At 34.3% G+C, this 72,089-nt stretch overlaps 2 protein-coding genes and 1 pseudogene across 2 annotated transcripts; all 3 read right to left on the bottom strand.

Annotated features, from left to right (window-relative positions):
* Positions 1-18,263: 18,263 nt before the first annotated feature.
* On the bottom strand, positions 18,264-21,382 carry LOC120199946 (mannose-6-phosphate isomerase-like). Its single transcript, XM_039200912.1, has 7 exons — positions 21,359-21,382; positions 21,116-21,295; positions 20,387-20,604; positions 20,223-20,291; positions 19,209-19,314; positions 19,037-19,069; positions 18,264-18,329 (listed from the first exon to the last, which is right to left on the bottom strand). Exons 1-7 carry the CDS (start codon positions 21,380-21,382, stop codon positions 18,264-18,266), a joined length of 696 nt encoding a protein of 231 aa, XP_039056843.1.
* A 22,105-nt stretch (positions 21,383-43,487) lies between these two features.
* LOC120199934 lies at positions 43,488-56,610 on the bottom strand (annotated as a pseudogene).
* A 5,662-nt stretch (positions 56,611-62,272) lies between these two features.
* LOC120198825 lies at positions 62,273-62,627 on the bottom strand. The gene is made up of 2 exons (XM_039200088.1): positions 62,484-62,627; positions 62,273-62,383 (listed from the first exon to the last, which is right to left on the bottom strand). The coding sequence occupies exons 1-2, from the start codon at positions 62,529-62,531 to the stop codon at positions 62,288-62,290; spliced, it is 144 nt and encodes a 47-aa protein (XP_039056019.1). The 5' UTR covers positions 62,532-62,627; the 3' UTR covers positions 62,273-62,287.
* Between the last annotated feature and the right edge of the window lie 9,462 nt (positions 62,628-72,089).

Raw genomic sequence — 72,089 nt, 5'->3', positions numbered from 1 at the left:
TAAAATCTATGGTAAGCTTTCTGGCTGGGCTAGAAAGACCTTATCTATGGATGGTCGTCTCACTCTTTCTAAATCCGTCTTATAAGTTATACCGATTTATTTCATGCAAGTCATGGCTCTTTCGAAGAACATCTGCACTGATATTGAACACCACGTGAAATGTTTCATCTAGGGCTCTTCTCCTTCCAATTACAAGGTCTCTTTGGTTCGTTGAAACGTTGTTTGTCAACTGATTGCAATATGTGGCCTTGGAGTCATTCGACATTTGAACAAAATAAAGCCTTTCTCAAAATGCTGGGTTATTCCTTACCAGAAGTGATGACTACTGGGTTAGCTTAAACAAATATATAAACTTACAGAAGCTTTCCGAGACTCATTCACCCACACCCATTGTTCTCATCTTTGGCGAGGCATCGCTAAAATCTAGTGTGAATTAAAATCCTACGTTGCCTGGACTGTGGATAATGGGGCCTTAATCCGATTTTTGGATGATGTCTGGATTTTGGCGTTAGGACTCCTAAGAGGCTTTGCAGTTCATGAAAATCTCGGTGGCTAAAATCTCCACCCAAACAACTTCTTGGACGCTAACAGGCAGTGCGATGTCACTACTCTAAAACTTGTAGTGAACCAAGATGTGATTGATTACAAAATAAACGTCAAACCGCCGAATCTGCATGATGTTCCTAATCAGCTTGTTTGGAATTGGAGCAAGGATTTTCACTTTGGGGTCAAATTGGCTTATACTAAAATCCTTGAAGGTGATTGGGACATGGTTGATAACAGTTGGAAAAATATTTTGAGTTTGCGTGTGATAACTCTCCAAAAGAGTTATTATTTAGAGTCTTTTTACTTAGGTTAAACTTAAACTTTAGCATGTTTAGGATCACATTTATAATAATTTTAGCATATTTTACATCATTTGCATATTGGGAGAGATTGTTGATACTTGGACTGATTTTGATGATTTTGCTTTGAATTTACTACTCTGATGCTATGACTTTGTCTGATGCTATAGGTGTTGCTTTGAAATGATATGAGACAGAATTGTTGGGCTGTTGTTGTAGTATTCGACGCATCACCAGACAATTAGAGAGATTTTAGGAGTGGATAGCTACTGAAGATAAGGTTGTAATTTGAATTTTATTAGCTGCTGAAGATAAGACTGGAGTTTGAATTTTATTAGATGCTGAAGATAAGGTTGGAATTTGAATTTTATTTGCTGAAGATAAGGCTAGAGTTTGAATTTTATTTTCTATTGAAGATAAGGGTGGGATTTGAATTTTATTTATTGAAAATAAGCCTGAAATTTGAATTTTAAATAAAAGGAAATTTAGAAAAGAAGGGAACTTTTCTATTGGTGGAAAGTTTGACTATATGAGGCTATAAATACAACATTTTCCTCATTTCTTTGAACTTTGTTCTTCTGCAACCTCCTTTTACTTTTCTATTTACCACTTTCCATGGAAGCCTAAACCCACTGTCGGAGAGTGCAACAACAACAACGCAGCGACGCCATGTAGTAACGACGATCAAGAGAATTCAACTTAATTTTCCATCATTTTATAGAGATAGGTAAGTGATAGTTGTTTAGTTGAATGTTATTATATTTCGGATGATATTTGGTTCTTGAACATAAGGTGTTTGATTAAATGTTTTTTACTTTGTTTTATGTTTAATCTTTTTTTTATGTGCTGTCGTACTTAATGGTTGATTTTATAGATGAAGTTATCTTTATATATGTGATTTCTATAATTTTTAGAGATGAAAGTTGTGGATTTTTAATACTATCTTTCTGCAGTTTTGTTGATTGTGAAAAGAAACGTTGACGTATAGAAATATATGCTGCCCATTGTTGAGCATTGTTAATTATTTGATTATGTGAATTAATGAAGCTTGATTCTTGTTAATTAAATATTGTTATCCTTGTGAGATACATGAATACATTGTCTTAAGCATATTCACGGTAGAAACAACCAAATATCATCCACATTTATTTAATCTTTGATCTGTTAGACATTTATCATTCTGATTTCATTATCTTGTTGTTGACTATTTCTTCACTCATTACAATCATTTTTCTATTATTCTTTTACACAAATCTTCTGTAAACTTTTAGCTCTCTGTGTTTCAACATCCGAAACTTAACAACTTCCACTTTATTACTTTGATACAATAGTGTATGCTTGCACTATGTTGTAGTATTATTATTATCAGCATCAAGTTTTTGATGCTATCGTCGGGGAGCAACTGTTTGCATTAGAGTTTTATTTACATTTACTTGCCTTGTTTCTTTTCTTTTGTAGGTACTTTCTTTCTCTTTTAGCTTATTGTCGTATGTCTGATAGCGACGACCTTATGTCGTTAGATCCTGAAATTCAGAAAACCTTTCGCTGTCGTCGAAGAGAAGCCAATCATAATTGAGTCAACATGGGTGATCAAGCACATGGTCACAATGCTCTACCACCATTACACTATGCTAAAGATGGAGAATTATCGTCTGGAAATGGAGTTGAACAACAAAAATTTTACAATATGGATGATCGTAATCAGCCTATTAGAGAACATATTGTGCCAACCATAGATGATTTACATCCCGACAATATACGACCAGCAATCCAGGCTGCGAACTTTAAATTGAAGCCGATGATGTTTCAGATGATGTAGTCCATGGGGCAATATAGTGGCTCATTCACTACGGATCTGAGATCACACCTTAGAGCATTCATAGAGGTGTGTGATTCTTTTGTACAACAAGGGGTTCCTGAAGAAGCTTTAAAGCTGAAGCTTTTTCTTTATTCGTTGCGAGACAAAGCTAGAGCATGGCTCAATTCACTGCCTCCGGGTGCTATAGCATCCTGGAATGAATTAGCACAAAAATTTATACTGCGCTTCAATCCGTCCAATATGAATGCAAAGTTGAGGAATGTCTGACCTATTTCAAGTAACTTGAAGATGAGAATTTATATGAAGTTTGAGAGCATCTTAAGGAGTTTTTGAGAAAGTGCCCAATGCATGGTTCCCCAATTGGACACAAATGGAGATGTTTTATAATGAGTTGAACATGAATACTCGTATGGTGGTTGATGCTTCAATAAATGGAGAACTATTGGACAAGTCATATAATTAAGCATATGACATATTGGAGAGGATTTCTAATAATGATTATCAATACCCCAACACGAGGAATATGTTTGGCAGACGCAATGTTGCATTGGTAGATACTAATGCTTTTAATTCTATGGCTTCCCAAATTTCAGCATTGACTGATATGGTAAAGAAATTACAAAAGCCATGAGACATGTATGAGGTAAAAGCTGCTTCCCACTTGTCTTGTGTTTATTGTCGCGATGCACATAATTATGAAGAATGTCCACAAAACCCATAATCTATTTGTTTTGTGAGAAATTTTAATAGGGGTGATAATACCAATTATTACAGGAATTCATAAAATGCCAACTATCGCAACCATCCCAATTTATCTTGGAGGAGCCAAAATATTGCCAATCCTAATGCTTTGTAATCCAATTTTGGTAATCAACATCAATATTTCAATCAGCAACCGATGATTCCATAGCCCCAACAAAGACAAAATTATCAAGGATATAGTTATAATCAAGCATTAGAAAACCAAGTCGGATAGCTGGCTAATGATTTAAGCAAAAGGCAACCAGGGAAGCTGCCCAACGATACTGAAATTCCTAAGGCTCATAGGGAGGCTTACTGCAATGAGCATTATAAGGTCATTACAACTCGAAGTGGAATCCACCTTGGGAAACCCACTACTGAAAATAAGAAGAATAATAATGAGAGGTTGGATCAACATGCCAAAGACAATGAGGTGGCAAAAGATGCACTTATTCGGATGTTGTAGAAGGGGATGATGAACATAATAGCAGTTCTAGGTTATTACCAACATCAATGTCTTAAGCAGTACCTCCTATTATACTTGTGATACCGCAGTCCGTGCTGAATCAACCAAATCCAATACCTCCACCACCTTTTCCTCAAAGATTTAAGAAAACCAAGGAAGATCAACAATTCAAGGTATTTATTGATATGATTTGACAATTGACAATCAACATTCCATTGATCGATGCTTTAGAGAAAAATATGAACTACATAAAGTTCATACGAGAAGTTCTTTCCAAAAAGAGAAGGCTGGCGAGTTCAAGACTGTTGTACTTACTGAAGGCTGTAGCGTTATAGCTACAAGTTTATTGCCACCGAAACTCAAAGATCCAGGGAGTTTTACTATTCCTTATAGCATTGATAATCAATTTGTAGGTAAAGCTTTATATGATTTAGGTGACATCATTAACCTTATGCCCTTGTCAATTTTCAAGAAGTTTGGAAGTGGAGAAGCAAGACCCACCACCATGACTTTGTAACTTGCTAATCATTCCATAGTACTTCCTAGTGGCATTGTAGAAAACATGCTTGTGCGAGTGGAAAAATTCAGCTTCCCCACCGACTTCATTATATTGGATTGCAAAGCTGATAAGTATGTTCCTATCATTCTTGGCCGACCTTTCCTTGCTACAGGGAGAGCTCTTATAGATGTTAAAAAGGGAGAACTTACCATGCGTTTAAATGATGAATATATTACTTTCAATGTGTAGAAAACATTTTGATGTTTCGATATAGCAAATTAAGTTAAATGAATTTTAAGATTTTACAAATGATTTTCTAAGTATATTTGATACAACTATTCGAATATCAAAATATTACTCCAAGCTTTTCAAAATGTCAATTTTAATTCTTACTCAAGTACAAAAATTAAGTTTCAATCTTAAAATATTTTTGAAAAAATTTTACAGTATTTCGAGCTTTATTCAAGCCAAAAATTACAGTTTACTCAGAGGGTACCGATTCCCCCAAATGACGAAACCAATACCCCTGAAAGGTTTTGGCTCCAAGAAATAACAGATTACTCGGAGGGTACCGATCCCCCCAGGAGGTACCGATTCCCCCCATCTCATAACGGTCGAAATATTTTAATTTTACACTACAAGAACCGATCCCCTATGAGGAGGCACCGATTCCCCCCATGATCCAAGCTGTTTTATTAATTGTTTTCACACAATAACGACTCTATTAACTCCACTAATGATCCCCAACATTCATAATCAATTGAAAGAGTATTTAAATAAGCTTAGAAGCCATTGATTAATAATAAGAAACAAGAATCAAGAGAGAATCAAAGAGAAAACATCAAACCTCAAGTTTGAGTATTTTCAAGCCTATTTCATTCAATATTCATCTTTGCTTTCAAGAACACTTATTGTACTAAATTGTATTATTCTTGACTTTTCTTTCTTTGTTCTAGAATTGTGCAAACATCTTTCCTTGTGAGGATTTTCTTGTAAGTTTACAAAATTTGTATTATTCTCTTTAGGAGAGAGTGTTCTCAAGAATTTGGGGTATAATTATTGAGGGATTTATAAGGTTACTCTTTGTTCTCAAAAGAAAGATAAATTAGTGAATTTGTAGAAAATCCTTAGTCTGGATAACTAAGGTAGTGGACATAGACTTTGGTTGAGAAAGTCGAACCACTCTAAATCGCTGTGCAAATATTTTTCAATTTTCTGCAAAATCTTCCACCGAATTTTAATTGCCAATTCACCCCCCTCTTGGCTATATTCATCGATCGATTAACTCAACAATTGGTATCAGAGCCTCACTCATTTGAAGGTTTAATCGCCTCTTGAGTCGATTCGAGAAGAGTTACATCGATAATCAAGTCATCAATGGCCTCTACTTCAAACTCCGACTTCGGTCTTGATTCATTGCCCGTCAACAAGCCTTCTTTCTTCAATGGAGCTAATTATGCTTATTGGAAAATAGAATGATGTATTTCATTCAAGCAAGTGACACGGGAGCACGAAATATTATAGAAGACGGATACATCAAACCTTCCACTCATCCAAGATTATGGAGTGAAGGAGATACAAGAATGTTCCAGCTCAACTCCAAAGCCATCCATATTATTTTTTGTGCTCTTGGACCAGATGAATATGAGAGAGTTTCATCTTGTACAACCGTCTAAGAAATATGGGATAAACTTCAAGTCACACATGAAGGTACCGACGAGATAAAAGAATCTAAAATTAGTCTTCTAACTCATAGCTATGAAAATTTCAGGATGAAATCGGATGAAGATATCAAAGATATGACGGATAGATTTTCCACGATTGTCAATGGTCTCAAATCATATAGAGAGATCATTCCAAACGAAAAGCTTATAAGGAAGTTAGTTTACTCTCTTCCAAAATCATGGCAATCAAAGAAGAAGGCAATCATTGAGGCAAAGAACTTAAAGTCCTTAACCCTTGAAGAACTAATCGGTTCCCTCCTCACTCATAAAATGATGCTTCAAGATAAGGTAGACCTCGAGAAGATTGACAAGACACCAAAGGAGAAGGAGAAGAAGAAAAACATTGGATTTGCACTCAAATCCACAAAAGATGAGAGTGATTTGAATGAAGATGATGATGACGAGGAAATGGAATTATTTTCCAAACGATTTAGAAAATTGATGAGGCCCAATCTAGGAAGAAAATTAAAACAAAATGAAGGCTTAAAAACTGAATCGAAGGAGAAAGACCCAATCATTTTCTACGAATACAAAAAGCCAGGGCATGTCAAATATGATTGCCCTTAATTGAAGAAGAAGGGTCAATCAAAGAAAAAGCACAAAGCACATATGACTACATGGAGCGATGAAGAAAGTTCTAATGAAGAGGAACAAGAAGTAGCCAACTTGTGTTTGATGGCCATTAGGAAAAACTCTCAGGTAACCTCTAACTCATTTGATTCAGATGAATTATCTTATGATGAGTTATTAGAGGATTATAATGGGTTGGCTTCGGATTATAAGACTTTATTTTCAAAATACAAAAATGATATTTTAAAATTGAAAAATGAAAATAGTCTTATGGTCAAGACCAACAATGAGCTTGAAAGTAAGATCAAAGAATTGCAAATCAAAATTAATGATTTTGAAAAGAAAAATACTGATTTGCATAACTTACTTTCAAAAGTTAATGATGATCATCAAAAAGAAAAATGATGATCTTAAAACTTCTTTTAATAAAGTTGATACAAAACGTTTTGAAAAATGAGAAAATTCAAAACCCAACTTTGTTAAAAAAAGTTTTAAAAACTACAATCATAGAGGTCCTCAATGAACCTTGAATGGTAAAATCATTAGAAGTATATGGGTTCCTAAAGGACTCATTACTACTAAAGATAAGGATATCCTACACAAATGGATACCCAAGGGGACTAGGAGTTTAGAAACTAATGAATATGGACCCAAAAGAATTTGGGTACCAAAAATCAAAAATTAATCTATGTTTGTAGGGAAAGGAGCATTGCTCCAAGGCACGGGAAACAAATTCAAACTCATGGTACCTTGATAGTGGATGCTCAAGACACATGACCGGAGACAAGAGCCGGTTCATAGAGTTTAACATCAAAAATGGTGGAGAGGTGACTTTTGGTGATAATTCAAAAGGTCACATTGAATGTATGGGTACAATAGGTAATACCTCTTCCATACAAATTAAAAATGTTTTATATGTGAATGGATTAAAGCATAATCTTTTGAGTATTAGTCAGTTATGCGATAAGGGATTCAATGTCATATTTGAAATTAATGGTTGTAAAGTAATCGACATTACATCTAATCGGATTATGCTTATTAGTCATAGAATAGGAAACATTTACATGGTGCATTTAGATTCCATTGATATGACAAATTTATGTCTAGTTGCTAAGGATGAACATGATAGTTGGTTATGGCATAGGAGACTAGGACATATTAGTATGAGTGTTTTGCAACGACTAATTCAAGGAGACTTAGTAAGAGGGTTGCCAAAGTTAAAATTTGATAAAGATAAAATCTGTGATGCTTGTGCTAAAGGAAAACAAGTTAGAGCTTCCTTTAAGTCCATTAATGATGTATCAACTAGTAGAGTATTACAATTGATCCATATAGATCTTTTTGGGCCAACTAGAACTACTAGCTTGGGTGGAAAACAATATGCATTTGTCTTGGTAGATGACTATTCTAGATATACTTGGGTTATATTTTTAAGTACTAAAGATGAAGCATTAGAAAATTTAATCATGTTTTCAAAAGTAATCCAAAATGAAAAAGGTTACTCCATCACTAGTGTTAGGAGTGATCATGGCACTGAATTTGAAAATCTTGGATTTATCAATTTTTGTAATTCTAATGGTTTTAGTCACAAATTTTTAGCACCTAAAACCCCTCAACAAAATGGATTGAGAGGAAAAATCTAACTTTAGAAGAAATGGCTAGAACTATACTTTGTGAAAATAATTTGCCAAAATATTTTTGGGCGGAAGCCACAAATACTGCTTGTTATGTTATAAATCGAGTAATGATTAGGCCAATTTTAAAGAAAAATCCATTTGAAATTTTCAAAAATAAAAAGCCTAACATTATCTATTTTCATCCTTTTGGATGTAAATGTGTTTTTTAAACAACGGTAAAGATAATCTTGGCAAATTTGATGCTAAAAGAGATGAAGGAATTTTTCTGGGTTATTCCATAAATTCTAAGGCTTATCAGGTATTTAATAAAAGAACTTTAGTAATAGAAGAGTCTATACATGTTTTTTTCGATGATAATCCCCTTCCGAGGAAGGATTCTTGTGTAAATGATGATGTAGGTATTGTAAATTCAAATGACGTTAGACATGACATTGGAGAACCATCATCAAAGGAAGAAATGAAAAATGAGGAAACTCAGGATCCCCTCGAGAATCCAACCATTGAAGAAAGGGAAGTATCTTTCCCAAGAGAGTACAACTATGAAAGGATGGTGAAATTATAGGTGATCCATCCAAAGGGGTAACAACTCAATCTTCTCTTAGGAATATATATAATTATGTTGCATTTATTTCATGCATAGAGCCTAAGAATATTAAAGAAGCATTAAATGATGAAAATTAGACAATGGCTATGCAAGAAGAAGTAAATCAATTTGAGAGAAGTAGAGTATAGACATTAGTTGAAAGACCTAGTAATAAATCTACTGTAGGTACTAGATGGGTATTTAGGAATAAGCTTGATTAAAGTGGTAATATTATGAGGAACAAGGCTAGACTTGTTGGCCAAGGCTATACTCAAGAAGAAGGAATATATTTTGATGAAACATATGCTCCCGTAGCTAGGATGAAAGCAATAAGAATGTTATTAGCATTTTCATTTTTTCATGAATTTAAACTATATCAAATGGATGTTAAAAGTGCATTTTTAAATGGTTTTATAAAAGAAGAAGTTCATGTGGAACAACATCCAGGTTTTGAAGATTCAAAATTTCCAAATCATATTTTTAAATTGACAAAAACACTTTATGGTTTAAAACAAGCTCCTAGAGCTTGGTATGAAAGATTGTCAAACTTTTTAATTGAAAAAGGTTTTTCAAAAGGGAATGTTGACACTACATTGTTTTTAAAGCATAAAGGTAAAGATTTATTAGTAGTTCAAATTTATGTTGATGATATAATATTTGGCTCTACTAATGATGCTCTTTGCCAAGAATTTTCTAAGCTAATGCAAAGTGAATTTGATATGAGCATGATGGGGAAGCTCTCATTTTTCTTGGGACTCCAAATCAAGCAAATAAAAGATGGCATATTCATCAATCAAGCTAAGTACGTCAAGGATATGCTCAAGAAGTTTGGACTTGAAAATGGGAAACCTCATGCCACTCCAATGAGCTCATCAACAAAGCTTGACAAAGATGAAAGAGGTAAATGTGTGGATGTTAAATTGTATAGGTCAATGATTGGATCTTTGCTTTATCTAACTGCAAGTAGACTGGACATTATGTTTAGTGTTTGCTTATGTGCTAGATTTCAATCATTCCCTAAGGAATCACATTTACTAGCTGTTAAAAGAATCTTTAGATACTTTAAGGACACTCCTAGTTTAGGGGTTTGGTATCCTAGAGACTCTTGCTTTAGCTTGCATGCTTTCTCTGATGTGAATTATGGAGGATGCAAAATAGATAGGAAAAGCACCTTCGGTACTTGTCAATTCCTTGGAAATATGTTGATTTCTTGGTTTTCAAAGAAACAAAATTGTGTTGCATTATCTACCACTGAAGCGGAATACATTTCAGCTGGTAGTTGTTGTGCACAAGTTTTATGGATGAAACAATAACTTTTTGATTATGGAATTAAAGTAGGTACCATACCTATCAAGTGTGACAATACTAGTGCTATTTGTCTCACTAAAAACCTCATCCAACACTCTAGAACTAAGCACATTGAAATTAGACATCATTTCATTAGAGATCATGTCACTAAAGTAGATATAGTTCTAGAATATGTTGATACATTGCACCAATTAGCGAATATCTTTACAAAACCTTTAGATAAAGAAAGATTTGGGACACTTAGGAGAGAATTAGGTTTGACCAACCTACCTTGTGTTTAAAATAAGTTTAGCACTTTTAATTAGTTTTGGAAAATGCTTATAACACTTTTGATTGCATTCTTTGCTATTAGTTAGGGGGAGTTTATGATTCTTGGTGAAAAATTAATTATATTTTCAAATTATGTTTAAGGATAGAATTGATTGTTTGAACATAGTTAATCTTCTTTATATGAGTTACCAATACCACTAGAGCAAATTAATTTAGCATTTTGAGTGTTTAAAATACATATTTTTTTTATTTTTGGCGCTAGGAATTGATACCCCCTTGTATGGGTACCGATTCTCCCTTTGAATGGGTACCGATTCCCCCTTGAGGGAACTGATACCCTCCACGGGGTCTGTTCTTTTAAACGCCCTAATTAACACTATCACTCAAAACCCTTTTCTCTCATCACTCTCACCGTTCACCTCTCTTCTTTCACCCTATCTCTACATTGTCTGAAAACAATAATTTTGAGTCGGATTTACTTCAATTTTCAATACGAAAACATGCTAGCCTCATTAATTTCGTGCAAACTTCATCCAATCTCACTCAAATCCGAAAATCTTCAAGGTATTTTTCTAAAACTTCTATTTTTTCAATTTTTGATTTTAGGACTAGTTTTAATTAGTTCTGGGATGAACATTACATCGGGCATTGATTATATGATGATTCTAAACTAGATTTTACAACAAATTTCATAAAAAACAAACAATTTTTCAAAATTTTCTTTGAATTTGAAATTTTGAAAAAATATATTATTATTATTTTCGAAAATTATAGATGTTTTTGATTCAATTATGAAAACTATACGTACTAAGACTTTCAATCATTATTTTCAATAGTTTTCAAAACTTTGCCCATTAGGATTCGGTTTAGAGAACCTTGAATATTACGGACTCATTTGAGTTTTGAGATTGATTATATTGCATACATGTTTTTAAATTTGTAGGTTACTTATTCAGTTCCGATTTCCTTAATCATGTCTCACAAACGCCCTAGGTCTTCCACTAGTCGTTCAAACCAACCACTAAACTCACCTCCAAATCCACCTCATATCCAACAAATTCCTAATCCTGATGATCCTAATATGACTATCCATAATTTGTTCTTCAATCAACCTGGTCATAGAGATAATCTCTACTTTAGATTTTCTCAATATTTTTAGTCATACAAAATTAGGGAAGAACGAATCCCAGCTCTTCAAGCTATGTTAGACATAAATTTTAGATATCTTCCTACCCTATGAAAGTGGAATTTTGATAAACTCTTTGAACTCGAACCAATAGTTTATTATCAATTCGTTCAAATTTTCTATTCTAATGCCGTTTGCATTAAAAACTGGGCTAAAACTAAAACAATAGGAATTCGATCCTATCTTCTAGGAAAATTCTTTTATATTGACCCAAAATACATAGCCAACGCATTAGGATTAGATAATGAAGGCTTAGACAATGAAAAACAAATGGTAGGTTCTCATTATAAAAGAAGGGATAGTGCGAGTGTATTAGATCTCCATGTTCGTTTCCTTCATCTAATGATCTCTTGGTGGTTTCGACCATCCGGAGGTAGATACTCCACTCTTCATTCCTTGGATCTTTGGTGGATACATTGTATCCAAAATAATCTTAAAATAAACCTACCCAGATTATCTTTGTCGAAATTGTCGAAATTGTAAACATTGTTCCTAATAAGAAACTCTGTTCATCTCTAGTTTACGGTTGTATTCTGAGTAATCTATTTTCTAAAGCCGAGCTTAGGGTTGGCCTTGATGTCTCTTTTCCTCTAAAAAATCAAATCAATCTCTTTTCCTTAACTAAATCAGGATGAAAGATAAATGAAGATACTGGTCAATGGGTTCGTACCAGTGAGCAAACTCCGGGAGCTAGTTCTTCACGAGCTCCACCGGAATAGGCAAAGGACGATGATCCTGAACTTCAACAGCTGATGCAAGATATTGACGACGTTCCCAACGATGAGTCGGAGTAGCACGAGGAACAAGCACATCAAGAAGATCAAGGGCCTCCATACTTCTGATCATTTATGGAGAATCCTGATATGAGGTTTGCATCCATAGAATCACATCTGATTGCTAACAACGAAATAATGAATCATCGTTTCAACACTTTGGACGAGAGGGTCGATGCACTTTCACGTGATGTGGCCAATATTTGGACACGTTTATCTCCTCCTGATCCACCGATGGACGATTAGGCCTTGTTTCTTGCTTAGCTTTATTCGATACAACTTTGAACTTCTTGCTTTAACATTTTGATGTTTATGGATGTTTGAATTTGTGGATGTTTAAATTTGTTTTATATATTTGAACTTATTTGGTTTCGCTTAAATTTCATTTTGTGCATCATTTACATCATTTTAGATATATGACCAATTTTACCATTTCACATTATTTTTGAATATTGAATTATGAAACTAATGGCTAACGTATTCTCTTGATTGTGATCTTAGCAGCTGAAGCTATTTTTAGAAAAACCGTCTGGCTAAAATTTTCAAAAACCTTGTTTAAATGTGTTTTAGAGTCTCTTTTTGATTTAACAAAAAGGCGGAGAAGTGTTATAGTAAGGGGGAGTAATTTTTCAAACTTAATTTTTGATTTCAAAAATGATTTTTCAGTTAAGAAAATCTTAAAATTACTAAAATATTTTGTTATATCAAAAAGGGGGAGATTATTGAAAACATTTTGATGTTTCGATATAACAAATTAAGTTAAATAAATTTTAAGATTTTACAAATGATTTTCTAAGTATATTCGATACAACTATTCGAATATCAAAATATTACTCCAAGCTTTGTAAAATGTCAATTTTAATTCTTACTCAAGTACAAAAATTAAGTTTCAATCTTAAAATATTTTTGAAACAATTTTACAGTATTTCGAGCTCTATTCAAGCCAAAAATTACAGTTTACTCAAAGGGTATCGATTCCCCCCAAATAAGGGAACCGATACCCCCTGAAAGGTTTTGGCTATGAGAAATAACATATTACTCGGAGGGTATCGATCCCCCCCAGGAGGTACCGATTCCCCCATCTCATAACGGTTAAAATATTTGAATTTTACACTACAGGAACTGATCCCCTATGAGGGGGTACCGATTCCCCCATGCTCCAAGCTGTTTTATTAATTATTTTCACACAATAATGACTCTATTGACTCCACTAATGATCCCCAACATTCAGAATCAATTGAAGGAGTATTTAAATAAGCTTAGAAGCCATTGATCAATAATAAGAAATAAGAATCAAGAGAGAATCAAAGAGAAAGCATCAAATCTCAAGTTTGAGCATTTTCAAGCCTATTTCATTCAATATTCATTTTTCTTTCAAGAATACTTATTGTACTCAATTGTATTATTCTTGAGTGTTTTTTCTTTGTTCTAGAATTGTGCAAACATCTTTCATTGCGAGGATTTTCTTGTAAGTTTGCAAAATTTGTATTGTTCTCTTTGGGAGAGAGTGTTCTCAAGAATTTGGGGTATAATTCTTGAGGGATTTGTAAGGTTACTCTTTGTCCTCAAAAGAAAGACAAATTAGTGAATTTGTGGAAAATCCTTAGTGTGGATAGCTAAGGTAGTGGATGTAGACTTTGGTTGAGAAAGTCGAACCACTCTAAATCATTGTGCAAATATTTTTCAATTTTCTGCAAAAGCTTCCACCGAATTTTTAATTGCCAATTCACCTTCTCTTGGATATATTCATCGATCGATTAACTCAACACAATGTCTTGATAAATGTTTCTTATTTTGATGATAATGCAAAATGCAATTCCGTCGATATTATTGATGTTTGTGTGCAAGAGCATTTAGAGGAAAGCTATAGCATGGAAGTTGCTATATCCAATGTTGCAAAAATCACAAAGTTAGAAGAAAATGAGGTAGTTGAAAGGAATTTAATGCAACATTTGAGTCTTTAAAGCTTTCGAACCGACCTATTCAAGCACTGAAACTGCCTATTGAAGAACCTCCTGCTCTTAAGCTAAAACATTTGCCTGAGCATTTAAAATATGCATTCCTTGGAGAAGATGAGACTTTGCCAGTCATTAATGCAACAAAGTTCACAATATCCTAGGAAGACATACTGATTGATGTTCTTTAAGTGGGCAATTGCATGGAGCTTGTTGATATTAATGGCATTAGTCCAATATTCTACATGCATAAAATATTGCTGGAAGATCCCAACAACAGTTATATTGAGCAACAACGAAGGTTGAATATGATCATGAAGGAAGTTGTGCGAAAAGAAATCATCAAGTGGTTGGATACTGAGATCATATATCCCATTTTTGACAACAATTGGGTGAGCCCCGTGCAAGGTGTTCCAAATAAGGGCATCATAATCGTAGTCTCTAATGAGAAGAATGAGCTTGTGTCTACACGCATAACTACTAGCTAGAGAATCTGTATGAACTACCAATAGGTAAACAAAGCCATAAGAAAGGATCACTTCCTGCTACCATTTATTGACCAGATGTTGGACCGACTTGTTGGTAAAGCCTTTTACTGTTTTCTTGATGAGTATATTGATTATAATCAAATAGTCATAGCTCCTGAGAACCAAGAGAAGCTACCTTTACTTGTCCATATGGGACCTTTGTCTTTTAAAGGATGTCGTTCGACCTGTGCAATGCTCCAGCAACATTCAAGCGTTGCATGATTGTAACATCCCAAAGAACCAGGCTAGTGACTAAAATGTAAGTTTTGAAAACTTTGTGCTCAATTTCAAAAAATTAAAAAGTTTAGGGACTTAATTGAGAATATTTTGTGAAGTAATGTTTAGTAAATATTGAATGAAGTAAGGGTAAATTGGTCTTTTCCAAGGAATGATTTTTATCTTCTCTTTATAAAGGATATTAAAAACGTGGAAATGGGATAAAAGAAAAGAGAAGTATGTAATCTGGTTATCTTCTTCTCTTCCCGTGAGCTCCATTTTAAAGGTGAGTTCTTGGTAAGCTGGTTATTTCTTAATTTTTAAGTTGAGTTTTGGTCTTTGGGTGATACATAAGCTTAAAGGAAGCTTAAGATGACTTAAAAATCAAAGATGAATAAGTTATATAAGATTGAAGGTAAATAGTTTTTAAGGTAATTATTGAGAAAGAGTTAGTAAATAAGTTTTGAAGTTAAATTTGACTTGTCAGGTGCTGAAATAAGAAATTCAAAGTGTTAGAACTGAATTTGGAACATGTTGATTAATTGTCATGATTATTGAATTCAAGTGTAATAGTTAGATATGGGATATTAGGATGTGTTAAAGTGACATAAATTGATTTGAATAAGTGTGGTTAAGTTTAAAGTCATGAAAGAAGAGTAAAAAAGGAATTTAACTGAGTATGGTTGATTTTTGGGGGTAAAATGAATAAGTTCTGGGTAGGGGTACTGTTCATCCAGTACCGATACTTCCAAAGTAAATGAGTAGAATATGAGCTTGGGGTATCGATACTGAAGAAAAAATATCAATACCATAAGGAAAAATTGGATGAACTCTTTAAGAAGTATTGTTACCTAAAGGGTGGTAACGGTATTGGTTAAAGGGGTATCGATACTTAGAGTATAATATCGATACCATTATCGTGTTCTAAAAGCAGAATGTCAAAATGGTATTAGTACCTAGGGGTTATCGATACCATAAGAGGGTAGTATCGATACTATAGTAAGAGTACCGATACTATTAAGCTTGAAATGCTAAATTAAGTGGTTCTATTATCCATAGGTTATATGAATTGGTATAAGTGATTCGAATTCTGATATTCATATTGACTATATGAATTATGTAGATATATAAAGAAAGCAAGTATCGGATGAGTCAATGAGATACGATCGATCAAGAAAGAGATAAGTATATTGCTTGGACTAGTGAGGCAAATGTGAGTGCATACTAGTTGGTATATGACATTTTATGGAAATAAGACTTTCGACGTGTCTATTTCCTATATTAGAATACATGAATTTATGAATATAAGTATGTGTTTTGCTATGAATATATGTGTTACATGTTATTGTGTATGTTATATGATATGTGTAAATCCATGTTAGGGTGAAACTATATGGTCTAGTATAAATGATCTCTATGATTACATGAGAATATGATATAAGTTATATGATATGGACATAAGGAATTATATGAACATATGATATAAGCTATGTGATAAAGAATTATATAATATATGTGAACATAAGAGAACAAAGTATAAGCTATATGATACGGTATAAGTGATTACAAGAGAAATATTATGAACTCTATGAGTACATGTATATACGATGATTTGATTGACTATCTTCATATGTGATAACAAGAAAAAATTATTATATACACTGAGACTATCTAAAAATGATCCATGAGCTATGTGATAAGAAGCTATGAGATCATATGCCTTTGTGATATGAGTTATAAGAATTGTGATAAATGATAATTCCCATGTATATGTGATATGAGAGCTATGAGTATAGTTGGCATACTAAGATTCGAAGGTTCTATGTGGTCATTCGGGACATATAAGTGGTCTTTTGGGACATATATGTGATATATGTGGTCATTCGGGACATTTCTACGTGGTCCTCCGGGATAACTTTATATGCCCCTAGTGGGACCTTATACGAGCTGTGGTGATAGCAAATGTGCACAACCTCTATGTACTCACATATCTTTAGTTCTCACAAGTGTTTCATGGGTAATTAAAAGATATAAAATAAATAAAGTGTATGTGTTGTTTTGTGTTTTCTCTGTGAAACATATGATATGATGTGGGTAAGTGTAAGTACAATATTAAATGATAAGAGGAATTCATAAGAATAATATTGATAACTATAAGAAGGTTGAGAATGATAATGATGAGATATATGTATATATATGTATTTGTTATATGAAATGCTATATGGTTTTGTATGATAAGATTGTATGAAATGTTTATAAATTCTTAGGTAGTTAAGTTTCCATTATATGTTGATATGCCTCACTAAGTCTTCGACTTAGCGTATGAGTATTTTACACGTAGGTTTCGAGAAGCAAGAGGAGGAGAAAAGAAATGATAGGCAAGTCAGATCAGCTTCTTCTTTCCAAAGATCAGATCAAAAAAATATATGAACAGTATGTAGTTTGTTATAAGGATAATCGTTGGCATGTAAATAAAAGATTTGAATTGTATTAGCTCTGATAAGTCACTAGTAGAAAAAACCCCTTTAATGACGCGCATTGCGCATCATCTATGGGTGTGGATGACACATATTTTCCTGTCGTTGAAGCCATCGACATGAATTTAAGATGACGCGCAATTGTGCGTCATAAATTTATGACGCGCATTTATGACACACATTTATGACGCGCAATTATGACGTTCATTGAGCGTCATTGAAGCCCCCGTCATAAATTAAGATGAAACACATTTGTGTGTCATAAATTTATGACACGCATGTATGACTTACGTTGCGTGTCATTGAAGCACACGCCATTAAAAAAGATGACACACATTCGTGTGTCGTGATTGTATTTCATAAATTATTGTTATATATATATATATTGTAGATTGACAAATAATCAAACTAAATCACATTTAATGCATCATAATACTAAATATATGTATCATATTATATATAAGCAATCCATTTTCATACAATATATTCACATTAAGTTACAAACATAATATCCATCACCTATGGCTATTTGAAAACAAAAAACCAAGAATGTTCTCAGATTATCACAAGAAGATACTAACATATTATAAGATCTTAGATGTAACTCCTTTACCTTCTTCTGCAATTTTGAAGTTGCTTCTTCAGAGTCGAGAACTCTTGAAACAGGCTACGAATGAGCATTGGCTTCAACTGAACTAGTAGGAACATCAGATGCACCAGTTGTTCCCGAACCCTTCCCAAAATTATAGCACAAAATCCATTCTACCTGCAGGTTTCTTTGATTTGGATCCAATAAATCTGTTATTTGCTCATTGTATATCTACAAAAGAAAATTGAAAATGAAGTGATAAGGAACAAGAATAGTACAACGCTAAGCAGTCCAATTGTGTCAAAACTAAGAATCAAAATAATTCAATTATGTTTATCAACATGCTTAATTCACAACTTCTAAACGGGAAATATAGTTCAACTCAAATACCCACCTTGGCACATAGAACTCCAATTACAATCCCTATAAGGTGGGAAAGACGGACAACAATGCATAAAGTATGGAAACATGAATTACTCAATCATACTGATTTAGGAAATTAGATTACTAAATTACATACCGATCAGTTGGTAACCAAAGAAGTCACATATAAGTTAAATGTCCTTGGGAATAGACTATTAATAGTAATTTAACTTTGAAATAGGCTTGCGATGCTATATGCATGAAAAATAGAATACAAAAAGGATATCATAAAGGCAAAAACAAGAAATTCATAGATCAGTTAAAAGCATAGCAGCAGAGCCCCAAACAAAGGGAACTAATTAACAACACAAAAAATATTAGGAACAAAAGGCATATTGACAGTGGAACTTACATTTTATTAAAGAACGTTTCCAATAATACTGAGAATTAAGCTTATTGATTACAAATAATAATGCATTAATGCTTACCTTTGGGACAGGAACATCCCATGTTGCCACTGCCTGCAAGTCTAAAAATAAAATTAACAACCAAAAAAATTCAATTCTATAAAACCATTACATTAACTTTCATCATCATGGGTAGTCAAATTACATGCATTTCATCTTTAAGAGAAACGTTAAACTATATGCTTATATTTACCCGTAATTCAGTTGCTCTATACAAGATTGTTTCTCTCAATTCCAGCATCTCATCATCGGTAAACCATAACGGATTCCCAAAAGTGGTGGGAAGTATATAAAGATACCTGAACCAGTCTTTAAATCCACATAAATAATAAATAAAAGAAAACTAAAAGAAAACAATCAAATATGTTAAGTACATACGGTTTCCACGAAGAATTCTTTCGGAGACGTTCCACAGTAAGAAGTCTTTAAATCCGTTGTTCGTTGAACGAGAGGGAATTGAAATGTAAAGGGTTGGAGTAAAATTAAGTTCGGTTTGGTAACGGATAATCCTGAAAAATATTACCTGGAACTGCAAATCAACAATCTTCACATGCTACCACTTTGATATATCTAAGCAGTTTTCGGCTTCACGACAAAGATTTTATTTTGCACATAATATTTTAAACTAATATGCCCTTACCATCTGGGCGTGTACACAAGAAATCAGTGGATCGACCGAGAAGCTCCTACAAAGAAGAAAAAATTACTTGCTTCATATATATGACAATAGTTGGCAGAATCAAAGAAAATGGTAAGTACAAACAAGAAGCACCCATCAACTAATACAAAACAAATATTGACAACCTGCAATAATCCTAAAGATATCTCAGACATTATTTGGAAATAACAGAAAATAAGTAGTACAGGACAAAGAAAGGATAAACAATACAATTGAATATTTATCTTTTTTTCACAATTAAAATATTATATTCCTCAGCATGCAGAAACTCTATGAAATTGCTAGATTGGGTATCAAACTTCTATAATGTGATGGTACCTATCTTGGAACATCATAATATATACAGAAAATAAGTTTAAAAATATTAATAATCCTCTAATATCAATAGACATGAGAACGTTCTGGCACGGTGACATTAAATTTCACCTAAAGATAGCAAGTATAATATTTATGCCTAGGCGGTTTAGGTAAAAACAACACCAACCAGAAAAGGTAACTGTGGATTCACAGAAAGTCAAGATAGATTACCTTATATCTCGATTCTGGATGTGATTTGGACTCAAAGTTTCATCATGCATATCATTTCCATAATCATAACTTGACAACATAGATGACAAATATAGTTGAAAAATGTGACTACCAAGAATTTTAGCAAACATAAAGGCAAGAGTAATTCACTCGAAGAAGACAACCAGGAAAGGGAAGTTCCACCACAAAAAACCGAGCATGATTCATGTATTACCTCAAATGTAATGAACCCACAAAAGGCCTTGAATTCTGTTATGGCCAAAGCCATCTCAGGTTTATGATTAGCATTCTTATAGAGATTTCGTTTCAACTTATGCAATTCTTTGGCCAATTCTTTATTCGAATGTTCCTGTCTTGAAAGGGGTTTTGCCAATGAAAGTACCTATATTAAAGCATATGAAACACATAATCAGTCCGCAACTGCATACGCCATACCAATATTTCCTAAGCTATGAAATCTTGAACGTTTTCGATGGATTCAAAGCTATATATGAGAATGAGGTTATGTTGCTTTCAAATGCAACCTATTCTAATTATATCAGTAGTTTCAGCATAGAAAATGGCTGATTCAACCATCATCCATGCTTCTCTTATCATCCTACTTGTTTTATCGGTAAGTGCAATGAATGTAGAAGCAAAGAGTTATGGTGGCCGTAAGATAATACATAAAATAATGATTGATATGGTTCTAGCCATTACCATTAAAATGAAAAAGAAAACTCATTAACCCAATTCCAAACACATGCACACAAAAATCAAAATTAAATTTCCCAGTAATCAAAGGAAATGAGAGGAAAAAAAAGAAATTCCCAAAAAAAGTAGAGAAATACGTATAAAAGAAAAGAACAAACCTTGAACAGAAAAGAAAGATCAAGCCCCCATTTTTTTAAAACCTTGTGACCAAGCATATTCGGATTCTTCAAAATCCAATCTCTTAAACCCAAATTCCCACCTTCTCCATTATCATCAGCCATAAAACTTGGCTCTGAGTCATGGGTTCCCATCCAAAACTCAGCATATGGCCTATCAGGCTCAATCTCAGACCCGAAATTCAAAGCCAAAAGCCACACCACCTATGCCTCCGTCCCACATCTTCCCCAATCATAGTTTTGAACCTAAGCTCTTAGATGCTTAACCTTCTCGATATTAGCCTTTGCCATTGTTGAACAGAACCCCCAGAAATGAAACAAAGGAAACTAATTTTGAAGAAAAATGAGAAGAGAAGAGAAGAGAAGAGAAAGGGCTACAAGAGAATGCTAATGCGGAAGGGAGGGGGCATTTTTTGCTGGTATTTGAAAAGTTTGAAAGGGTACGTAGAGAGAGGGAAACAGACTGGAAAAAGAGACCGAAAAGAAGTGAAGATGAAAATTATGGGGGGAAAATTAAAAGACGAACTTTAGAGATGACACACAATGAAAAGTGTATTCCGTGTATTTGCTAATTTTTTTAGATTATGACTATTAAATATGACACACATTATTGTAAGTCATAAATCATTAAGATTTTAAGAAACATGACATTTTTTATGACACACATGTTTTGCAAGTCATAAATTAGCGTGTGTGATCGTTCGTGTGTCATTAAAGGTATATTTTCTTATAGTGAGTTTTGTAAACTCTTTGATTGAAATTGTATAAAGTATGCACTTTGATTTAATAAAAGTTAGAATTTTCATTCTTTTTTACAAGTATATGATTTGAAAAGTAATATGACACCTCAAACTTGTATCCGGGTTGGATCCCGGTTGGGGGTGTTACATTTAATGGTATCAGAGCTAAGGTTTGACCGATTCTAGGCTTAAACCGAAGTCAAATGAGTTATTCCGACTGAAAATGGTGTATATGATTGGTTTGAGGAGGACTTGTGCACTAGATTAAAAGAGTTGGTGCTGACTAACAAGGTTATGTGATGGTATGTATATAGAGTTAAACGATTTGAAGAAAATATCAGGATGAGCTAATCAAGTATGGCGTGAATGTATGTATAGTTGTGTATCTAGACCATGAAGATATGATGTAGTTAAAAAGATAAGGATTTGTATATCCAAAGGAAGCTAAATATTGTAGTAGAATATGTGTATTGTAAATTGAATAAGGATTTTATAAGAATAAGATTTTGTGCAATTCACGTGGATTATCAAAGTTATGAAGATGTGATAAAGATTGGTAAATAGAGATAAGTATAAGTGATATGAGAAATAGTATGGGAGCATGAAAGAAAAGATATGATCTATGTTACAAGGAGATCTTGATTTTTGGAAAAATAAATAGATAAAGAAATGAAAAGGATGAAGTTTAAAGGATCAAGTATGACAAGGGTTACATGGAAGTGTAGATTATAAGTTTGATATAGAAGTAAGAAAAGTACGTAAAGTTATATAAAAGATTATTGAGTTTGTAAAGTGTATGTCTTAATCATATATGATAAAGGTTTAAGGTTGTGTTTATTGGTCAAATAGATATAGTCAAAGAGAGATAAGGAATGATTTATAGAAGTTTAAGATATAATCGAATGATTATATTTCTCTTTGAGCAAGTTGACAAGGACCGACGTGTTATTTTGAAATGATAATGGAATAAAGGTTTGGTTATTATGGTAAGGTAATTAGAGATTGATGAAGGAAATTGATTGATTTATGATCTTGAGTGATAAGAATTGATGTTACCGTCGATATGATAAGTGGCATTATATGAATGTATAAAGAATAAAGGTAGTTGAAGAATTGAAGTAATGAAAGCCAAGTTTATTATCGATAACATGAAAGATTAAATTGTGGAGACAACATGAGAATATGAATATGATATGTGTAAATAGTATCTTCATCTATTGGTGCATTGAAAATTCGAGGACAAATTTTCTTAAAGGGGGAGATTTGTAACATCCCAAAAAACCGGGTTAGTGACTAAAATGTATGTTTTGAAAACTGTATGCTCAATTTTGAAAAAATGAAAAGTTTAAGGACTTAATTGGGAATATTTTGTGAAGGAATGTTTAGTAAATATTGAATTAAGTAAGGGTAAATTGGTCTTTTCCAAGGAAGGATTTTTATCTTCTCTTTATAAAGGATATTAAAAACCTGGAAATGGGATAAAGGAAAAGAGAAGTCTGGAATCTGGTTATCTTATTCTCTTCCCGTGAGCTCCATTTTAAAGGTGAGTTATTGGTAAGCTGGTTATTTCTTGATTTTTAAGTTGATTTTTGGTCTTTGGGTGATACAAAAGCTTAAAGGAAGCTTAAGGTGGCTTAAAACTCAAAGATGAATAAGTTATGTAAGATTGAAGGTAAAAAGTGTTTAAGGGAATTATTGAGAAAAAGTTAGTAAATAAGTTTTGAACTGAAATTTGACTTGTTAGGTGCTGAAATAAGAAATTCAAATTGTTAGAACTGAATTTGGAACATGTTGATTAATTGGCATGATTATTGAATTCAAGTGTAATCGTTAGATATAGGATATTAAGATGAGTTAAAGTGAGATAAATTGATTTGAATAAGTGTGGTTAAGTTTAAAGGCATGAAAGAAGAGTAAAATAAGGAATTTAGCTGAGTATGGTCAATTTTCGGGGGTAAAATGAATAAGTTCTGGGTAGGGGGTATCTGTACTGTTCATCCAGTATCGATACTTCCAAAGCAAATGGGTAGAATATGAGCTTGGGGTATCGATACTAAAGGTACAATATCGATACCATAAGAAAAAATTGGATGAACTCTTTAAGAATTATCGATACCTAAATGGTGGTATCGGTACATGTTAAAGGGGTATCAATTCCAAGTGCATAGTATCGATACCATTATTGAGTTATAAAAGAAGAATGTCAAAGTGGTATCGGTACCTAGGGGGTATCGATACCATAAGAGGGTAGTATCGGTACTATAGTAAGAGTATCAATACTATTAAGCTTGAAATGCTAAACTAAGTGGTTCTTTTAGCCCTAAGTTATATGGATTGATTATAAGTGATTTGAATTCTGATATTCATATAGACTATATGAATTATGTAGATATCTAAAGGAAGCAAGTACCGGATGAGTAAACGAGATAGGATCGATCAAGAAAGAGATAAGTATATTATATGATCTGTGTAGATATATGTGTTACATGTTATTGTGTATGTTATATGATCTGTGTGAATCTATTTTAGGGTGGTAAACTATATGATCTAGTATAAATGATCTATATGATTACATGAGAATATGATATAAGTTATATGATATGGACATAAGAAATTATATGAACATATGATATAATCTATGCGATAAAGAATTATATAATATATGTGAACATAAGAGAACAAAGTATAAACTATATAATATGGTATAAGTGATTACAAGAGAAATGTTATGAACTCTATGAGTTTATGTATATACGATGATTTGATTGACTATGTGAATATGTGATAACAAGAGAAAGCGATATAAACTATGAGACTATATGAAAATGTTCCATGAGCTATGTGATAAGAAGCTATGAGATCATATGCCTTTGTGATACGAGTTATAAGAATTGTGATAAATGATAATGCCCATGTATATGTGATATGAGAGCTATTGGTATAGTTGGCATGCTAAGAGTCGAGGGTTCTATGTGGTCATTTGGGACATATAACTGGTCATTCGGGACATATATGTGATATATGTGGTCATTCAGGACATTTCTACGTGGTCATTCGGAATAACTTTATATGCCCCTAGTGGGACCTTATACGAGCTGTGGTGACAACATATGTGCACAACCTCTATGTACTCACATATATTTAGTTCTCACAAGTGTTTCATGGGTAATTAAAAGATATAACATAAATAAAGTGTATGTGTTGTTTTGTGTTTTCTCTGTGAAACATATGATATGATGTGGGTAAGTGTAAGTACAATATTAAATGATAAGAGGAATTCATAAGAATAATATTGATAACTATAAGAAGGTTGAGAATGATAATGATGAGATATGTGTATATATATGTATTTGTTATATGAAATGTTATATGGTTTTGTATGACAAGATTGTATGAAATGTTTATAAATTGTTAGGTAGTTAAGTTTCCATTATATGTTGATATGCCTCACTAAGTCTTCGACTTAGCGTGTGAGTGTTTCACACGTAGGTTCTGAGGAGCAAGAAGAGAAGCAAAGCAATGATAGGCCAGTCAGGTCAGTTTTTCCTTTCCAAAGATCAGATTAGAAAAATATATGAATAGTATGTAGTTTGTTATAAGGAAAGTCGTTGGCATGTAAATAAAAGATTTGAATTGTATTAGATCTGATAAGTTTTGTAAACTCTTTGATTGAAATTGTATAAAGTATGCACTTTGATTTAATAAAAGTTGGAATTTTCATTCTTTTGTACAAGTATATGATTTGAAAAGTCAATGTGACACCTCGGACTCGTATCCGAGTCGGATCCGGGTTGGGGGTGTTACAATGATGGCGATATTCTCCGACATGATTGAAGACTATTTGGAGGTACTTATGGATGACTTTTCTGTTTTTGGACAGGATTTTGATCAATGTCTTTTAAATTTAGCCACTGTATTTAAGCGATGTGAAGAAACCAATTTGGTTTGAATTAGGAGAAATGCCACTTCATGGTAACCGAGGGCATAGTACTGGGGCATCACATTTCTCAATGTGGCAATGAAGTAGACAAGACCAAAGTGTAAGTTATTGAGAAGATGCCTCCTCCCACTAATGTGAAGGCATTAAGGAGTTTTTTAGGAGATGCAATATTTTACCAAAGATTCATCAAGGATTTTTCTCAAATTGTTAAACCCTTGTGCTCATTGCTGGAGCAAAATAAGAAATTGTGGTGGATGCTGAAGTCCTTAAGTTCTTTGAGACCATTAAATTAAAGATGGTTAATGCTCTAATTGTTATAGCTCACTGGAGTTTACCTTTCGAATTAATATGTGATGCTAGTGACTATGCTGTAGGAGTAGTGCTGGGGAAACATAAAGAGAAAATCTTTCATATTATTCATTATGCTAGCCAGATATTAAATGATGCTCAGGTAAATTACACCATAACCGAAAAATAAATGCTTGATGTGGTATTTGCTTTTGACAAATTTCGACCATACTTGGTTGGAACCAAGGTAATTATTTACACTAACCACTCGGCTCTGAAGCATTTATTTGCTTAAAAAGACAATAACCCAAGATTGATCTGATGGGTGTTGATTCTTAAAGAGTTTGCCATTGAAGTTCATGATAAAAGGGGTCTGAAGACCATGTGGCTGACCACTTATCCCAATTGGAATCTGGTAGTGAAGATGGAAAAATACTTATGATTCCATATGATCTCCCGATGAGAGGTTGTTGGCTATCGATGCTTTACCTTGGTATGTGGACATTGTGAACTATTTAGGTAGTGGTATGCTGCCACCAGATCTTAATCATCAAGGTCTAAAGAAGTTCATACGAGATGTTAAAGCTTACTATTGGGAAGAACCTTACCTTTTTAAGTAATGCAATAATCAAATTCTAAGGAGATGTGTTCCCGAGAGTAAGCAGTAAAGCATTTTGCATCATTGGCACAACATACCATATAGAAGACATTTTGGTGGCATGCACACAACAACGAAAGTTCTCTAATGTGGATATTATTAGCCTTCGCTATTCAAGGTTTCTAATGTTTTTGTACGACATTGTGATCACTGCCAAAGAACGGGTAGTATTTTTTGTCGTAATGAAATTTCGATACAACCTATATAGGAGATTGAACTCTTTGATGTTTTGGGGTTATATTTCATAGGACCTTATCCATCTTCTTATTGAAATACTTTTATTCTTGTTGCTGTAGACTATGTGTCTAAGTGGGTTGAAGTTGTAGCATTACCTTCCAGCTATGCTAAAGCTGTTTTGAGATTCATACACGAGAGTATTTTCGTACGCTTTGGCACACCTAGAGCATTCATCAGTGATAAGGGTTCCCAGTTTGTTAGTGGGCAAGTGGCGAATGCTCTGCAATGTTAGGAGTTAAACATCTCATTAACACAACATACCACCCTAAAATAAATGGTCAAGCCTAGGTCTCAAACTGTGAGATAAATAAAATTTTAGAGAAGGTCATAAATCCTTCAAGGAAGGGTTGGTCTTTACGACTTGATAAAGGTTTATGGGCTTATAGGAAAACTTACAAGACTCTTTTTGGTATGTCCCCTTATCTTCTTTTTTATGGCAAAGCTTTCCACTTACCCATGGAACTATATCATAAAGCCATGTGGGCTTTGAACAAGCTGAACTTTGACCTCGATACTGTTGGTGAGCAAAGAATGTTGGACATTAATGAATTAGAAGAACTTTGAAATGATGCATACGAGAGCGCTAGGATTTACAAAGATAAGAGTAAGAAATGACACAACAAACATATTTTACCGCGATAATTGAAGTTATTTATAGGAAAATTGAAGTCTCGATGGTTTGTTCCTTTTGAGATACAAGAAGTCTACCCATATGGTGTAGTTCTTTTGAAGAATTTAGTGGATGAGAGCACATTCAAAGTTAATAGGCAGTGCTTGAAGCATTATTGCAGTCAACAAAGCCCGCACAATGCATCCATTTCACTAAGCAAAATACATTCTCCTTAATTTTTCCCCATATTTTAAAAATTCAATTTTGAAATTAGGTTACTGTTGTTTTTTCATTAACTTTTCAATTTTTTATAGGTATTGTTCCCTCAATGATCGTCACACCGTTTGTCATCACGTACTACTATTACTTCACAACATCTTTTAAATCAGACTTCCATTTCCGTGCTGTATCTACAACATCATCAGGGGAGTATTGTTGTCCCATATCCCATGGTTTATTCTATTTCCAATTATTATTATTATTATTTGCATGCATGGAGGGCATGCACATCTCAGGTTTGGGGGTGTGTTGTTCATTTTTCTTGTTCAAGTTGCATTAGTGTTACTACTTTTAGGATTAAAATATTGTTTTAGTTGCTACTTTAGTTGATGAAATTTCTAAAACTCATTTTGATGAAGTTTGATGAAGAGAAAATTTATATTGTGAAATGTTAAGGGAATGTGTTATATTCTTATTGGAGTTAAGATTCATAAATATTTTTCAACACAATAGGTGTATGATCTCAATACTTAGAGACATTAGAAATAGTTTAACTCTGCAAATCTCACAACATTAGTAAATATTGTAGCAAACATTGAAATTTTAGAATGCTAGAGGTGCCTAAAACTGGCTCTAGTAAAAAAAATAGAAATGAAAAAATAATACAAAAATATGATGATTTTCCAATTTGTTAGAGGTGCCCATCGCTGGCTCTAGCAATGAAATGGAACTACATCAATGCTGAAGGTGCCCAACACTAGCTTCAGCATTAGACAAGAAAATACTAGAGGTGCCTAACATTGGCTCCAGCAATAACTAAAGCTATAAGATGTTGCTACAACATTGAAAGTTTAAATAAATGATTAGGATCAATTTTTTTTTCTAATTTAGCTAAGTATTGATTGGATACACATTTCTTGAACACTACATCACTCTATAGATTTTTATTTTGGTGAGATGAAAATGCATTCCTAATTTGAGATCAGTTAATGATACCACATCTATGGCAGTAATGAAACATTCTGAGAACTGAAAAATGAGTTAAGAATCTAAATTAACTTAGCAGCACTGTTCAACATTGTTTATCATATTTGCATTCTTTGCATTATAATTGCTTGAGGATAAGAAAACGCTTAGGTTTGGGGGTGTGATAACTTTAAAAAAGAATTATTATTTAGAGTATTTTTACTTAGGTTAAGCTTGAACTTTAGCATGTTTAGGATCACATTCAGAATAATTTTAGAATATTTTAGATCATTTGCATATTGAGAGAGATCGTTGATACTTGGGATGATTTTGATGATTTTGCTTTGAATTTGTTACTCTAATGTTGTGACTTTGTATGATGTTATAGGTGTTGTTGCGAACTGATACGAGATAGAATTGCTCAGCCGTTGCTATAGTATTTGACATGTCACCATATAATTAGAGATATTTTAGGAGTGGGTAAGCCTGGGATTTGAATTTTATTTGTTGAAGATAAGGCTAGAATTTGAATTTTAAATAAAAAAGAAATTTAAAAAAGAAGAGAACTTTTCTATTGGTGGAAAGTTTAACCCCATTAGGCTATAAATACACCATTTTCCTCATCTGTTGGAACCCTATTATTGCATAACCTATTTTTTACTTTTTTATTTACCACCTTCCATGGAAGCCTAAACCTACCATAGGAGAGTGCAGCAGCGGCAAAGTGGCGACGCCGTGTAGCAACGACGATCAAGAGGATTCAACTTAATTTTCTATCCTTTTATAAAGATAGGGAAGTGATGGTAGTTTAGTTGAATGTTATTATATTCGGGTTATATTTGGTTCTTAAACATAAGGTGTTTGATTAATTATTTTTTTACTTTGTTTTATGTTTAAACTTTGTTTTATGTGATTCCGTACTTAATGGCTGATTTTAGAGATGAAAATTGTGTATTTTTCATACTATCTTTTTGCAGCTTTGGTGATTGTGAAAAGAAATGTTGGTGTATAGAAATATATGCTGCCCATTATTAAACATTGTTAACTATTTGATTATGTGAATTAATGAAGGTTGATTCTTGTTAATTAAATATTGTTAATCCTTGTGAGACACTGGATACATTGTCTTAAGCATATTCATGGTAGAAATAGCCAAATAACATCTACATCTATTTAATCCTTGATCTGTTACTCTCCTGAATGTTGTAGCACTGCATGATATTTATCATTCTGATTTCATTATCTTGTTATTGACTCTTTCTTCGCTTATTACAATTATTTTTCTTTTATTCTTTTACACAACTCTTCTGTAAACTTTTAGCTCTATGTGGGTTCGACATCCGAAGTTTAACAACTTCCATTTTAACATTTTGATACGATAGTGTATGCTTGACTGTGTTGTAGCATTATTATTATTAGCATCAGCGTTCCCCTTAATGAGTTATGCTCTTCATTTGGCTCATTCTCAAGGAAAATATTATGACCAATTGTGAACGAAGCAAGCGTATGTTAACCCAGCTTGCCCTTCTTGTGGTGCCATTCTTGAGATGGTTCTCCACGTTCTTTGTGACTACATTCAAGCTCGGTAACTTTGGGATTTGGTAGTTCCTCCAACTTTGAACTCATTTTTCTTCATTGAAGATGTTCGCCAATGGATATTGAATAATCTCAAGCCTATAAAACATGTGAATAACGAAAAGCCTTCTTGGTCCTCTTTGTTTATTTTGATTATATGGAAGCTATGGAAGCAAATGAATGAACTTGTTTTTTTTGATGTTATTCAGCCCACTGATCTGATCCTTCGTTGAAGTATTACATGGGCAATTTGTTATGATAATTTTGTACCTATTTCTAGTAGAAGCCATGAGCCACAAATGGTAGATCAATCATGAATTATCCTCATGTAGGTTGGGTGTTTTTGAAAATTGATGGAGAAGTTCTTCATCTATAGGTAGAGGGTCAATTGTTGGTGTTATTCGTGACTCGGATGGAGATTAATTACATATATTCAATAAAAATATTGATATCAGCTTGGTCCTACAAGTTGAGCTTTGGGGAATATATGAAGGTCTTATTATTGCTCGTAATTCTGGTTACTTGAAAATCATTTTTCAATCGGATAACTCTCAGGCAATCAATATGTTAACTGAAAAGAATGTTTGCCAGAGTCATCTCCCACTTGTTCAAGTAATTGATGGGTTAGGTGTGTTTGATTGGGAGCTACGTTTCCAGTGGATACCACGTTGTAAAAATAATATGGTTGATCGTATCGCCAAGTTCGCCTCAATTAATCATTTTGGCGTAGTTCAATACTCTACCCCCTCTTGAAGTCATGGCTCTTCTCTCTTGAGATGCTACAACAACTCTACCGTCTATCACCATTGTGAATTTAGACTAATGTCTTAAACACTCTTTCAATTAAGAAAAATAAAAGGTGAGACCTTCTCAGATTTTCGCCCTACAAGCTTTTGTACAGTTATGTACAAGCTTATTACCAAAATCATTACTCGTCGTCTAAAATATATGATGCATCTCTTACTCAAGCCAAACCAAACTAGTTTTATATTCGATCGATCTATCTCTAACAATATAATTATCAACCAAGAAATCATTCATTATATGCAAAATTAGAAGAGCAAACAAGGTTGGATGGAAATTAAAGTGGATCTTGAAAAAGCTTTTGACAGACTTTGTTGGGATTTCATCTAGGAGTTGTTTTCAGAAGTCTTGTTCCATTCCAGTACTATTGTAACCATCATACATTGTATCATATCTTCTACTATGCATACCTAATGGAATGGTAGTTACTCAACTATTTTTCTACCTAAGTGAGATGTTCTCAAGTGATAACTCTATAAAAAGGCCATATTTAGGGCCTTTTCACTTAAGTTATTGCATGTCTAATAGCTCATATAGGATCATATAGATGAATTTAGGAGCATATAGTTGCATGTGGTGGAAATATATTTTGTCATGGCATTTTATTTTGTAAACAGAGTTGTATTATGGGGAAGGTGTTTTGTTTGATGATGTGTAGAATTTGGGAGCACGAATAAGGAAAGGGAATTACCGTGACATGATGAGACTGCTGATCAGAATACAAATGCTAAATTAGATGGAATTTTGGAAGCGGAAAAGATGAAAAATGATATTTTTAAGAGCAAGATGTCATTGTCTTCACATGCCCTCAACTGTTAGTCACCTATGAGGGAACATCTGCCATCTGGGTCGACTAATCCTGTAGGGACCATGCCCAGCTACAAGCTCCCCAGGAGGGGACCACTGACAACTCTGCTACACGCCCTCACATGAAGGAAACATGTTCAGGGTATCTTAGGAATTTTAACACAAATTCCTAGGTTTATTCCCCCTATAAATAGGAGATGAAGCCACCATAAGAAAAGAGAGTTTACATGCCATTTTGAGATTAATTTTAGAGAGAAAAATTTCTATCATTTTTCTGTCAATCGTTTTTGCCATGCCATTCCTCCATTAACAAGCTAGAGGGAGTGGCGAGCTAGGCGTCTGAAATGAGCTAGCGAGTTGAGGCAGTTCGTGGTGGCGGAGTGGAGCTCTGGCAGTGCATGTCGAAGGCTTTTCCTCATTCCCTTTGTTGTTTGCTTTCATTTATCTTATTTGGGTTGTATGGAACGAATTAATTTCATGCCTTGTTGCTTGGAATATTTGAACCCCACCATGAACGAGTCTTATTTGGTGGGAGTTCCTTATGGATACTTAAGTTTTATTTTAATAGATGGTTGTTTTTGTATGTTGTTATTTGTTTTTCTTATGATGTTTAATGTCTTAAGGATGTAGGAGCTATGAGAGTAGTCATTCCTTAAGAGAATGTTTAGTGTTCCAGAGAAAGACTAAGTATCACATCCTTAGTGTTCGAGAGAAACTAGGGAGGATCCATAAAAACAAAGGGTTCTAGGTAGTAACTAGGCCTAATCCAACCTTATACATAAGGCTAGGATTTCAATCGAGTAAAAGGAGTAGTGCTTGGTCGAGAGGTTAGATGATAGTGCTGACACTGAGTGGTATTACCATGACGTATTCTGTTATCTGAACCAATAGGATCCTTGCACTTGCTAACACCAATAGGTTTTTCTATGGCATCTTGAACATGTTGAGTACCTTGACTAGAGATAGCATAGTGAACCATTAGTAAACTCTATCGGGCAAATAAGGTATAGAAGTAAGACCATCCTGAGAAGTTAGACTTAAGTTTCCTAAGTGACTCCTAGCATTCATTCCCGTAGTAGCTTGTTGTGTGGGGAGTCTAAAGTCATTTTAATCAAATACAGTGTTTACATTTCATTTTTCCTTTAGATTTTCAATTGATTATACAACACTCAATTTAGTTTTGCCACGATATTTCTATCCACTTGCCACGACATCTCCATTTTCTACCATATTACATTACACCATCATTCTACTCCCACCAATATTTATTTTATTTTGCCAAATTATTCTCATTTGTATATACCATTACTAACTAAACTTATAAATTTCCTCCAATCATTTTGGATACGATACTTACTCATCATTGTATTACTTGTTCAATTGTGTATACTTGCACATATTTTCGTGACCATATTTAGTAGTCACAATTCGCAGACAAGCTTTCGGCGCTGTTGTCGGGATTGACAACTGGAAGTTAATTAGTTTTGGCATAGCATTTTTATTTTTATTTTTCATTTTTTTATATATAGTTTTACTTGTTATTTTCCTTATCTTTTTAGGTTTTTCTTGGTGTATGATCATAAGACACTCTGTCGAGCCAATAGAACCAATTGAACTTGAGATTGAGAGGTTGTTTAGGCAAAGAAGACGTGCTCAACGTGCAAACATGTATCAAATTGGAAATCAAGGTATTAGTCATAAGGAAGATCAGAATACCAAGGCCATTTCGAATGCTGGGAATGCAGACAGGCCTCATGTAATTTGTGATCACTTAAATCCTATCCTACACGGCTTAAATAAAGGAATTGTGGCACCCAAGATCCAGGCATCCCATTTTGAGCTCAAACCTATCATGTTCAATATGCTAAATTCCATAGGGAAATTTGGGGGCATGCCAAATGAAGATGCCAAACAACATATTCGTAACTTCTTGAAGGTGTGCGATTCTTTCTGACAACAAGGAGTGCACAAAGATGTATTAAAGTTAATGCTATTTCCATATTCTCTATGTGACCAAGCAAAGGCTTGGTTGAGTGGTGTTCCAGCAGGTTCAATGAAGTATTAGAGTAATCTGTGTAAAAGTTTTTTGTTGTGGTATAATCCACCAAACATGAACACCCAACTGAGGAACGACATCGCTTCTTTTCATTAAGCTGATTACGAATCAATGTATGAATGTTGGGATCAGTAAAAAGGATTGCTTCGTAAATGCTCAAATCATGGTTTTTAAGATTGGAATCAAGTGGTAATGTTTTATAATGGAGTAAATGCGCCCACGAGGATGATGCTAGATGGCTCGAAAAATAGGACATTGCTCGATAAATCACCTGTAGAGGCATTTTTCATTCTGGACATGATTGCCAATAATGATTATCAATTCCCATCTACAAGGCTTGGAATTAGGAGAAAACCACATGGGGCATTCGGGTTAGACACTAAGGATTATGTGTCTACTCAACTTGCTGCTATCATAATATGTTAAAGAATTTGCAAAGACTAAGTGATGTGAAAGAAGTGAAGGCAGCCAATTCAACATGTTTATTATGCCATGACAATCACCATGAGAGCGAGTGCCCGACCAATCATGAGTCCATCAACTATGTAGGAAACTACAATCATGGAAACAACAACCCCTATTCTAACACATATAATCCTGGATGGCGTCAATATCCAAACTTCTCATGGGGAAATCATGGAACCAACAATACTAATAAGCCCGCTAGGCAGCAAAATTTCAATGACTCCCAAGGTTTTTAAACGAATATGTCATGGGATAATTCTAACAAGGAAGTGTCATCTTTATCCAACACAAGTTCTTTGGAGGCCACAATGCAAGATTTTATAGCAACCACGTAGACCATGCAACCTCCATAAAAAACCAAGGAGCTTTGCTTCATAGCCACAACTCATGTTTGAGGGCGTTGAAGGGTCAGGTTGGTCAAATTGTCGCGACGTTGCAAGAGTGGCACTGAAGTCACTAAACCTCATGGCAAGGAGCAATATAGTGTATTCAATCTACGAAGTGGCACCCAAATCAATGTTCAAGACAAGTTTGGGGGAAAACTGAAGAATGATTTACCCCATGTAACCGTACAAGTTGAGCATGAAATGCCAGAAGAAACACAAGTGGAAGAGGATAAGGATGAGGGTTCATATAGTAAAGAAACTGAGGGAGTAAACAAAAATGCCACAAAAAATGTTGTTCCTATCCCTTCATTAAAGGAAGTCAGGCCCCACTTAATTTCCCACAAAGACTGAATAAGCATAATGATGATATTCAATACAAGAAGTTTGTCGAGATTCTGGACTAACTCCACATCAATTTTCCTTTTCTTGAAGTTATAGAACAAATGCAGACATATACTAAATTCCTCAAAGATATTGTCACCATGAAAAGAAAATCTGAGAAATACGAGGTAGTTTTCATGGCAAAAGCGTACTACTCTGCCTTAAGCAAGTTGCCGCCAAAGTGACAAGATCCAGGAAGCTTTATCATTCCATGTTCGATAAAAGAAAATTATGTTGGGAAGGTACTATATGACCTTGGCTCAAGCGTGAACTTAATGCCTAAGTCAATCTCTGTGAAGCTTGGAATAGGAAATGCGAAACCCATATCTATTATCTTGCAACTAGCCGACCTCTCCCATGTTCATCCCAAGGGGCGAGTCGAGGAGGTCATTGTAAAGGTGGACAAATTTGTGTTTCCAGTAGACTTTTTATACTGAATTGCGAGGTTGATGCCACGACATCTATAATCTTAGGGAGACCCTTCCTAGCAACCGGGCATATTCTTATCGATTGTGAGAAGGGTGAGCTTACCATGAGAGTGGTCGACCAATGTGTCATTGTTAATGTTTTTCGTACTCTCAAGTACATGGATAAGTCTAAAGAATGCCAGAGCATTTTCAAAGTGGATTCATTGATAGTAGGAGAAGCTGATCAATTTTACCATAATAATTTCATTTAGTTGGAAAATTATAAGAGGCTTTTGAAGAAGAAAGTGCCGAGGAGCCCAATGAATTTTTTTTGGAGGTGCAACATGCTAGCTACCTCATAGCTATCCCAGGTACACATTTTGAACCTCTTGATTTCGATGAGTTTATTCCTCCTAAGCCCTCAATACAACATGCACCTACCTTAGAGTTAAAGTATTTGCCACAACATCTTAAATATGCTTATATGGATAGTAATGAAACTTTACTTGTTATTATTTCCTCTGCCCTTACTCCTAACCAAGACTGTAGTTTGTTAAGTGTTTTCTCACAGTACAATAAAGCTTTAGGATGGCCTATGGCGGATCTAAAGGGGATAAGTCCCACAATTTGCATGCACAAAATTCTACTAGAAGAACGCCATGACAAATCCATAGAACCATAAAAATATTAAACTCAATCATGAAGAAAGTAGCGATGAAAGAAATCCTCAAATGGCTTGATGTTGGAGTGATTTACCCCATCTCTAATATTTCTTGGGTGATTCCAGTCAATGTCTGCCAAAGAAGGGAGTTACGACTGTAGTGACTAGCGAGGATAATGAGCTATTGCCAACACGCATTGTCTCCGGATGGCGAATATGCATGGACTATTGCAAGCTAAACAAGGCCACTAAGAAGGATCACTTCCCTTTGCCCTTCATTGATCAAATGCTGGATCGATTGGCTGGCAAGGCATTTTACTACTTCTTTGATGGATACTCGGGGTATAATCAAATTGCCATCGCACCAGAGAACCAAGAGAAGACTATGTTCACGTGTCTCTATAACACTTATACTTTCCAGAGGATGCATTTTGGACTCTGTAATGCCTCGACAACTTTTCAACGCTTCATGAAAGCTATCTTTTCTGACATGGTTGAGGATTTTTTAGAAATCTTTATGGATGACTTTGAGAAATGCCTCGGTAATCTGGGAAAGGTACTCAAACGATGTGAGGAAGCCGACCTCATGTTAAATTGGGAAAAGTTTCACTTCAAGGTGATCGAAGGCATTGTGTTTGGCCATAGGATCTCTCATAAGGGTATTAAAGTGGACAAAGCCAAAATCGAGGTGATCGAGAAGCTACCCCCACCAACATCTATCAAGGGCATTAGGAGTTTCCTTGGACATGTTGGATTCTATAGAAGATTCATCAAGGACTTCTCCACAATATCTAAGCCCTTTATGCACTATGATTCAGTAAAATCAGCCCTTCGTGTTCGATAAAAATTTCCATGGTTCATTATTTGAGCTGAAACAAAGACTTATCTCTGTGCCCATTGTGGTTCCCCCTGATTGGACGTCACCATTCGAGCAGATGTGTGATTCGAGCGATTTTTCCATGGGAGCGGTGCTAGGCCAACGTAGAGATAAAATTTTTCATGTTATATATTATGCTAGTCATACCTTGAATGAAGTACAACTGAATTATACTACCATTGAGAAGGAATTACTTACCGTTATATTTGCATTTCACAAGGTCATACTTCATAGGCACCAAAGTTATTGTTCACACTGATCACACAACTATAAAATACTTAGTGAACAAGAAACATACCAAGCATAGACTCATTAGATGGATATTACTACTGCAAGAATTTGACTTAGAGGTAATAAATAGAAAATGTACTGAAAACCAGGTTGCAAATCATTTATCTAGGCTAGAGAACAATTCTGAATGCCATTATATTTTAGATATTCAAGAACAATTCCCTGATGAGAAAATTTTATATGCCACGATAATTTCGTGGTACGCTAACATAGTTAATTTTCTTGTTAGTGTTATTTTGCCTTATGAATTGAATAGCCAGGGCAGGAAGAAGTTCAAGCAAAATGCCAAGTTCTACTTCTGGGATGAACCATACTTATTTAAACAATGCGCTGATCAAATAATTCGACGTTGTGTCCCTGAAGAGGAGCAAAGAAACATTCTACACCATTGCCACACAACCCCTTGTGGAGGCCATTTCGGAGGTGTAAAGACTACTGCTAAGGTCCTCCAATCAGCCTTTTATTGGCCTTCACTGTTCAAGGATAATCATGAGTTTTTCAAATCGTGTGATAGATGCCAGCTTACCGGGAACATTTTCAGGCGACACAAAATGACATTGCAAAACATTATGGAGATTGAGCTCTTTGACGTGTGGGGAATTAACTTCATAGGACCATTCCCATCTTCTTTTGGAGACTTTTATATTTTGTTTGTTGTGGACTACATATCTAAGTGGGTTGAAGCAATTGACACACTGAGGAATGACTCTAAAATCGTGCTCAAGTCCCTTCACAAGAACATCTTCACCTAATTTGGAGCACCTAGAGCCATCATCAGTGACGAATGAACTCATTTTGATAAGAAGCTAATTGCCAAGGCATTACAAAAATATGGAGTATGACATAAAATTGCCACGATATATCAACCATAAACTAATAGGCAAGCTGAAGTGTCTAACCGAGAGATTAAGTAAATCATAGAGAAGGTAGTGAATCCTAGAATGAATCCTAGAAGGAAAGACTGGTCCCCGAAGCTGGACGAAGCGCTCTGGGCTTATCGAACGACATTTAAAACATCTTTGGGAATATCACCTTTGAAGATGGTATATGGGAAAGCATGCCACCTATATGTGGAGTTAGAGCATAAGGCATATTGGGCTATCAAGAAGCTTAACTTTGACGTGCAACTAGTCTAGGAGCAACGATTACTCGATCTGAATGAAATAGAAGAATTTCGAGCACAAGCATATGAAAATGACAAGCTTTACAAAGAAAAAAAAATCAAGAAGTGGCATGATCGAATGCTTTTGCCAAGGCATTTTTATATTGGCCAGTAGGTGCTCCTTTTCAACTTGAGGTTGAAGCTCTTTCCCTAAAAACTAAAGTCACGATGGTTTGAACCTTTTGCCGTACACCATGTCTAATCTCATGGTGCTGTTGATATCAAGAATGTAGATGATGTGTCAATTTTCAAAGTTAACGGTCAACAACTGAAGGCTTATAGAGGAGCTTCACCCTTGCGTTACAAATTAACACTCTTCTTATAAGATACCAGAATCTGCTAAGCATTTTGAAGATACCATGACATTTTAGATTTACTCTTGTGCATAAATAAATGTTTATTTTCTTTTATATTACTTTATATTCAGTTGCTTTTCGGATAGTTAATTTATTTTGCATTTTTATGGACCCACGTAGAAGGCATGTGAGAATCGTACAGAGTGCGCAACACCAATACAAATTAGGAGGGAAATTTTCCCCGATTCCTTAAGGCCTTAGGACCCCCTACAGCATTAGCATCAGATTCTGAACACTCCATCCCCACATAATTGTGTAAGCTGGCACGTCGTACGGCTGTCGCACCACCACCAGCATAAGTAATCAAGATACCGTACATTGCATTGTATCGCATCGCATAGCATAACATATAGTCTAGTTTTAACTTAATTTTTAATTAGCATTAAGTACAATACTTCTCTAAAGTTTGGGGGAGGTAGGGTTCCTAATTCATTGCTTGATAGTATTAGTAGAATAAATATGCCATGATATTAGTAAGTGTTCATATTAGTTTTCTAGAATGATGCCCGATAATGATGAACTCTTTATGGCTAGAAGTGAATGTACATGACTGTTGAGGATGATTGAACCAACTCTAGAACTTGCTTCTTTGTAATTTTGTGATACACGATTGTATGGTTTCCATGTTTAAGGAACTCATAAATTTTTTATAAGAGAACTCTTGCATGCCTTGGCATAAAACTTTTATAGTGAATGATGAAAACCCCACATAAAAAAAGAAAAATGAAATTATGAATAAATGCTTCGACATATCTGTAGAGGGACACTTCGCTATGCCATGGTATTGGTTGGAAACTACATTTAAATAAATGGCAGCCACATCATATGAGTGAATGAAAGTAGTCACGGGATGACTCTACCTGAATAGATCGGGGTTGAAGGTATGCTCCCTTTCACCTAGAGTGTGGGATGGTAGGTGTGATGGGTTGTCTCCCCTTGTAGCAGTGTTAAAGAAGAAAAAAAAATAATGTGGGAGTAAACTTGTAAATGTCATTGAAAAACAAGAGAGCTAGCTTAGAAATTTTATAGATTTTTTAAACATGGTCTTGATACAAGTACACATACTCACACAATGGATCTTTCCCTATGGAATAATACTTGATTTTTCAAACTAGTCTAGCATGTTGAAGCCAACTATTTTGAGGGCTAAAATTGTATCCAATATGACTATCTTAAACTTGAACTTGCCATGGTATTTTTATTTTGCTTAATACTATCTATTGCTTGAGGACAAGCAATATCATAAGTTTCGGGGTGTGATAACTTCGTAAAAAGGCTATATTTAGGGCATTTTCAATTAAGTTATTGCATATATAACAGCTCATAAAGGATCATATAGATGCATTTAGGAGAATATAGTTGCATTTGGTGGAAATATATTTTGTGATGGCATTTTATTTTGCAAACGGTGCTGCGTTATGGGGAAGGTATTTTGTTTGATGATGTACAGGATTTGGGAGCACTGATAAGCAAAGGGAATTACCGTGACATGATGAGCCTGCTAAGTAGAATACAAATTCCAAATCAGATGGCATTTTGGAAGCGAAAAAGATGAAATATGATATTTTTAAGAGCCATATGTCTTTGTCTTCATGTGCCCTCAACCGTTAGTCACCTAGGAGGGAACATCTGCCATTTAGGTCAGCTGATCCTGTCGGGACCACGCCCAGTGACAAGCTGTCTAGGAGGGGACCACACCCAACTTCCCAGGAGGAGACCACTGCCAGCTCTGCTACACCCCCTCACGTGAAGGAAACATGTTTGGGGTATCCTAGGAATTTTAACATAAATTCATAGGTTTATTCCCCCTATAAATAGGAGATGAAACCACCAAAAGAAAAGAGACTTTACACACTATTTTGAGCTTAATTTCAGAGAGAAAAAGGTATCTCATTTTTCTGTCAATCATTTTTGCTGTGGAATTCCTCTATTAACAAGCTAGAGGGAGTGGCGACCTAGGCGTCTGAGTGGAGCTATCGAGTTGGGGTAGTTCGTGGTGGCCGAGGGGAGCTCCGACAGTGCACGTTGAAGGCTTTTCCTCATTCCCTTTGTTGTTTGCTTTCATTTATCTTATTTAGGTTATATGGAACATATTAGTTTCATGCTTTGTTACTTGGAATATTCAAACCCCACCATGAACTAGTTTTATTTTGTGGGAGTTCCTTATGGATACTTAAGTTTTATTTTAATGGATGGTTGTTTTTGTATGCTGTTATTTGTTTTGCTTATGATGTTTAATGCCTTAAGGTTGTATGAGCTATGAGAGAAGCTATTCCTTAGGAGAATGCTTAGTGTTCGAGAGAATGACTAAATAACACATCCTTAGTGTTCGAGAGAAACTAAGGATTTCAAATGACTAAAAGGAGTAGTGCTCTGTCGAGAGGTTAAATGCTAGTTTTGACGCTAAGTGGTATTGCCGTAACATATTCTGTTATCTGAACCAATAGGATCCCTGCACTTTCTAACGTCAATAGGTTTTTCCATGGCATCCTGAACATACAAGTCCCTTGGCTAGATATAGCATAGGGCACCATTAGTAAACTCTGTCGGGCAAATAAGGCATAGAAGTAAGAACATCCTGAGAAGTTATATTTAAGTTTCCTAAGTGACTCCTATAATTCATTCCCATAGTAGCTTGTTGTGTGAAGAGTCTAAAGTCATTTTAATCAAATCCAGTGTTTACATTTCGTTTTGCCTTTATATTTTCAATTGATTATGCTACACTTAATTTAGTTTTGCCAAGACATTTTTATCCACTTTGCCATGACATCTCCATTTCCTACCATATTACATTACACCATCATTCCATTGCCACCAATATCCATTTCATTTTGCCATCATTCTCATTTATATATACCATTACTAACTAACTTAGGTGAAATAATTAATTGTTGTGATTGAACTTATAAATTTCCTCTAATCCCTGTGGATGCGATACTCACTCATCATTGTATTACTTGTTCGATTGTCTATACTTACACATATTTTCATGACCATATTTAGTAGTCACAATTCGCGGACATCAAGGTGACCCCCTATCTCTAAATTTTTTTGATCTAGTCATGGAACTTCTCGGTCATGGTATCCATTATTGTGTTGACTTAGGTGCTCAGAAGGGATTTACCCTTGCCTGACATGGTTCGGCCGTCTCCCACCTCTTCTTCGTTGATGATCTAATGTTAAATGCCAAAGCTTATCTGCATCATGCTAACATCATTGATGGAATCCTCACTCAATTTGGCTATTATTCCAAGCACCAGGTTAACAGTACACTTCAAGAAATTTCGATTGTTTCAACAAAATTATTTATCATTAAAAGTACTAAATTTGTCATGGTATATTTATTTTGACAAATTTTATTTGTTACCATGTTTATTAGAACAACATTGTCATGTAAAGTATATTGTGACAAAATTCTGTTCGTTACCATTTTATAGTATTTATTGTAACAATGAAATTTTGTTACTATAATTAACTTATCGCAATAAAATATTTGTCACAATCAATTAACAATTTCTTCACAAAAACAACATTTTATCATAACTAACTTATACTTTAACATCAAATATAAAGAGTTCTTGTGCCGAAAATAAATACGGTAATAAAAATTATTTGCCACAGTTTCTATTTCGTCACTAAATATAAAATATATAGACAAAATATTTGTTAAAATAAAATATTTATTTTATCACAAAAAGTAAATTTTATCACAATTAACTTAAATTATGACATCAAATAAAAAGGTTTTCGTGACAAAAAGACATATTACAACAAAATTTAATTTCTCACTACTTTTATTTCGACACTAAATATTTTTTATAAAATTTTTCTGTGACTAAATACTTTTTTGTTGCAATTTGTTACTGTGAAAGAATATTATTTCGTCACAATTTTTTATATTGCGAAATTAATATTTGTTATAAATTGCTATTTTGATTAAATAAGTTTGTCAGAATTTTTATTTTAACAAAATATTATGACGAAATAAATTTGACATAACTTTTTATTTTGACTAAATTTACCATGTTATTGTAAATAAATAAATTGAAAGAATGTTATTTGTCATAATTTTTTATATTAAGAAATTAATATTTGTTATAAATTGTTATTATGACTAAACAAATTTGTCAAAAAATAACATAATTGTTATTTTGAGAAAATATTATGTGAAATAAATTTAATATAATTTTTTATTTTGATTAAATTTAATATTCAATATTCAATCTTAAATATTCTATAATCAAATGAAAGTTTCAGAGGAATTTGTAGAGCAATTTTACCAGCCTATTTGTAATTCCCTGCATGCAGACCAAAGCTAATAAAATGTTAATTTTTCTGTTCTTTCGGAATCCTTATTTTAGGATGAAATTCAATATTCTATAATCAAATGAAAGTTTCAGAGGCATAAGAGAAAAGATTACAGTTCATGACATTAAACATTGAGGCGGAAACTTACACTTTGTGGATGATTCTGAACTATACCAACAACTTCTTGATTGCTTAGGTGCTCCTAGAGTCCATCAGATGCAAATATCACAAACTGATCATGTTGCTACAGTTGGTGCACTGATATTGATGGATCTACACTCAATATTGCCTTTTTGAAAGGTTTGCAAAGGCGGAATTTAGGATATAAAGGCTCTTTGTTGAACTCAGCCTTTTTCAAATATACATCACTAATAAATCTGGAAATCTGAAAGGTTGAGAATTCTATCAATAAAATTCTCAAGAAAAAGAAAAGGGAGGGCATAACATTCTATGAAAAACCATATCAACAAAATTACAATTTTGAACCGCTAGACAGAGAGCATGCACTAAACTTTAGATCATAAAGCTTTTCGGCAGCTGCCGATAGCACGATTTTTAACCTCCCATCATCTTTCTTAATTACCAATATTCTCGTAGTCAAAAATATTTCTTATTTCCCTTTCATCTTTTAGCTTTACAAATAAACCCAAGCATCCAACTGGAGTCAAGAATTATAATCGGTAATTCTTCCCATCGATAGTTCCACCCTATATCTTGTTGAAAACATTTTGATGTTTTAATATAACAAATTAAGTGTTAATGAATTTTAAGATTTTATATTTTAAATTATATATTCGATTAAATTATCCGAATATCAAAATATTACTCCAAGTTTTTCAAATGTCAATTTCAATCCTTACTTAAGTGTAAAATTGTGTTTCAATCTGAAAATATATTTGAATCAATTTTTACAAAGTATTTCGAGCCTTAATCAAGCCAAAAATAAGTTTTAAATAGGGAGGTACCGATACCCCTCATAAGGTGTATCGATACCCCTTGCCAATTTTGGCTCCGAGAAAAACAGAATGCCAAATGTGTACCGATACCCTTCATTGGGTACCGATACCCCTATGCCAGTTTTTGTGTCCGAGAAAAATAGAATGTCCGATGGGTACCGATACCCCCTTATAGGTATCGATACCCCTAGTCATTTAACGATCGAAATATTTGAATTTTACACTGTAGGTACTGATACCCATTGAAGGTACATCGATACCCCATGCTCCCAGCAGCCCTTTTCAAGAGGGTTTTCACACTACAACGGCTCTAAAATCACCCAAATGATTCCCAACGGCTAGAATCAATCCAAGGTGTATGTAAACAAGTTCTGAAGTCATTGATCAACAAGAATTGAGAGAGAATCAAAGAGAAAGCCCTAAATATCAAGTTTGAGCAAGTCAAGCCTATTTTTCATTCAATATTCATTTTTCTTTCAAGAACACCATTTGTACTCAATTGTATTCATTCTTGAGTGTTCTTTCTTTGTTCTAGAATTGTGCAAACATCTTGCCTAATGAGATTTTCTGTAAGTTTGCGAAATTTGTATTGTTCTCTTTGGGATTTGTAAGGTTACTCTTTGTCCTCAAAAGAAAGACAAATTAGTGAATTTGTGGAAAATCCTTAGTGTGGATAGCTAAGGTAGTGGACATAGACTTTGGTTGAGAAAATCGAACCACTCTAAATCACTGTGCAATTTTTTTCTATTTTCTGCAAAAGCTTCCACCAAAATTTTAATTACCAATTCAACCCCTCTTGGCTATTTCGTCCATCGATTAACTCAACAATTGGTATTAGATCCTCACTCATTTGAAGGTTTAACCACCTCTTGTGTCGATTCGAGAAGAGTTATATCAATATTCAAGTCATCAATGGCCTCTATTTCAAACTTCGACTTCAGTCTTGATTCAATGCTCGTCAACAAGCCTCCTTTCTTCAATGGAGCAAATTATGCTTATTGGAAGAATAGAATGAGGTACTTCATTCAAGCAAGTGATATGGGAGCATGGAATATTATAGAAGACATATACATCATACCTTCCACTCATTCATGATTGTGGAATGAATGAGAGACAAGAATGTTCCAACTCAACTCAAAGGCTATCCATATTATTTTTTGTGCTCTTGGACCAGATGAATACGGGAGAGTTTCATCTTGTACAACTACCAATGAGATATGGGATAAACTACAAGTCACTCATGAAGGCACAAACGAGGTAAAAGAATCTAAAATTAGTCTTCTAACTCATAGCTATGAAAATGTCAGGATGAAACAGGATGAAGACATCAAAGCTATGATGGATAGATTTTCCGTGATTGTAAATGGTCTCAAATCATATGAAGAGATCATTCTAAACGAGAAGTTTGTGAGGAAGTTAGTTTACTCTCTTCCAAAAGCTTGGCAATTAAAGAAGACGGCGATTATCGAGGTTAAAAATTTAAAATCTTTAACCCTCGATGAGCTTATTGGTTCTCTCCTCATGCATGAAATGATGCTTTAAGATGAGGTAGACCTCAAGAAAAGGGATGAGCCAAAGAAGGAGATAGAGAAGAAGAAAAATGCTGGAGTTGCTATTAAATCCACAAAAGTTGAGAGTGATTCTGATGATGATGACGATGATGAAGAAATAACATTATTTGCCAAACAATTCAGAAAATTAATGAAGCCGAATAAAGGAAGAAAATTCAAAAGAAACAAAGGCTTCAAAAATGAACCAAAGGAGAATGACCCAATCATTTGCTACAAATGCAAAAAGCCCGAGCATGTCAAATACGATTGCCCGTAATTAAATAAAAAGGGTCAATCTAAGAAGAAGCACAAGGCACACGTGGCTACTTGGAGTGATGATGATGAGTCATCAAATGAAGAGGAACAAGAAGTAGTGAACTTGTGCTTGATGGCCACCAGGGAAGATTCTCAGGTAATCTCTAACTCATTTGATTTTGAAGATTATTCTTTTGACGAGTTAGTAGACGAATATACTGGGTTGGCTTCGGATTTTGAGAAATTATTTTTAAAATAAAAAATTGATATTTCAAAATTAAAAACTAAAAATGATCTCATATCCAAGACCAACAATGATCTTGAAAGTAAAATTAAAGAATTGCAAATCAAAATCGAAGATTTTGAAAAGAAAAATACTGATTTGCATAGCTTACTTTCAAGAGTTCATGACAATCATCAAAAAGAAATTGATGATCTTAAAGCTTCTTTCAATAAAGTTGAAACAAAACGTTTTTGAAAATGGAGAAAGTTCAAAATCAAACTTTGTTAGAAAAAGTTTTTAAAACTACAATCATAGAGGTCCCCAAAGAACCTCTAATGGTAAAATCATTACAAGTATATGGGTTCCTAAAGAACTCATTACTACTAAAGATAAGGATATCATACACAAATGGATACTCAAGGGAACTAGAATTTAATAAAATAACTTTAGTGGTAGAAGAGTCTATACATGTTGTTTTCGATGATAATCCCCTTTCAAGGAAGGATTCTTTTGTTGATGATGATGTGGGTATTGTAAATACAAATGACGTTGGAGAACCATCATCAAAAGAAGAATTGAAAGATGAGGAAACTCAAGATGTTCTCGAGAATCCAACCATTGATGAAAGGGAAGTTTCTTACCCAAGAGAATACAACTATGTCAAGGATGGTGAGATAATATGTGATCCATCAAAAGGGGTAACAACTCGATCTTCTCTTAGAAATATATGTAATTATGTTGCATTTATCTCATGCATAGAGCCTAAGAATATTAAAGAAGCATTAAATGATGAACATTGGATTATGGTTATGCAAGAAGAGTTAAATCAATTTGAGAGAAGTAAAGTATGGACATTAGTTGAAAGGCCTAGTAATAAATCCACTGTAGGTATTAGATGTGTATTTAAGAATAAGTTCGATGCAAGTGATAATATAGTGAGGAACAAGGCTAGACTTGTTGCTCAAGGCTATACTCAAGAAGAGGGCATAGACTATGATGAAACATACGCTCCCATAGCTAGGATGGAAGCAATAAGAATGTTATTAGCATTTGCATGTTTCAATGAATTTAAATTATATCAAATGGATATTAAAAGTGCATTTTTAAATGGTTTTATAAAAGAAGAAGTATATGTGGAACAACCTCTTGGTTTCGAAGATTCAAAATTTCCAGATCATGTTTTTAAATTGATAAAAGCACTTTATGATTTAAAGCAAGCTCCTAGAGCTTGGTATGAAAGATTGTCAAACTTTTTGATAGAAAAAGGTTTTTCAAAAGGGAAGGTTGACACTACATTGTTCTTAAAGCAAAAAAGGTAAAGATATATTAGTAGTTCAAGTTTATGTTGATGATATAATATTTGGTTCTACTAATGATGCTCTTTGCCAATAAGTTTCTAAGCTAATACAGAGTGAATTTGAGATGAGCATGATCGGGGAGCTCTCATTTTTCTTGAGACTCCAAATCAAGCAAAAAAAGATGGCATAATCATCAATCAAGCAAAATACGTCAAAGATATGCTCAGAAAGTTTGGACTGGAAAATGGAAAACCCCAAGCCACTCCAATGAGCTCATCTACAAAGCTTGACAAAGATGAAGGAGGTAAATGTGTGGATGTTAAATTATATAGGTCAATGATTGGTTCTTTACTTTATCTAACCGCAAGTAGACTAAGTAGACTAAACATTATGTTTAGTGTTTGCTTATGTGCTAGATTTCAATCATGCCCTAAGGAATCACATTTACTAGTTGTTAAGAGAATCCTTAGATACCTTAAGGACACTCCTAGTTTAGGACTTTGGTATCCTAGAGACTCTAGCTTTAGCTTGCATGCTTTCTCTGATGTGAATTATGGAGGATGAAAAATAGATAGGAAAAGCACCTCAGTCAATTCCTAGGAAATATGCTGATTTCTTGGTTTTCAAATAAACAAAATTGTGTTGCATTATTTACCACTAAAGCGGAACACATTTCAGCCGGTAGTTGTTGTGTACAAGTTTTATGGATGAAACAACAACTTTTAGATTATGGAATTGAAGTAGGTACCATACCTATCAAGTGTGACAATACTAGTGATATTTGTCTCACTAAAAATCTCATCCAACACTCTAGAACTAAGCACATTGAAATTAGACATCATTTCATTAGAGATCATGTCGCTAAAGAAGATGTAGTTATAGAAATTGCTGATACTTTGCACCAATTAGCTGATATTTTTACAAAACCTTTAGATAAAGAAATATTTTGGACACGTAGAAGAGAATTAGGTTTAACTGACCTATCTTCACTTAGTGTTTAAAATAATTTTAGCACTTTTAATTAAGAATGAAAAATGCTTATAAAAATAACTCTTTTGATTGCATTCTTTGCTATTAGTTAGGGGGAGTTTATGTTCTCTAGAGAAAATTAATATTATGTTCAAATAAAATTTAAGGATAAATTTGATTGATTGAACATTGTTAATTTTCGATATATGAGTTGCCAATACCACTAGAGCTAATTAATTTAGCATTTTGAGTGTATAAATACAGATTTTTGACAGTTTTGTGCAACATGTATCGATACCCCTTCAACGTGTATCGATACCCTCTTTGAATGTGTATCGATACCCCTATAAGGGTACCGATAACCCCTGTCAGGTTTTGGGTATTAAATCCCTAAATTCCTCATTTTATCAAGACCCTTAAACTAAACATTCAAACACCGTTCATCTCTTCTCTCAACCCCAATCTCTATTTTACTCAAATCAATAAATACAAGTCAGAAATCATGTGTTTTTCAACTCCTAATCCTGTTACATTCATCAAATCACTGCAAACAACAACAAATCTCACTCAATCTTCAAATTTTCAAGGTAACTTTTCTAAAACACTATTTTATTAATTTTTAACTTAGGACTAGTTTTGATTAGTACTAGGTTGAACTATATTTCGGGCATTGATTATATGATGTCTCTAAACTAGATTCTACAACCAATTTCATCAAAAACATGAGATTTTATCTATTTTTTTTAAAATTTTCGAAATTAAAAAAGTGTTTTGATTTTGAAATTGTTGTTTTTGATTTAATCATGTTGTTTTGAAAACTACATATTTATTTTCAAACATAGTTTTCAAAATTTCCCATTAGGATTTATTTTAGAGAACCTTGAAATATTGAGGACTCATTTGAGTTTTGGGATTGATATTGTTGCATACATATGTTTTAAAATTGCAGGTATCTATCTTATTCTGATTTCTTAAACCATATCTCATAAATGCCGTAGGTCATCATCTAGTCGTTCAAACCGACCACCAAACCCACCTCCAAGTCCACCTCCTATCCAACCATAAAATCCTAACCTTGATGATCCCAAAATGACTATTCAAAACTCATGCTTTAACGAACCTGGTTGTCGAGAAAATCTCCACCATAGGTTTGTTTATCTCTTCGAGTCTTATAAAATTCGGGAAGAACGAATCCCTTCTCTTCAAGCAATGATAGATATAAACTTTAGATATCTTTGTACCCTACAAGCTTGGAAATTTGATAAACTTTTCAAATCGAACCAGTAGTTTACCAACAACTTGTTCGAATTTTCTATTCCAATGTGGTTTGTGTCCAAAATGAAGCTCGAACGAAACAATAGGAATTCGATCATATCTTCTAGGTTAATTCATTTATATTGACTCATACTACATAGCTAACACATTTAGTTTAGATAATAGCGGCTTAGATAATGAAAAAGAAGTAGTAGGTACTCCTTACAAAGCCAAGTCGAGTGCGAGTGTGTTAGATCACCAAGATCGTTTTCTTCATCTAATCATCTCTTGGTGGTTTAGACCATCCGGAGGCAAATACTGTACTCTTAGAGCTTTAGACCTTTGGTGGATACATTGTATCCAGAAAAATAAGAAAATAAATCTACCTCAAATTATCTTTGCTGAACTCGTTGAATCCGTAAACCTTGTTCCTAATAAGAAAACTTTGTGAAACTCTAGTTTACGGCTGTCTTCTGAGTAATTTGTTTATCAAAGCCCAGCATAAGGTATGGCTTGATGTAGCCATCCCTCTTAAAAATGAAATCAACTTGACATCTTTAAAGAAACCGGGATGGAAAAAGAAAAAGTACCAATAAGTTTGATCTACCGAGAAAACATCGGGAGCTAGCTCTTCACAAGCTCCTCCGGCACCGGTAGCTGATGATGATCCAGAACTTCAAGATCTATTTCAAGATATCGATGATCTCATACCCGAGAACGAGCTGACACAACAAGAGTGTTAGATGCCTCCATACTTTCTATCGTTTATGGAGACTCTTGACATGAGGTTTGCCTCCATCGAGTCGCATCTAACTGCTATCAACGAAGCGATGAATCATCGTTTCGATGCTATGGATGAGAGGGTCAATGCGCTTACACGTGATGTGGCCAATATATGGGCACATTTATGTCCTCCTGCTCCGCCGATGGAAGATTAGACCGTTTGTTGCTTTGTTTTCTTAGGTTTCGAAAGAACTTAATTGTTAAAACATTTTGATTGTTTTGGATTTGTGTTTTGGAACTTGGATGTTTGAATTGTTTGTTTGGATGTGTATTTTGGTTTGAATAATATTAGAATGATTATTAGTTATTTGAGCTTCAATTTAATTTTTAATATTACATTTTTACAACATTTAGAATATATGACCAATTACCATTACACATCATTTATGAATATTGATTTATAGAACTAATGGCTAATCTTTCTCTTGATTGTGATCTTAGCAGCTTAAGCTATATCTATATAAATATCAATTGGCTTAAATTTCAAACTCTTGTTTAAAATCATTTTCTAGAGTCTTTTTGATTTAACAAAAATGGGGAGAAGAAAGTAAGGGGGAGTAATTTTTCAAAATTGGTTTCAAAAATGATTTTTGAAAGAAAATCTTAAAATTACTAAAATGTTTTGTTATATCAAAAAGGGGGAGATTGTTGAAAATTTTTTGACATTTCGATATAATGAATTAAGTGTTAATGAATTTTAAGATTTTATATTTTAAATTATATATTCGATTAAATTCTTCGAATATCAAAATATTACTCCAAGTTTTTCAAATGTCAATTTCAATCCTTACTTAAGTGTAAAATTGTGTTTCAATCTTAAAATATTTTTGAATTAATTTTTACAAAGTATTTCGAGCCTTAAACGAGCAAAAAATAAGTTTTAAATAGAGAGGTACCGATACCCCTCATAGGGTGTACCAATACCCCTATGCCAATTTTGGCTCCGAGAAAAATAGAATGCCAAATGGGTACTGATACCCCTTATTGGGTACCGATACCCCTATGCAAATTTTTGGCTCTGAGAAAAATAGAATGCCCGATGAGTACCGATACCCCCTTATAGGTACCGATACACCTAGGCATTTAACGGTCGAAATATTTGAATTTTACACTGCAGGTACTGATACCCATTGAAGGTGTACCGATACCCCATGCTCCAAAATAAAGGCCCATGTTACCAAAAATAAAGTCAACTTGAAATATAAAAACATTACAATAAGAGGTATTTCAAGATATATGTTGATCCTCTATGTGCTTGATCCGGGGTATCTAACCAACAGTATCTGAAAGGGGGAAAAACATTTTTTCGAAAAGTGAGCTAGGCTCATTGTGTCCTAATAGTACAATTAAATCATAGTAGGTACAATAAACGAGTAATAGTTCAGTAAATCATCATAAAATCATAATGAAGTTTAACTTTTGAAACTCGTAGTTTAAAACCTTCTCCTGTACACCATCCGCAGTTCCCCAGAACTGAGTCTATAGGGCTTACCTTAAGCACACAACAAAAAGGAAGCCACCTAAGGATAGGCTTTGGGGCCTGTATCTTTAGGTCTGTAGGGCTTACCCTAAGCACACAACAAAGGGAGCCAACCTAATGGAGTATCTTGGGGCACATGAGCCTACCCAAGAGTCACATTAGGTCCGTAAGGTTTACCAGCTTGATCAGAGCTATACCTCCGTAATTCAATCCAACCCAAAATAGTATTTCAAAATACAATTTATGTAGTAAGCATAATTTCCTTAAATCCGTAATCATCGTTATCATATATCAGTGAAAACCAATAATCATATATCAGTCATAGTCTATAACCCATCACCAGTAAATCAGTGTATCAATAAACAGTAAACCATAGATTTCAATGTACCATATTTCAAAACAGCTAAAACAATTATGTAGTATACAGGAAATACACCTCGATAATAGGGTCAAACTGTAGATCTACTGAGTATTAGCCTCGCCACGCTCTGCTACAGTTTTCGAACCTAATTCATAATAACACTACATTACTAGTGGGTAACATAATTAATTTCTGAAATCATAAGATTTATGGGTCATACGAGTGAATACAGGCCCATGCGGTTTAACTAATCTAGAGGAGCTGGGTCGAGCTGTCGAGCGACCAGGAGAGTCTCTTGTACCTTCAAACAATAATAATTTATTAGTCCCAAGTCTTACTTAATCATTCAAAGCTAAAACTCTTAAGTACATATGCATTTTTCGGGTTTGACTATCAATTTGGAGGCTTTTGAGTCTGAATTTGACCAAACGGATTGCGGAATCGGAATCAAGACGTCAAAAAACATAAAATATGACCTTTCAAAATTTTGAATTTTTGGTCAAAGTCAAGGGGTTTGACTGACGATTTGGAGGCTTTTGGGTTCGAATTTGGCGAAACGGACTTCTTAAACGGATTCGGGACATCAAAAAATGTCAGAATAGGTATACCCGGACAAAATCAACGGCCGTTTAATGACCGGTCAACGCCGGTCAAAGTTATGGTCAACAGTGGTCAACAGTCAACTTTTATAAAAATAACACCTAATAGAAATTAATTACGTATTAGGCACCCTTTTAAAAATATTTACAAAAACAGCATCTGGGTCGGGTCAACGGGTCGGATTGGATCGGTCAAGCCGGTCAAATATGCCCAACCACCATTTTGAGCCTCCCCACGCACAGGGGCGGTGCGTGGGGGCACGTGAAGCCTCCTCTGGTGTCCTAAAAATTTCCAAAAATTATTTTAAGCGATTTTGAGTCACTTACTAAGCTCGGTTCAAAATTTTGAGCAGTGGAGAGCTCGATTTCAACACGACTGAAGCTTTGACCGCTTCACCTCCCTCACGGGCCGCCGCCTACGAAGACAAGGAGGACACCGTCAGACTCATAACAACACAAGGAACACGATGGTGCGGGAGGTGTCGAAAACGTATCAACGATCGGAGATGAATTTAAGATTTTTTCGGTGGTGGTGCTAAAAAAAACGTCGAGACATTGACTCGAAATTCACGGTGTTTGGCAGCGTTTTGCTATGATTGATTTACAAGGTTTTTTTCACGGGTCAAAGATGAACATGATGGTGGTTTCAATTTGGCGATCAGAGGTCGGACGGAGTCGGGATCGGGTTCGAAAGAAGGGTGCAAGGAAAGGGAATTTGAGCTTTTGTTTTATGATTTCAAAATCAGAAAATACGCATATATCATAAAACCTGCCGACACTCATTGGGTAAATTCAGGGCTTGGTCCCTGAATTTCCTTCACTTCTAAAATAGCCTACAAGTTTTGAAAACTTTTAATTTAACCCCCAAATTTCACCAAATTACACCAATATAAAAAAAATTCTCGTTTTTTCGGGTTGTTAAATTCAAGCCTATTTTTTCATTCAATATTCATTTTTCTTTGAAGAACACCATTTGAACTCAATTGTATTCATTCTTGAGTGTTCTTTCTTTGTTCTAGAATTGTGCAAACATCTTGCCTAGTGAGGTTTTCTGTAAGTTTGTGAAATTTGCATTGTTCTCTTTGGGAGAGAGTATTCTCAAGAATTGGGGGTATAATTCTTGAGGGATTTGTAAGGTTACTCTTTGTCCTCAAAAGAAAGACAAATTAGTCAATTTGTGGAAAATCCTTAGGTGGCGTTTGGTTCGCTGGAATCCCTTGGAATTGGTGGGAATTGGAATCCAATTCCACTACTTTCCCATGTTTAGTTCAAGTTTTCCAAGGGAATTGGAATCCCTCATGGCTTCAACTTTCCATCAAATGAGGGAAAGTGAATTCCATCCAAGAATGGATGAAATTCAATTTCCTTGTTGGAGGGAATTGAAATTTGATCATACTACCCCCCATCAATCTTTTGGTAACTTATTCATATATTGAATAAAAATATTTTTTTATTATTTCGGGTCGGGTCTAGTTTCTAATTCATATATTCGGGTCGGGTTGGGTGAAACTTTATTTTGGTCGGGTCAATTTTTTTAAGTGTGATATTCAGGCCGGGTCGAGTTCGGGTAGAGGGTGAAAAATACCCGACCCAAAAATATATATAATTTTACCTTATATATTTAGGAAAAATTACAATAATACCCCTCTATATATAATTTTTTTCAATTAAGTCATTGTTTTTATTGAATAAAAATAATTTTTTTATTATTTCTAGTCGAGTCGGGTCGGATTTCTAATTCATATATTCAGGTCGGGTCGGGTGAAACTTTATTTTGTTTGGGTCGGGTCAGGTTTTTTAAGTGTGATATTCGGGTCGATTCAGGTCGAGTCGGGTCGGGTTTTTTTTAAGTGTGATATTCGGGTCGGGTTCGGGTTTAGGGTGAAAAAATCGGACTCGACCCGAAAAAAATATATAATTTTGCCTTATATATTTAGGAATAATTACAATAATACCCCTCTATATATAATTTTTTTCAATTAAGTCAATGTTTTTATTGAATAAAAATAATTTTTTTATTATTTTGTGTCGTGTCGGGTCAGGTTTCTAATTCATATATTGAATAAAAATAGTTTTTGGTATATTTTTTGGTAACTAATTAACATACTCCGATTGAAATGTATCGAAATATTGCTCTATCTTATGGTAACTTATTAACATATTTTGATTGCGATGATTTTAACTTATGATGTTTATTAGCATGATTTTTATAATTTATTGAAATGAATAATCAATCAATAAAATGAATTTTTTTTTTTATTTTTTTATAATATATTACTACATGTAAGTTGTAAAACAAACTAAAATAAAGCAAAAAAAAAAAACAAGAAGGGCAATTCTGTCATTTTATATTATTGAAATCAAATTCATCTGACATGTCTGCGAACCAAAAATAATATGGAATTGGATTCCAATTCCATTTCCTGCCAACCAAACAGAATATGGAATTGGATTCCAATTCCTGACAGATTCCAATTCCTTCACAGATTCCAATTCTCTCAGAAACATTCCAGCGAACCAAACGCCACCTTAGTGTGGATAGCTAAGGTAGTGGATGTAGACTTTGGTTGAGAAAGTCGAATCACTCTAAATTGATGTGCAATTATTTTCTATTTTCTGCAAAAGCTTCTACCAAAATTTTAATTGTCAATTCAACCCCTCTTGGCTATTTCGTTAATTGATTAACTCGACATATATATATATATATATAGGAAGAGAAGATACCATGCAGCTGATATAATCTTTCTAAAGATCAAAACCCTTCATTCGCTTGAACATTGTCCTCAACTTGTAATCATAAAAATAATTTTTTGCTCCAAAAACACTAAAGACATGTTTTTAATTCTTCTTTGAAAAGTATAAGCACATAAACACTTTCCCAGGTTCATGCTTCTTCCTTAAGAATCATGTATAATAGAATAAACTTTTCAAAAATTTATAACTAGCATACTCTATATTTCTCAACTTGAACAAGGTTCGAGCTCTCTATGCTTCTGCAATACAGATAAACAAAACTAATACTTGCTCCTTTGTTCATACGGCTATTCTTGTAGAAAAATGAGATGTGAGCTTAAGATAAAAAGCGAGTCTTATTTCATCTTTTTTCTTCCTAACCACTTATGACAGCTATGAAAAAAGTATCGCACTTTACAACTTGATGTTATTACCTAAACAATATTAGCAATTAATTACTCAAAAAAATCGTTACCACTTAGCATAGTGAAACTTACCTGTATGATACCTTTTACACGCCACATATTGTGCTTCAAGACTACAATTTGTGGGTCATCAGGGTGCAATGATTGCAGCTCCTGTCTCACAGACTCTATGCACGCATTATGCTAGGCTGAGAGCTGAATGGCTAGAACATCTCCTGTTGCTTTCACAGCTCTACCCAAAACAGCACGTGAATCATTGAGGTTGGCGACATAAAGGGTTCCACCACAGATAACACCAGTCAGGTAACAGGATCCAATAGCTGCAATTTGTGGTTTCATAGGCTACTGTTTGGTAACAAGAGACAAAAAAACCCTCTTCTGCTTGATACGCTTTTCGTATTACATCAGTTGACATCATCTGTTGCTCTGATGTGAACATTGAACATAACAAATTTTACAGGATAACAAACATCATCAGTAAAAAAGTGTAAGATAAAACTATCAAAGATAAAATCAGACTCTTGCAGCTAGAAGTAAGCAGTGAGACACAAAATAACAAAAGGACAATGAGGACAAGAAACCATATCCAGGACTACAACAAGTTCACCAAGTAATTCCTTCAATCATTTCATCATATCCAAAACAATTGAATCCCCTACATAAACCGGGAAATGCCCTTGTGGGACATCCACCATGTCATGAGTCGATGTCTGATACGAACATCGATGCTTGGAGTGTAACCGGCTCCGTATAACTTGCTTCGCATGTAGCATCACCTCAGGCAACCGAATCCCCATTGATGTATATATCTAGGTTACAAATTCAACAAAGCTTTTTCTTCTTTATTCTGTTGCTATATTTCATGTCCCTTTGCCATTGGGGTTTATATAGTAGAGGCAAATTTAATGCATTGGTATATAATATATACAACTTGGGTCTTAAAGGGGACCCTCAAATGACCATTTTCTTGCTGCTCACTTACTGGTTTTCGTACATAAATGTAAGTGTGTGTGTGTGTATATATATAGATTTGATAATTGAATTTGAACTTGGCGTCTTCTGGTTCTTGGAACTTCAACCCATACCTGTTGCATGCACACGGTACTCCACAGTTTCTGTGATTTTGAATGTGAACCCTTCGATTTCTCGACAAAGCCAGAAGACAAAATTACTGCTCGTAACAATGCCTAATGTCAATGTCGGATGTCCTGATTTTGTAAACTCGCACGATGACTTTTTATATATGATACTTCATAGATTTCTCTTAACCCTCGTCACAGCAACATGGGTTCATTTGAGGCCAACCAGTTGATCGATGCATGTGCCTATGAAATGTTATATTATTCAGAAAAATAACAATGACCCACAAATATATATATGCTTGTATATAAATATATATATATATATAAATATATATAATCTGAAGCAGCCGATGGCTAAGCATAAGCTGTCTAGTCCAATGTTCTGGTAATGTTGTAAGGGAATCTGGTAATGTTTTATAAACCCCTGCAAATAAGACATGTTTTCTCAGGGTTTTTTCCAATGTACGACCCTCTGTTTTGTGGAACATGTTGGTTAACATGCTGTTTTTGGGAGGGAGCTTGTTTTGTGACATCAACGGATGAGGAAAAGTGAGCAAAGCCATGTGATTGTTTGATGCAGTGGGACCGGACCGCTCCCCACTAGGGTGCAGACAACATTTCATACACTTTTCGGTGAGGTAAGTTAGGAAGACTAAACCTCACAAGAGACGATACTGAACCTGGTGAAAGGGTATACAGACTCTTGACAAATGGTACTTCATAGACTTCTCTCAAAAGAACTAGAATAAAAGTGAAAAGGTTAGCAAGGATAGCAAATGGCTATGGCTCAAGGTGAAAACGTTGGCAAATAAGATGACTCGAGAAAGTTCAGCAAAGCCTGATATTATGTTTGCAGACAGTTTGTTAACAAGGTTCATGCATTGCTGCGACACTAATCACTACAAGGCATTAAAGACGGTTTTACAGATAGTGACTGGGTCAGTTTCGTTGATGATATGAACGATACATCAGCATATTTGTTCACTCTTGGACCTCGTTCTTCTTCTTTTTTCTCTTTTGGCATGGGGTTTGAAAAAACAAGACACAATTGCTCAGTCCACATCAGAAGCAGAATACATTGTTGTTGCTACTGCTACTGTAAACCAAGCTATTTGATTAAGATTTGAATCTTGTCCAAGAGGAAGCAACAGAGATTGAATGTGATAACATAGTGGATATGGATAACAAGCCAACACCTATTGTAACATCAATCTCCCGTATACTCATACGTATACGAGGTACAAATGTCACATCATTAATATTATTGTTCCTAATTCGAAATCCCATAAAATTTTGTTTCATTTTATAAAACATTTAATTCACTTAAAAGAAAACATACATTATCTTAAACATACGAACAAAAAGAGATGTTCAAACATCTCATCATTTTACAACAGTTAATCTAAATACTGTTCAGAGTGTTTATACTAAACCCTATTACATGCCAACTAAAATATAACAAAAGTAGACAGGTATGTCATACGGTTACTGATGAGGCGACTCTGTCTGGATGTCTAAAGATCTCCTTACTCAATTGAATTCAACCTACGCGTGAAATAAACACACATTAAGTATTACTTAGTGAGGCATAATTAATCACGAGTTCTAAACACAAGTTATTTTATTATACTTCACGTTCCAAGAAATCTTTAAATTCAATAGAAACTTCATACAATTAGTATGGTTTCCTTATCATTTTAGCACACGAAGTGCCCTATCTGGAAATTCATACACTTAGTATGATTTCCTTATCATTTTAGCACACGAAGTGCCCTATCTGGAAATTCATACACTTAGTATGATTTCCTTATCATTTTAGCACCCGAAGCGCCCTATCTGGAAATTCATACACTTAGTATGATTTCCTTATCATATTAGCACACTTAGTGCCCTATCTGGAAATTCATACACTTAGTATGATTTCCTTATCATTTTAGCACACTTAGTGCCCTATATGGAAATTCATACACTTAGTATGATTTCCTTATCATTTTAGCACACTTAGTGCCCTATCTGGAAATTCATACACTTAGTATGTTTTTCTTATCATTTTAGCACATTTAGTGCCATTTGGTAATCACCCTACATACATCAATGAATCATACCATTATGACTATTATAGTATATACGTACATAATTAAATGCACTCTCTTGGCTCGCCTTACTTAGATCAATGAATCATACATTCCTGAGTAAGTTTAAACTTTCAAAAAACGCATATCTACAATGTCTCGAAATCCTCTAAAATTTTTTATGACAATCAAGACATGTTTGCAGATATGCAGATAGATCACAATACAAGAAGCTATGCCAGTATACTGTAACATCCCAAATAGCGGGTCGGTGATAAAAAAGGTAAGAAATAAAAGTTAGTAGTTAAATTGGATTAAGTTGAAAAGTTCAAGGATTAATTTTGGAAATTATATTCAGGGCTTTTTAGCAAAGATGTCTTTTGGCTGAAATGAATTAAAAACTCATTTAGGGAGAGATATTTAACATAAGTGAGTGGATAAGAAGAGTTATCTGTAAGCTTATATTTTCTCTCATTCTTTATCTTACCGTTAGCTCCATCAAAGGTGAGTATTATAAATTTGTTGGTTTCTTCAAATTTTGGTTTAGTATTGAAAGCTTGAGTATTATATAAGCTTAAGGAAAGCTTGTATAGTAGTAAAACAACAAGATGAGCAAATTAGAAATGAAATTGTAAAATGGGTGTTAAAATGAATTTTTGTTATAGAGTAGTTTTTAGAGTTGTATGGATGAAATTGACTTGTCAATGAGTAGACTAAAGAGTTAGGAGTAATAGAAATGATTAAGAGCTTGGTTGAAAACATGGTATGATTTTTAGATGTAAGTATTCTAATGAGATTTTGTCTGTTTAAGAGTAGTAAATGAAGATAAGTTGGTTTGGTTGCAAAAGGTTGAGTTTAAAGGCTTAATGTGTGATAAAAGTAAGAGAAGTAGGAAGTTTTTGGTTGATTTTCGAATTGAAATAGCAATTCTGGGCATGGAGTATCGGTATCGTTAGAACAATACCGATACTTCAAGGGCTAAATCTGTGGAATTATAAGGGTGGTATCGATACTGGTTGAAGAGGGTATCGATACTGAGCTGGTAGTATCGATACCATGGGTATGGTATCGATACCATTTTCAAGATACAATTCCAGAACGTCGGGATGGTATCGGTACCATAGGGAGGTATCGATACCCCTGAAGGGAAGTATCGGTACTGTAGTGGTAGTATCGATACTTCTAGGCATGAAATGAAAATTAAATGTTTCTTTCATAATAAATTATTCTAATTGGATATAAGTAATTCGAAGTACGATATTGATTTTTGATTGTTTTGTGTAGTTGTTGAACATAATAAAATTTCGGTCAGCTCGACATTATAAGTACTGATTCAACAGTGTTAAGCAGTTTGCTTAGGACTTCAGTGAGGCAAAGGTGAGTGCAACTTCTCAGTTTTGTAACAGAATTGAGGAAGGCTTGCGATAAGCCAACTTCAGTGTTTTCGATCGAAAACCTTATAATTTATTTTATGTTATATTGCAATGTTTTATTCAATTTACGTTATATAAGCTATGTTTTATGGTTCTATGAGTATGGAAATGTGATCTTTGAACAAGTGTATCTGAAAAGACTATGTGAAAGTAACTATGTGAATAAGAGACTTCGAATAATAAGTAAAAATAATTATGTGATTAATTGCCCAAGGTATATGTATGAGGATTAGAGGTATAGTTGGCATGCAAGAGTCGAGGGTTTTATGTGGTCCTCCAGGACAATTATATGGCACTTCGGTACAAATTACGAGTTGTGGTGACAGCATTAGTGCCCAACCTCAATGTACTCAAATACCTAGAGTTCTCAGTAGTATACATTGGACATTTGGAACAAAGCTATACAAAGTGAATAATATACATAAGTATACCTTTTGATATGGAAAATAAATTGAAGTTCTTTATAAAATGTTTCGATAAGAACCAAGAAAGATTTCTTTTATCAAGTTAGTACTCTTAGTATTTGTCTCACTAAGTCATCGACTTAGCGTGTGATTTCCTCGACGTAGGTTTAAAGAAAGTTGAAGATTGATTTGTTGAGGATATCATACCCCTTGAAGATCATATCAAAACAAATTAAATGTAGGTTTTTGTTAATTTTGTAAACTGTTGGCATGTATTATATGTTTAATTTGAAAGACTCTGGTCTATTTTGTAAACTTATATATTTTGTATCTATGTAAATTATCAAGCTTTTATGTAAGAATGATTGATAAATTGCTATCTTATTTAAGTTAAGGTTTTCTCTTGATCAAAATTTTAATTTGTTCTTATTTGTTAGTTACATATGTTTTGAAAAGTCAATGTGACACCTCGGATTCGTATCCGGGTAGGGTACGGGTTAAGGGTATTACATATACTATCGAAACGATATATTCAAGCAGGGTTTATCAACAAAGAACTGATATCCCAACACTCTTACTTAGATCTCGGTTTGAGCATTAGATACACAAAGCAAAGCAGATGCGGATAAAGATATATGAATTCAAATTGTTATCCACGGAAAGAGAAACGGATTCAAATCCGCATCAGCTCTGAATCGAATAGTAATTAAAATATTTGAATTCGAATATAATCCGAATATGCAATATCTGAATCCATCAAAAGAAAACCTAATACCTAATTGTCATTCCGGTCTCTTTACTACCATGATAGATCGTGTTTAGTCCTTTCTGTAAGAAGCCGGAAAGGAAAGTAATTGGAGGAGGGGCGAATGGAAGTACTTCACACTGAACACTCGCTTACGAAATGGAACAGAACTCTCAGGATTCGAGAAGGACTAAGCAGGCTCTTCAGGGCTGGACGAGCTTGCCTCAGTAAGTCAGAGTCGCTCCTAGCATCCATTTCACCCTGAACGAAGAGTACTATAAAAATTACCAATTTCCACGAGATATACATCCGATTGCAATAATATAACATGAAATCCGTGAACATACTTAATTATCAACAAACAGAGACAAGGAAAAAAATTAGAAACAAAAATCAGTAAATGGATGTACCTTGAGGTACTTGAGCTTAAAACTCCCATAAACAAGTCCAAAAGAGAAAGCAGATGCACGAGCTACCTATTACATATGAAAAACAAAACCTCATCAACTAAGAACAAATCAATCTGATCTAAATTATTCATTGGCAAAGAGTAAAAGAAAAGGTAAAATAAGTTACGAGAGCGAGAGTGCTGGTACCGGAGTAAGGTCCAGGAGGCGGCGCCATGGCTTTGCTTTGCTTTTTGTGTGATTGAAAAATGAGCGATGGAGATTTCAGAATAAATATTATGCAGTGGCGAAACTGACGCAAGCTCTTTGCCTGGTTTTTATGCTTGTTTGTTGAGCTTTACCTATAAAACGATGATGTTTAGATTGAAAATTGAATAACAACACCCATAATAACAATATTAAATTCAAGGTAAAATACACAACTTCTCCGAACTATATTCTCTCCTATTTTATTCACCGTACTTTCAATTTTTTAATTTACTCACTAAACTTTCGAATTGTTCATATTTTGATCACTCTGAATTTTTATTATTATTTATGTATGATGTGGCCTTTTTATTATTATTATTATTTAATATAAAATAAAAATAAAAGGTGGTCAGACACCACGGTCAGCCACCGCCGACATGGTGGTCGTTCAATTTCAAATTTCATGAGTCGATTCGTTTTGATTCCCTGAGTCTGAATTTTGTGGTTGTTTCACCAAAAAATATCCAAAAACCCATGAATCTTGAGTGAAAAGTTTTTGCTTCCTCACTTTCGGTCCCCAATTCGTGGATCTTAGAGCAAATTTCGAAAAAATGGCGGATGGATTCAAACTCAGGGTGTCGAAACAAAACGATCCATGAAATTTGATACCGAACGATCACCATCTACGACTATCGACGGTGGTCGGTGGTAGTGTCTAATGACCTTATGTTTTTATTTTATATTAAATAATAAAAAATGTCACATCATACAAAAATAATAATAAAATATTTTAAAGTGATCAAAACATGAATAATTCGAAAGTTCGGTAAGTAAGTAAGTAAAATAGGAGAGATGGTATAGTTCAGTAAAGAATAATGTAATTTACCCTTTAGTTAAACTAAATGAAAAAAATTATAATTAGATCACCGTATTTAAAAAATACAATCAAATTATTCAATTAATTGATCGTGTCTTTAAATCTCAAACTGACGTTAGTTTGTATAATGAAATTTCCTGCAACTATATGTGTATTTACTATATGCAGAGATTCTTTCGCAGGGATTATTTTGCAGGGATTACTCCCCATTACAGAAGCACATATGATATTAATGACTGCATATGAATACTGTTTAGCTATGTATTTATGTAATTATTTATACATGCATTGAATTTTATCTATATTTTTAATTTTTTGACTGCCGGAGGTCTACCACGGAAGCTATTCTCAACCTGGCGTTGGGGGCAACCTACTACCCTACCTCCCCCTTACCCCATACATATGGGAATTGGGTTTTGTTGTTGTTGTTGTTGTTGTCCCAATACAAACAATAGCATAAGGGGCCACACCAAAAGGCATGTGCATGCCAATGTGCGGGAGGCTTTGTCCTTGAAGGCTGAAGCCCCCATAAATCCAACTTTATTTACGCCTTTGCATTTTCCTACTCTCTCCTTTCAAAGAATTGTCATTTTGGGTAACCAACTAGAGAGATCAGAGGATGAGTGGAAACAACAACATTGTTTATTTTAAAAACTCGATAAGAACAAGAGATTTACTAAAAACTCTCATTATTTGTTGCGACAATTTTTTGTAACAATAATTACAGGTTATAGTTATAAAACATGTCACTATATGATTTTGTTTTTGTACCAAAAATTGAAGATAATCATTTGTGACTATACATTTTGTCACTATAATTAAAATATATAATTACAAGCAAAATTTGTCACAACGAATCTAAATCTCATTATTTGTTGTGACAATTTTTTCTGTCATAGTTACTAAAACTTTTTGTTACAAAAGTTGTCACTATATGCCTTTAATTTGGCGCCAAAAAATTGGAGGGAAACATTTGTAACAAAAATTCATAATAAAATTTATTTTGTTACCATATGTTACACATGTTTGCTAATTGTGACAAATTATTATGACGATTTTAACTTTTGTCATAATTGTATATATTTTCTTAATCTAATGCGACGATTATTTATTTTGTCACCAAAAAGCTATTAATAGTGACAAAATTAAAATTGTCAAAATAGTAGAAATTTCTTGTAGTGATAGGAAGACCTAGATTTTCTTCTCTCAGAATACAAATATTGAAACAAAGTACGCTATTAGCTATGCCTTCGAAGTTCAGGAAGTTGATACTATAGGAAAGTACCTTGGGAACAATAGTAAAAATAAGACTGGTATGAAATTTGATAGATATTCATGAGATTGATATATGAATGAGATGAATATGTGATTGAGATTCAAACCAAATTATTATGTATTTGTTGACAACAAATATTGGATTGACTTATTTTGAGATTAATACATGGATTAGAGTTATATATTAATTTTAAATAGTCATGTAATTAAATCCATAGACATGAAGTTACTACAGTTCTCAACATGATGATTGTTATGTTTTGGCATAATCAAACATTGTCATGAATCAAACAATTATAAAGGTTATGCTTGAACATGACATGAATCATGTAGTGAGATGTGAGTGATTAAGATAGAATTTATCCCTCTTATCATAAGAGAGATATCTCAAGGCCCTTCGATGATTGAGACTGAGAAATACATGGTCTTGCTCAAATGAGTTGATAGAGATCAATGTCATTTGTTTAGCCAGTTCAATTGAGTATAGAGAAACTAAAGATAAAGTGATATAAGGTTGACATTTTTCATGCCTTATATTCTATCGATATACCGTGAGATAAAAGGATTATGACTTAGGTTGTATTAATGTTGTCTTGGATCATGAGCTTTTCATTTAACTTGGGTAGTCATGATGTCTTGTTAGAGGCCACTTATGACTTGTATGATCAAATGATATTTTATATACTGCAAATATTAATTGAACTTATAAGGTTGCACACTAAGAATGAATAAGAATGGTCATGATTATTACTATAACTGACAATTTAAGATAATGAGATTATTTTAAATTATACTAAAAAATTATTTATTATTCGAATTTAATTAAGTTAAATTCTTATTATTTTGATAGAATATTTTGCTTATTATTATTTCATTATTTGATTTAGAAATAATATTAAATATATAATATTAAGATTTGGATGAATTTGAATCCCTTATCAGATAAGAGATATGATATATATTATTATTTATTTAAAAGCTTTTTAGATAAATAATAATTATGTTATTATTTATTTTAAAAGTGTTTTAAATTAAGTATGATAAAAAATGAAAGATTAATTGTAACCCTAGTTAAGTCACATGTGTGCGTGGCATATGCTTAGGGTAATTAATTAATCTTCTTCAGCAGTCAAAAATCCAAAAACCTCAAAACATATTTTTCATAAAAGGAACTTGCATTCTGTTAACCATTTTTGATTCATTCATATGTGGATACGTATAGAGGGTGGTTGTCTTTTAGAAAGACAACACATTTAAAGACTGAAAGAAAATAAGAGACAACACGAAAAAAAAATTCAAATCATAGATTAAGGTAATCTCACAACTTTAATTTACCGTAATTAGATGATACACATGAGATCTTAGGATTGATTGAGATTATTTAAATTTTTCGTTGCGTTATTTTTTCCTCGATTTCGAGTAAACTGTTGGGCAGCCAAGTCTCTATCCATGGCAGGTTGTCTCACTCTAGCAAAATTAGTTCTTTCGGCCATTCCAATTTATTTCATACACGTAATGAATTTTCCTAAGCGGGTTTGTGATGATATTGAACTTCACATAAGGCGGTTCATTTAGGGCTCTACTCCTTCCAATAATAAGCTTTCTTTTGTTCTTTTGAATATTGTTTGTCAACCCATTGAGAGGGGGTCTTGGAGTCATTCGACCATCCCAAAAAAATAAAGTTTTTTCTCATGAAATTTGGTTATGCTTTACTTATGAAGAACGATGTTTATTGGGTCACCCTTCTCAAGCAGAAGTATAAAATCACTAAGGAGTTTTCGGACTCCATTGTTCGTTTTCGATGCTCTCACTTTTGGCGTGGCATTGCAAAAAATGGGACACCTTCAAATCTTATCTCACATGGACAGTGGGAAATGATGCTATTATCAAGTTTTGGGATGATGTATGGATCCCAACTTTAAAACCTCTAAAAGACCATGTTGTTTCTCGTAATTTTGATGATGGTGAACTCCATCCAAATAGTTTTATTGATGTAAATGGACATTGAGGTATTTCAGCTCTAGAACTTGTTGTAAATCCCTATGTAGTCACCCATATAATAAACGTCAAACCCCCTAATCCTAATGACATCACGGATCAACATGCTTGGAGATATAGAGGAGATCATCGCTTTAGGCTTAAATTAATTTATACTAAGATCCTTGAAAATGAATGAGATGTTGTTGATAACAACTAGAAGAAAATATGAACTCTGCGTCTTCCCCACGTATTCAATTCTTCGTTTGGCTTGCTCTTAAGGAAACAATTATGATGAACTATGAATGAAGAAACTGCATGCTTACAGATAATCCTTACTGCTCGTCTTGTGGTGCTTCTCTTGAAACATTTCTCACATTCTCAGAGATTGCCTTCATGCCCGTATGTTGTGGGAATGGTTTGTAAATCCTTCAATTCAATTTGCTTTTCATAATCGTGATTTGTTCCCTTGGTTAGTTAATAACCTTAAAGTCTCGAAACTTTTGATTAGTGGGACCCCTCTTGCTATTTCTTATCTGCTTCAATTATTTGGTAGCTTTGTAAGTAAATAAATGAGCTTGTCTTCAATGGTGTGACTCATCCACCAGACTTGATCCTTCATCGTAGTGTCAATTGTCCTAAATGTTATGATAGTATTGCTATAAACTTGTCTAGAGGGTAAAGGTTAAGATTAGAACAAACATGGGCCAACCACCTACTTACTGGTTATATCTAAACTCGAATGGAGATGTGTCATTATCTTTAAGAGTATACAAGATGGAAGGCATTATATGAAACTCAAATGGTGTTTGGATTGTTGGTTTCAACAAAAACATTTGTATAAGCTAGATTCTTCAAGATGAGCTTTGGGGTATATATGAAGGCCTTCTTTTTGCTATAAGCACTGGTTGCACAAGCCTTCTTGTTCAGTCTAATAGTTCCCAGGTCATAAAGATGCTTACTGAAATGAACTCTACTTGTAGCCAGCCTCCACGTTCTTGTGATAGCAGGTTTATGCAATTATGGTTGGAAGGTGCATTTTAAATGGATTCCCATATCTTACAATAGAGTGGCTGACAGACTAGTGATAACTTCGTAAAAAGGTCATATTTAGGGCCTTTTTACTTAAGTTATTGACTATCTAAGAGCTCATATAGGATCATATAGATGCATTTAGGAGCATATAGTTGCATGTGGTGGAAATATATTTTTCGTGGAATTTTATTTTAAAAATGGTGTTGCGTTATGAGGAAGGTGTTTTGTTTGATGATGTGCAAGATTTGGGAGAAAGAATGAGTGAGGAGAATTGTCGTGACAAATTGGGATGCTGAGAATAATGTAAATGCCAACTCGGACGACATTTCAGAAGCGAAAAAGAAAAAGGAAGACACCTAGGAGGGAACATCTTCCACCTTGATCAATTGATCTAGTATGCACGTACGCCCAGCTGCCAGCCTCACAAGAGGGTACCACTGATAGCCACCTAGGAGGGGACCATTGCCACATTTGTACCACCCCTCACGTGAAGAGAACGAACTTGGGGTATCATGGGAATTTTGACACAAACCCCTAGGTTTATTCTCTACTATAAATAGGAAATGAGGCCATAAAATTACGAGATTAGATTTGGAGAAAAGAGTGAAGAGGCGGCTGGAAGAAAAACTTTCTACTTTTTTCCGTCATTCACTTTTATCATGGCATTCCTTCATTAACAAGCTAGAGGGAGTGGCGAGCTAGACATTCGAGAGGAACTACCAAGCTAAGGCGGTTCGATGGCCAAGGGGAGCTCCGATAGTGCACGTTGAAGGTTTTTCCTCTGTCCCTTTGTTGTTTTTATCAATTATCATATTTGGGTTGTATAGAATGAATGATTTTCACGTCTTGTTACTTGGAATGTTCGAACCCCACCATGAACTAGCTTCATTTGGTGCGAGTTCACTATGGATGTTTAAGCTTTTTCTTTAATGGATGGTTATTTTTCTTTATGTTCTTATTTGTTTTGCTTATGACACTTAATGCCTTACGGTTGTAGGAGCTATGAGAGTAGTCATTCCTTAGGAGAATGCTTAGTGTTCGAGAGAATGACTAAGTAACATATCTTTAGTTTTCGAGAGAAACTAAGGAGGATCCACATAAGCAATGGGTTCTAGATAGTAACTAGACCTAATCTACCCTTAGACATAAGGCTAGTATTTTAATCGACTAAAATGAGTATTGCTCATTCGGGAGGTTAGATGCTAGTGCTGATGCTGAGTGGTATTGTCGTGACATATTTTGTTGATCTGAACCAATAGGATCCCTGTACTTGCTAACGTCGAGAGGTATTGCCATAGTATTATCAACCTGTCGAGTCCATTAACTAGAGATATCATATGTCACCTTTTGTAAACTTTGTCGGGAAAGTAAGGCATAGAAGTAAGATCATGCTGAGAAAATGGACTTAAGTTTCCTAAATGACTCATATGATTCATTCTCATAGTACCTTGTTGTGCGAAAATTATCAAGTCATTTTATTCAAGTGTAGATTTTACATTTTATTTTGCCTTTTCATTTTCATTTTATTTCACTATACTCAATTTATTTTTCCAAGACATTTCCATCCATTTTACCACGACATCTCTATTTGTTTCCACAACATGCTATCATTCCATCCCCACCAACATAAATTTCATTTTGCCTCAGTATTCTCATTGGTACATACCATCACACTAACTATACTTAGATAAAGTAGTTCTTTGCTATGATTAAACTTATAAATTTCCTCCAATCCCTGTGGACAAGATACTCACTCATCACTATATTACTTGTTCGATTGTGTATACTTGCACATACTTCATGTCCGTATTTAGTAATCACAAAACGTAGACAAGTTTTTTGGTGTCGTTGCCAGGGATTGGCAATTGGAAGTTAATTAGTTTTGTCATAGCATTTTTATTTTACTTCTTCATTTTTTTTGTATAGTTTTACTTGTTATTTTCCTTGTCTTTTTCAGGTTTTTATTTTACGTACTCAACGTGCTCAAGTAAACATGTATCAAATTGGAAATCAAGGAATTGGTTAAGAGGAAGATCAAAATGCAGAGGCAATTTTGAATGTTGGGAATGCAACTAGGCCTCGTATTATTTGAGATCACTTAAACCCTTTCCTGGACGACCTAAATCCTGGAATTGTGGCACTCAAGATTCAGGTAGCCTACTTCAAGCTCAAATCGGTTATGTTCGAAATGTTGGACAGTTTGGTAGTGTTCCTCATGAGGATGCAAGGCAACATGTTTGAGCATTTTTAGAGATCTATGACTGCTTTTGACAACAAGGTGTGAATGAAGATGTACTGAAATTAAAGTTATTTCCATATTTTTTGAAAGTTCACGTTAGGGCATGGCTTAATGGAGTATATTCTGGCTTAATAAGGTATTGAGTAGACTTTTGTAAAAAAAAATTACTATGGCATAATCCACCCAATATGAACAATCATCTTTGGAATGCCATAGCATCTTTTCGCCAAGGCAATGAAGAGACTATGTATGAGTGCTGGGACTAATACAAAAGTTTGCTTCACAAGTGCACCAATCATGGATTCCACGATTGGACTCAAGTTGTTATGTTCTAAAATAGAGTCAATGAACCCACGAGGATGATGTTAAATGCCTCAAAAAAATGGGACATTGCTTGATAAATCACCTGTAGAGGCATTTGACATACTGGATAGGATTGCCAATAATTATTATCAATTTTTATCTTTAAGGCTTAGAGCCGGGCCAAAAGCGCCTAGGACATTTGAGTTGGGTTCTATAGATTCCGTGTCCGCCCAACTTTCTACCATCACCAATATGTTTAAGAATTTGCAACGATCAAGTCAAGTGAAAGAAGTGAAGGCAGCCAACTCAGCATATCTATTATGCCATGGCAATCAGCATGAGAGCGAGTGTCCGACCAATCAGGAGTCTGTCAACTATGTAGGAAACTATAATCGATGCAATAACAACCCCTATTCTAACATCTACAATCTTGGATGGCGTTAGTATCAAAGTTTCTCTTGGGGAAATTAAGGACCAACAATGCTAGTCAGCCTGCTAGGCATCAGAATTTCAGTGACTCCCAAGGTTTTCAAACGAATATGCCATGACATAATTCTAATGAGGGAGTACCATCTTCATCGAACACAAGCTCTTTGGAGGCCACAATTCAAGATTTTATAGCAACCACAAAGACCATGCTGCAAGACAATGCTAAATCCATCCAAAACCAAGGATCCTTATTACATAGTCAATGAGCTTTGCTTCAAAGCCACAACTCATCTTTGAGGCCATTGGAGGATCAGGTTGACCAAATTGCCACCACAATACATTCTCGCATATAGGACAGTCTACCTAGTGAAATTGAAGTCACAAAGGCTCGAGACAGGGAGCATTGTGGTACATCACCTTAAGGAATCACACTTAAACCTACAAAGATGCTAAGTTTGTGAGGGAGACATTCGGAGAGCCTGATCATGAGATTGTGCACGAAGATCCAGAGATGCAAGAAGAATCACAATCGATGGAAAATAAGGATGAGGGTTTAAATAGTGAAACCAATGAAGACAAGAAAATTTTTACCATGGCAAAAGAAAAGCCCCATCTGCAAGAGTTGATGACCAAAGGAAAGTTGTAGAATTTTGCCGCAACAAATTTTTATACACTAATAATCAATTGAAGCTCGATGAAGAAGACGAAGAGGAGCCCGAGGATATTCCAAAGGAGACGAGTCAGTTTAGCTTACTCATAGCTAGACCAGGTACGAAAATTGAACCTTTGGATTTCATTGAATTTACTCATCCTAAACCCCAAATGACTTCCCATTCGTCTAGACTAGAAAATCTAAAAGAATTAATGAATGAAACGGAGATTAAGGAAAAATTCCCTAATGAGAAATTAATATTTTTCGCGAAAATTTTGTGGTATGCTGACATTTTCAATTTTCTCGTTAGTGTTGTTTTGCTTCCTTACTTGAATAGCCAGGGAAAGAACAAGGTCATACACGATGCTGGCTACCGTCATTGGGATGGCCGGTCATACACGATGCTGGCTACTGTCATTGAGATGGCCCTTACCTCTTCAAAGAATTTACTGCCCAAATGATTAAAATTGTCATAGTAAAGAGGAGTGAAAAGAGATCTCATTCCACTACCATTCAACTTCATGCAGAAAGCACTTTGAAGGATAGTGGACTACTACAAAGTTCTTACAATTCAGATGTGAAAGACATGAAATTCCAGGGAAAAATATTTTGAAGGTGTAACTGTTATATATGTGGGGCATTTTGGTCTATACTAGTGCTCCGATCGAACGCGACAAAACTACCATAACAATTTAAGATGTTTTGGAAAGAACAAACTCTCAAACATATAGATAAGGTTAAAGCCCCTACTGTAGATGCACCCACTTAGAAAGAAGACTCAATTTGTGTTGGTACAAAC

The sequence above is a fragment of the Hibiscus syriacus genome, unplaced genomic scaffold, assembly GCF_006381635.1.
Source record: "Hibiscus syriacus cultivar Baekdansim isolate YM2019G1 unplaced genomic scaffold, ASM638163v2 tig00000340_pilon, whole genome shotgun sequence".
NCBI lineage: Eukaryota > Viridiplantae > Streptophyta > Magnoliopsida > Malvales > Malvaceae > Hibiscus > Hibiscus syriacus.
This window is presented reverse-complemented; position numbering and strand designations above follow the sequence as displayed.

Coding starts and splice junctions, on each gene's coding strand:
- LOC120199946 (XM_039200912.1), bottom strand. CDS start 21,382: ATGGCAAAGGCTAATATCGAGAAG. Junction 19,070..19,208: donor ATAGAGCAACTGAATTACGG/GTAAATATAAGC, acceptor TTAGACTTGCAG/GCAGTGGCAACATGGGATGT. Junction 18,330..19,036: donor GGGATGTTCCTGTCCCAAAG/GTAAGCATTAAT, acceptor AATTTTGGGAAG/GGTTCGGGAACAACTGGTGC.
- LOC120198825 (XM_039200088.1), bottom strand. CDS start 62,531: ATGGCGCCGCCTCCTGGACCTTACTCCGGTACCAGCACTCTCGCTCTC. Junction 62,384..62,483: donor GTACCAGCACTCTCGCTCTC/GTAACTTATTTT, acceptor CATATGTAATAG/GTAGCTCGTGCATCTGCTTT.